At 40.3% G+C, this 72089-nt stretch overlaps 1 protein-coding gene across 1 annotated transcript; it reads left to right on the forward strand.

Annotated features, from left to right (window-relative positions):
• The first annotated feature begins 3298 nt into the window (after positions 1 to 3298).
• ALDH7B4 (aldehyde dehydrogenase 7B4) lies at positions 3299 to 59507 on the forward strand. The gene is made up of 14 exons (XM_087683031.1): positions 3299 to 3573; positions 40653 to 40739; positions 41526 to 41657; positions 41749 to 41821; positions 42067 to 42089; positions 44919 to 44982; positions 45096 to 45141; positions 45267 to 45447; positions 45719 to 45895; positions 46003 to 46167; positions 46255 to 46395; positions 57800 to 57897; positions 58795 to 58944; positions 59037 to 59507. Exons 1-14 carry the CDS (start codon positions 3430 to 3432, stop codon positions 59089 to 59091), a joined length of 1536 nt encoding a protein of 511 aa, XP_087539157.1. The 5' UTR covers positions 3299 to 3429; the 3' UTR covers positions 59092 to 59507.
• Positions 59508 to 72089: the final 12582 nt, after the last annotated feature.

The following is a 72089-nucleotide window of genomic DNA, read 5'->3' on the forward strand; positions in this document are numbered from 1 at the left end:
TGAGCAATACCTTTTGGAATTCTAGGGGGCCAATGAAGAGTGACTCTTTTTGGAGCCATACATAGTATTTGGCTCTCCCGCTTTGCATATGACCATGTACATGCTCTAGTCCACATTAGCTTGAGGATGGCTAAAGCTTTCCACAGTAAAGGCATTGCAACTTGGACAGATATCTGGGGTAATCAACACTCCAACTGGTTGCCACTTGACTTGGTAGCAAAATGCTTTAGGCTGATAAACAAAGAAGCTTGATGACTCTCTTCTATGATTCAAACACATAGAGAGGATTGGTCTATCTCCATTGTTAAGAAAAAAGACTCAATCTTATTGGACCTCTCCAAGCTAGCAGGTAAACAATCGAGTCATTAATATAGGACAATGTGTGGCTATAGAGTCCCCTCCCAAGCAATATTCTCAAATTGCAGTTAAAATGAAAGATGGAATGTCCAATGGCCACTTGAAAGAGAAGAGCCAAGAGATTGTGGAAGGCTACCCATCCTTTGAGATAAATGTGCTACACTAGCATTTGACACTAAAGAAGCTACCCCTAGGCATAAGACTCACAAAGAGAATTAGAGTCTCTCTCTAATGTGCATTTTGTGGCTGTGATGAAGAAACTAAGAAGCATTTATTCTAGGAATGTCTTCATGTGATTCCAATATGGCAAGCCATTAGGAGATGGCTAAGGGAAGCAAAGTAGCATGACAATTTTGAAATGGTGACGACCTTTTTTGTTGATAAATAAATATTGGATGTCAACAGTTGCCACCTTACTAGCTTGATTTGTGGGGCAATTATCAATTTCATTTGGCGAAAAAGGAATGGTTTGATCTTCAAAAGCACTAGGAGAGAGACACCCAACTCTTGTATAGATCTGATTTGGTAGAAGTTATTGGCTCTATTAGGCTCTCTTAAGGCTAAGCATTGGATTTACTTCTTCCTTATCAAAGGTAGGCCTGATTGAAATTCCAACCTTGATTGTTTATATGATGTAACCAGTGCTAATAGTTGTTGATGCATTGTGTATAAAAGTGGTAGGAGTATTACATTCACTTGGACTCATTGTATGATAAGCAAAGAGTCACAAGGATAGAAACACATTGCTAAAATGGAAACATTATTTGCAAGTTGCTTAGGTGGTGGTAAACCTAAAATACTTCTTTCTTTAAATGTGTGAATGCCATCAAATAGTTAGATAACTATGCATAATATGAAACCTTAGCATAGTAGTTTCCAATTGTATAGGTTAGAGAAAGAAGAAATTCAGATCAATCTTAACAACTTAATTTTCACTTCTTCAGAAAAGGTGAATTCTCACAAAAGGAGGTGCTAGAAAGTTTCTTGAAGTCCCAACAAGTTCTATACATCATAGAAGAGATTTTGACCCTCTAATGAAGTAGTCCATCAAGTGGTTATCTATTGATTGTGTTTATAAATCTTTTGCTATATATAATGGATGGTATCATATCACAAAATTGTTAATGTGAGATGAATTTTGTGAAGAAATAAAGCCTTGTAACATGGTTGCAATACTTTTGCTTTAATTATTGTAGATGAGAAAGAGGAAGATAAATATGGTTTAAATACTTGTGCTCAAATGATTGATTGACAAGAAAGAGGAAGCTGGACAAAAAGAGCAAGGATGGTTACACGCTAATGATGTCTTTAAAGTAATTTGGTGAAAATTGTGAGTTGGAAGTGAAGCAAAAGAAGAAGAAGAAGAGGAGGATGTGAGAAATAGAAAGTTGAAGAAAGAGAGTGCAAAAGATTTTATTTTAAATGTTCAATCACCTTAGTACTAAGCAAAGTAAAACCATGAAAGAAAGAGGAAAAATAGATGAGGAAGACAAAGATTATGATAAAGAAGAATACTTGCTATTGATCCCACTAAAACAAAAGTCGTTGACGATATTAGAAGAGGAAGAGAACAAATAGAAAGAGAAAGATGATGAAAAGGAAGTGGACAAAAAGATAGCAAGGGAGTTTCTTTTAAATTCCCAATTGTGTAGTGGATAATTTAAATTCTACACTAATAATTACACCAAATGGCCAACTTAGTGAAGAGGTACACAAACATGGAAGGAATGCCAAAGGAAGTAGTGACAAGCGAAGGAGAGCCCTCAATGATGCCATATTGTTTGGATGGGAAGGTGTATATGCATGTGTAAGGTGAGCTCTCATGTTTGAATCTTGGGAGGAGTTCCCATTGGGGGTTTTCCAATGGTTTTCCTAGAGAATAAGAAATTGTTCCAAGTCACATGGATTAGTTTTTGGATTTATGAGAAAACCATTATTTTCTAGAGAAAGCACCATGATATTTTAGGAAAAAGGTGCATTTCAAATTTAAAATACCCCTAACGTGAACAAACATTACGTAAACGAGCTAGATATTATCCAAGAACAATTTCCAAGCCGAAACCCTCATGGGAAGAACTCCCTTCAATCTCAAAGGGCCATTATCCTTTGAGATGTCGAGACTTTAAGGGTCATGTCGCGCTCAATCATAGTGGGGGAAGGGAGACCCCATTACCCCCACTAACACATGATCATTCCACAGGGGTTAAGGGCGAGCAAGGGTAACAAAAACTATGGCAATGCTACAAGGAAACGTTTAAAAGATTGAGCTACTTCGTTTTAATAGCACTAACATTTCTCATTGGTCGAGTAGAATGAATCTCCAAAGTAGTAGCCCACATGGGAAGAACTCCCTTCAATCAGAGGGGCATTATCCTTTGAGATACCAAGACTTTAAGGGTTGTGCCATGTCCAATTGTAGTGGGACAAGGGAGAGCCCACCGTCCCCACTAACACATGATCATTCCACAAGGGTTAACTGTGAGCAAGGGTAATAGAAAACTATGGCAGTTCTACAAGTACACATTTAAAAGTTAGTGTTACTTTGTTTTAGTAGCTCTGGCATTTATTGTTGGTCGAGTAGAATGAATCTCCTCCCTCAAGCCAATTAGAAACTCGTCTGTGATTTGCAGACCTTTTACCTTCACCCCATAAGAGTAGGGCATGACATGAAGGGAAGTCGTTTCGGGTAGAAGCCCCACTAACCCTCGATGCAAGATTGTCTCTAAAGAGGAGAGTTTGTTCTACAATAGCCCTCAAATAATAGTTCCCACCTAAAGAAGAAAAGCCACGTCATCCATCAACTTATCATGATCATGCAGCGGAAAGAATCATAGAAAAGAAAAGCCACGTCATCCATCAACCTGTCATCATCATCATCATCATCATCATACAACTCAAAGAATTGGAAATTGGAAAAGGCTCACCTACTCAAAAGTTCTTTTGATACCGAGAGCTGCTTTTGGTTTTCCGCCTTCGTCACAAGAGTTGCTGTGAATAAGAAGCAGCGATCGTCGGAAGATCCGACAGAGAGAGAGAGAGAGAGAGAGAGAGAGAGAGAGAGAGTACACAAAGATGGGAATCGATTTCGAGGGGAAGCCTGAGTACCAGTTCTTGAAGAAGCTCGGGCTTCAGCCTCGCAACCTCGGATGCTATGGTGGCGGCGTCTGGAAGGGCAGCGGCTCCTCCATCACTTCCTTCAATCCGTCCACCAATCAGGTATGCAAAATTGGAGGCCCTTTGCGTTTCTTTAGCCCAAGGATTGAGCTTGCTATTCAAGGTGCCATCCTATCAGGACTAGTTATGAATTCGGTTGATAGAGACACGTGTTGGCACTAGAGCTTTGAGAAGAGTCCAGAATTCAGCATTTCCTATGTCCCTTGGGATACTAACGGCCTCCTGATTTGCTCTTAGATATTTGTTTTAGAAAATTTACTACGGGGACTAGCATAATGAAATGGTGCACATCGCCGTCATGCATTTGCAATCAATGGTACTGTCGCTTCTGGATAGTTATTGGCCCGTGTCAAATGGGACTGCTTTAAGCACACAGAAGGAGAGGAAGAAGATGAAGTAACTGCAACGATAGTTATTGATAACGTAGGTTTAAAATGAGTTGACAAATGAAAGGAGGACAAGATTGTGTTACAGCGTGAAATCTATTTATCCAAATGTAATTGGAAATCATTGTCAATCAATGGATATAGCTTTTGTGTTGCTTTAGTTTATGTCTGCTATGCATACTGTTTTTCAGCACTGTGGGTAGTTGTAGGGTGATGAAACATGAAAGAATGTTCAAAAGCCAAACAGAAGCTGATTAAGCTTCAAACAGTCGGCCAACATTGTCATTTGAATGATCAAGAGAATAATCGTGTATGCAAAGCTAACTGCAATAGAGATGAATGGTGATAGAAAGCTAAGCAAACATTGGATAAGGCCAATAGAGGACAAAAGATACTTGCTCAAAGCTCTTTTCAAGTACTTACACAGGGTTAGGAGACAGTGCAAAAACACAAAGTTGTATGTACCAAGCAAATCACACAATAACCACTAGCCCTCATCCCATGACAACCGACAAAAGGACAACGCACAGCTTGGAAAGTATGCGGTCCCCATCCTATTGTTAGAGACCCTAGAGTAGTCCCCATCAACACCCTAATTGATATGTTCTTGTGTGTGCAACTCTTATGGAGTTTGACAGTCTTCTTGGAGATATAGGGTCAGCTATAGAGATGCCTTCCCTAATCTATAGAGTAGTTGGATACCATTTCCATGTTAGGTTTCTTAGAGGTGATTTGTATGTGTCTTTTATAAGATGTTAGTCAAAGCTTTGGTACCAAGGCAAGGATCTAAGATGATGCTTTAGAAATGCCCCTTGAATATCCATACTATGGTGGCTGGCTTAAACAAATGGGCCCAAGGGAAGGATTGTTGCAGCTTAGGAGATGACATTGAGGGTTAATGGAGGGACTTTGTGTAAGGAAATGCGAGGCAAACAATGAAGACATAGAGTGCATGACACACAATAATAGAATATGATGAATGTTGAATGAAAGGAAGAGTATATAGATGAATGAAGGATGATACAAAGGACCTCAAGTCTTTGTGTCTTTAAGGGCCAAGTGAGACGTCCCCCTAGGATCCAACGTGCATATAAGATAGGACATAAGTAAAAATCACCATAAAAGGGATTGGACATCGGAATCACCTGCTAGCCATAGAGCTAAACGGGCTCACCTCTAAGCCTGGGAGCTAGCAACACTCCTAGCCATGACCACATCCTGGGGTTTGGCGTCCCATACCACTAACCCACACCCTCTTGGTTTATGGATGTGTTGGTTAACAGGCCAAGAGTCCAAGAGTCCAAGAGTGGCGATTACACAGTGAATGTGCACAATAGGGCCTTGAGTCCAACAAATAGGACTTGGCAGCCCTAACCTTGAAGTGGCTATGTACTTGCACTAAGTCACTCCATGACTATTGTGACCGATGCTACTAGCACCCCATCGGATGTCCTTGGATATAACACTAAGGATGGGGTGAGCTTAGGCCCGTGTCTTTAGGGTTGAGGATGGGGTGAGGTTATGGAAGAGTTGGAGACAGCTCTCTAAAAGTGTATCGTGTGAAGAAATGTTCTGAATGTAGAAAATATAACCAATCGTATGACAAAGCACAAATTGATAAACACAGGACATAGTTAGGATCAAGGTAACTTAAAGACAGTAAACACAATGAATAGTGAAGTGAATGACTACTCAATATACTCTGCTCATGCAACAAACACACTATACAGTAAATATTGAACCTCGAACTCTCGTATCTCTAGGATCAAGGTAGAGGTAATGAGCTAGAGAGTGTCTCGTGCTCCGAATGCATCACGAAATGTGGCAAGGAAGTCTTCACGTGTTGAATACCAACAAACATAGCCACAAAAGACTTGATTTGATGTAGACAGACAATAGGGGAGAGTGTGGCAAACACATTTGTAGAGGAGAGAGAAAACCTGGCGATAGTGTAGGAGGTAAATGCAAGCAATTTGATGTGGATGACAGGGTGCAGAGTGTAGATGACAGTGAGGATGACCCTGCGGAGGAGAGAGAAGATCAAAACGCAGGCAGTCTTTGATCAAGGTGATAGCACTTGAATGATGGCAATAGCTCTAGAAGGCCCTAGTGACAGTAAACATAGCGTGAATGATAACACCAGTAGCTGGAGATGGATGCTTGGCAACAAATACAAATTTGGCAATGATCAATCAACAGGCAACACTTGGATGTGGGTGATGGAGGCTAGAATCAAGCGCTAGATGGTAGCAAACAACAAAGGGAAGCTTTGATTGTGATGTCCTTCACGAACGGGGTGTAAACACCAGAGATACAGCTCTTGAAACTTTCAAAAACGAGATTAAGAGAGAGTAATGGTGTTTACATGTCATTTATAGAAAGTTTGGGGATTCAAAATTAGGGTTTGGCATGTGGGACACAATAAGTCTCTAGGATCGCATTTGTTTGTAAAATAAGAAGGTTTCTTCATTAATTAAGCGTGTTTTGGGGATATTTAAGTCAAGCTAATGCAATTGTAGTTGAACACCCCTCTTAGGCCTCAAATTGAGCCATGAGAAATAAACCCTTTTGTTTGTTTTCTTTTATCCCAAGGATTCCACCCCAAAGCAGCTAGGGCATCGAGCAAAGAGTGCACGTCGGCTGCCCAGTGACCTATCTATTAGTAGTCATGTTTGTTATGCCTTGTCATCTCTTGCCTGTGAGCCTTAGTTTGAGTCAGATGAGGAATTTAGGGACTCTGATCTATTTATCACTTGTTTTGATGGAGGAGGTAGCTTATTCTAGAGCACTCAGTTTATTGCATTTCAGTGCATTTTTTTCTCCAGTAGGGATTTTATGTGCATTTCTTGGGCATTTTTGCATTTTTCAGCTTGCCTCACCTATCGGACATTGTCCACACTTTTTGGGATTTTTATAAGTATGTGGCATTTTTACTAGCATTAAATGCCGGTCTTTTGGCCCCAGATTTCAGGTCGACAGAGTTTTTAGGATTTTTGGCTATTTATAGCAATTTTCCACTTGGGTAGTTAGATATATCATCATCTTTCCTCCTTCCTTGGTAGATGCACGCTCCGACTCTGTAATCTTCTTGTTAGTAGTCGTGTTTGTCATTCTTTGTCATCTCCTGCTTGTGAGCCTTAGTTTGTGTTTAGACGAGGACTTTAGGAGCTTTGACCTATCTATCACTTGTTTTGATAGAGGAGGTAGCTCATTCTAGAGCACTCAGCTTATTGCATTTCAATGCATTTTCTCCTCTAGTTGGGATATTATGTGCATTTTCCACTTGGTAGTCATATAGATTATCATCTTCCCTCCTTCCTTGGCAGGTGCACACTGCGACTCCGTCATCTTCCTCCGTCTTTGGTGCTACCATTATTATCAACTTAATCTGGGTGACCTCACTAACGTTGTGGGCTGCATGCAGGGACTAATCATTCCTTCTTCTGTATTTAGCATTTGTTCCTTGTTCAATGTAGGTTTCTTTTCTTCTTCTCTTGCAGATTCTCTCTCTCTCTCTCTCTCTCTCTCTTTCTCTTCCTCTGTGTTTGAGTTTCTTCTTCCTTTGCGCACTCTCACGTGGTATTAGATCATGTTATCTAAGAGAGACACAAAGCCGACTTCTCGTGGAGGAGACCACCCCAGGCTGCCAGTTGGCCTTGCCACATCAGCGTTTTGCTGAAAACACAGCTTTTTGCTTGGAGGCGTATGCTTTTCTTGTGCCAGGTACCCATTTTGCTACTCACTTCCTCTCCTGCTAGAGGCAACAAGCTTCCTTAGTTAAGCGATAGTCTTCCGCTGCAAACGCAATGTTCCTTGGTAAAGCGACAGCTCTTCTCAGTAAACGCACATAGTTCTTGTGTAGGTGATAATCTATTTCCCCCAGGCGGGCCCTCTACATCAACTTCCTTGTGATCATGTAGCCGTTTCCTCCTTTTTCGGGGCTGTCTACTACCAAAACACAGATTTTTTGTGGGTGTCCTGTAGGATATTGAAGATATCGTATCACTAGTTCTTTGCTGATTCAAAGGATGAGGTCTTTGTCCGTTCCTCTGAGAGATGAGATTTTCGTGCTAGTTCATGCAACGAATGGAGGTTACCTAGCCCATTTGTACGAGATCCCTCTCGAGAAGAAATTGCAGATACTTGCTATTGATGATTCTCCTTCCATAAAGAATCATATCAACAGGTTGGAGGATATGAGGGATGAGCTTGCATCCTTGGGCAAGATGATCTCTTTAGAGGATATGGCCATGATTCTTTTGACTTAGCTGCCATCTCCTCGGTTTGACGTCTTCTACACTAGCCTTCGTACATCGAGGACTTGTGAAAAGCCTCTTTGGGAGGAGCTTGCTCCACTTGTTTTGGAGCATAATGAATGCACCAAAGAGGTTGCTGGTGGATCCACCTCCACCAAAGCTTTTGTTGTAGGTTTGGGAGGGGGGAAAAGAAGAAAGGGAAGTCAAAGGCTAAATGATAGGAGAGTTCTTTAGGCTTTGAGTCTGCTGACTCAAAGAAGCCTAAATGCCAACACTGTGGGAAGGGGATACATCTAGAGGAGAAATGTTGGAGTAAGTACTCTTTTGGGGAGTGAAGGATGATGCCAAAACATTCGAGCCTTCTACCTCTACTCCAACAGTTACCCATGAATTAATGTTCATTCATATTATTGAGTTGGAGGAGCCTTCTGTAGTGGTTGCCTCATCTTTTGCGAGGCCTTGACTGGTTGATAGTGGAGCTTCTAGTCATATGACTCCACGAGGTGATTTGTTGCTAGATCCATGTCCTTCCTAGGGTTTAGTCACTGTTGGTGACATTGTATCGGTGTGTATTTGTGGTGTTGGCACTTTGTCTTTATTTCTTGACCGTGCGTCAGGCTCCCTTTCACAAGCCATTTATGTTCTGAACTTGGGCTTTCCACTCCTCTTAGTTTATAGCCTTACCAGGCTTGGTACTCGGGTTGTCTTCACCAAGTAGGTCGTTTGTAATTGAGGATTCTTCTACAGGGGTTGTTATCATGATAGGTTGGCAGGAGAGTGGGCTTTATAGACTCCATTTCCCTTCTCTTATACAAGGTCCTTCCCACCCCCCACCCTCTCCTTTGGTGGTTTCCTTAAAACCCCCATCCCTTTTAGAGGGAGATGATCTCAGTGATGTGGCTGTGGATTTCTTGGCCCTAGTGTTTCATAGGGGGTTTCCTAAGATTGTGAGGAGTTTCTTCATTGGCAGTCTTCATCGACAAACTTCGTTAACATTGGTATTCCTCTTGCCAACCCAGGATATGTTTTTCCCTTGGCCTTTTGCCACATCCAGTATCTTAGAGGGGGCTTTAGCATCAAGTTTGTCATGCTTTGTCATCTCTTGCCTATGAGCCTCAGTTTGAGTTATACGAGGACTTTAGAAGCTTTGACCTGTCTATCGCTTGTTTTGATGGAGGAGGAAGCTCGTTCTAGAGCACCCAATTTATTGCATTTCAATGCATTTTCTCCTCTAGTTGGGATCTTATGTGCATTTTCCACTTGGCAGTTAAATAGATTATCATCTTCCCTCCTTCCTTGGTAGGTGCACGCTCCAACTCTGTCATCTTCCTCTATCTCTAATGTTGCCGTCATCATCAGCCTGATTTGGTGCCCTCACTGATGTTCTGGGCTGCATGTGGGGGACTGATCAATCCTATATTCAACATTTGTTCCTTGTTGAGTATAGGTTTCTTTTCTTACTCTTGTAAATTGTCTCTCTCTCTTCCTTTGTGTTTGAGTTCCTTCTTCAGTTGCACACTCTCACACTTCCTTCGTCTTCGGTGTTGCCGTCATCATTAGCTTGATCTGGTGCCCTCACTGATGCTATGGGTTGCGTGTAGGTACTGACCAATCCTTCTGAATTCAACTTTTGTTCCTTGTTTAGTGCAGGTTCCTTTTCGTCTTATCTCGCAGAGTGTCTCTCTCTTTTTCTTTGTGTTCGAGTTCCTTCTTCCATTGCGCACTCTCACATGGTATCAGAGCATGGTATCATTGTCTAAGAGAGATAGAGTTGACTTCTCGTAGAGGAGACCACCCTAGACTACCAGGCGGCCTTGCCACATGAGTGTTTTGCTGCAAATGCAGCTTTCTGCTTAGAGGCGTCTGCTTTTCTTGTGCTAGGTACCCGTTTGTGCCCACTTCCTCTCTTGCTAGAGGCGACAAGCTTTCTCAGTTAGGCAACAGTCTTCTGCTGCTGCAAACACAATGTTCCTTGGTCATGTGACAACTCCCCTTAGCAAACACACATAGTCCTTGTGCGGGCGATAGTCTATTTCCCTCAGGTGGACCCTCTACATCAACTTTCTTGTGACCTAGTAGCCATTTCCTCCTGTTTTGGGGCTGTCTATTGCCAAAACGTAGATTTCTTATAGTGTCTTGTAGGATATCGAAGATGTCTTATCACCAGTTCTTTGCTGACTTAGAGGATGAGGTCCTCTGAGAGAGAGATTTTTATGCTAGTTCACACGATGACCGGAGGTCACCTAGCCCATTTCTACGGGACCCCTCTTCTCCCTGTTCTCTCCATGTTTCAAAAAAGGCCTATTCTACTGGCCTTCATATGCCTTTCATGACACCCTCAATAGAGGTGCTTGTACTCCCTTCTTTGCCCAAAGAAAACTGGCTTGATGGTTCCAACTACTCACTTTGGTCGTGTTGTAAGGTTGAGTATATCCTGGATACCTTTTATCTTTGGGAGTTTGTTAGCCACTCTATTCCTTGTCCAGTGGAGGATCCCATAGTTGGATCATCGATGGATCGTGTGGCCTTATGGGATTGGCTCAACTCTAGAGCCTGATCTTTCCTCTTTATGAGCTTATAGATTTTGTCCTAGTGCATGTGCGTAGGTTGTGGAAAGCAATGGAAGTGTGGAAAAAGGTTGCTTCTTTGTACCATCAAAAGACATTTGCCCATCGGATTACTCTCGAGAAGAAATTATAGATGCTCGTTGTTGATGATTCTTCTTCCATGAAGGATCATATGAATAGATTGACCGTTGAAGCATTAGGGATGAGCTTGCGTCCCTTGGCAGGATGATCTCTTCAGAGGATATGGCCATGATTTTTTTGACTCAGCTGCCATCTCTTCAGACGAATAAGAAAGGAAAGTCAAAAGCTAAAAGATAGGAGAGTTCTTTAGGTTCTGACTCCGACTCGAAGAAGTCTAACTACCCATATTGTGGAAATGAGATATATACAGAGGAGAAATGTTGGAAGAAGTATCCTCACCTTCATCTGGGAGCGAACGATGGAGCTAAAACGTTTGGGCCTTCTACCTCTACTCTAGCAGTTACCCATGAGTTAGTGTTCGTTCATATTGTTGACTTGGAGGAGCCTTCTTTAATGGTTTCTCATCTTCTCAGAGGCCTTGGTTGGCTGATAGCGGAGCTTCTAGTCATATGAATCCATGAGGTGATTTGTTGTAGGATCTATGCCCTCTTGAGGGTTCCATCATTGTTGATGACATTGTTTTGGTGCCTATTTGTGTTGTTGGCACTTTGTCTTTATTTCCCGACTGTGTGTTAAGCTCCCTTTCACAAGCCCTTTATGTTTCGAACTTGGGCTTTCCACTCCTCTCAGCTTATGACCTTACTAGGCTTGGTACTCGGGTTTTTTTCACCGAGTAGGCCATTTGTATTGAGAATTCTACTATAGGGGCTGTTATCGTGATAGGTTGGTAGGAGAGTGGGCTTTATAGGCTCCATTCCCCTTCTCTTATGTAGGGTCCTTCGAGGCAATTGTCTATTGCTATATCCGTTCCTGCTTGTGCACCCTCTTTTCCACAGGGTCCTGCCCATCCCCCACTCTCTCCTTCTGTGGTTCCCTTATACATCCCATCCTTTTTAGAGGGGGACAATCTCGGTGATGTGGCTATGGATTCAGAGGGGTTTTTTTTAGGATTGTGAGGAGTTTCTTCATCGGCAGTCTTCATTGATGGACTTTATCAACATTGGCATTTCTCTTGCCACCCAGAACTCGTTTCTGCTTTGGCCTTCCCCCACATCCAGAATGTGAGAGGGGGTGTTAGCAGTCATGTTTGTCATGCCTTGTCATCTCCTACCTCTGAGCCTTAGTCTGACTCAGAGAACTTTAGGAGCTCTGACCTATCTATCACTTGTTTTGACAGAGAAAAGAGCTCATTCTAGGGCACTCAGTTTATTGCATTTCAATGCATTTTGTCCTCCAGTCGGGATTTTATGTGCATTTTCCGGACAGTTTTTGGATTGTTTAGCCTCCCTCACCTATTGGACATTGTCCACCCTTTCTAGGATTTTTTGAGCATTTCTGGCATTTTTATTAGCATTAAATGTTGGTTGGCCATATTTTTGGCCCCAGATTTCAGGTTGGCTAGTTTTTGGGATTTTTTGCTATTTATAGCCATTTTTCACTTGGTAGTCAGAAATATCATTATCTTTCCTTCTTCCTTGGTTGGTGCACACTCTGACTCCATCATCTCCTTTCATCTTCGGTGTTCGTCGTCATCATCGGTTTGATCTGGTGCCCTCACTGATGTTGTGGGTTGCATGTAGGGACTGATCAGTCCTGTACTCAACATTTGTTCCTTGTTTAGTGCAGGTTCCTTTTGTTCTTCTCTTGCAGAGTGTCTCTCTCTCTTTCTTTGTGTTCGAGTCCCTTATTCTGTTGCGCACTCTCATACTACCAAGACTACAGAGGTGATAGTTATTTTACCAAGGGAGCCCAAGTGATGACCCCTTCTGTATTCAACATTTGTTCTGTGTTCAATGCAGGTTCCTTTTCTTATTCTCTTTGTACACTGTCTCTCTCTCTTCCTTTATGTTCAAGCTCCTTATGTGTCTAGGGATTACCTAAGGGTGTGTGTTTGTGTGTGTGTATCAATTATATGGAGAATATGTGGAGAGACAAGCATGACAGACGTGAAAGCAAGCAAGACAAGCAAAGCTAGTATGTAAGCATAGAGAAAAACTACCTTAAGAGATTGCCACGTGCAATGCCACGAGTATGGTGGATCTAGAGTTTTAAATTAATATTCATCCTATCGAGTCACTGTGGCCCGAAGTACGGGAAATACGGACCGATAGTCCCACTACCTCCATTAAACAAGTAGAACAATCCAAGATACTGCTAGGATAGTGTCTAGGGATTACCTAAGGGTGTGTGTTTGTGTGTGTGTATCTATTATATGGAGAATATGTGGAGAGACAAGCATGACAGACGTGAAAGCAAGCAAGACAAGCAAAGCTAGTATGCAAGCATAGAGAAAAACTACCTTAAGAGATTGCCACGTGCAATGCCACGAGTATGGTGGATCTAGAGTTGACCACTCTAAATGTAACTGAAAAGGGATAAATGTGCACATATGTATGCTTATATGAAGAAAATGCCAATGCATGGGATAATGCAAAGGAAGATGCAAGTTTCCATTTTTACATAGGACGTGATGCAATAGTGCTACTTAGACATTGCTCTCGCAAGAAAATTATTCACTTGTCAAAATCTCCTTTTACAATCATGTCATTTTGACAGTGCAGATGAAGTTACAAATGTCCATAATGTATAGACAAAATAAGTAAATGTTTGAAAGTGAAAAATTGTAAGTACCATCATTGTAACTATCAAGAGAAGGAAACCATTCCCTCTTGAATTGGAAGAAAAAGTCAGAGGGAATCACCCTCTCCCCATCATCCTGAAGAAGTAGAGGAGGGTGTATCCAAGTTGATGTGAGGTAGAAGATACTGTAGAACTGGCCTATTGTGACTGCCTTGGTCAAAATATTTGTAGAATTGTCACTGAAGGGCACAAACTCTAGGCGAATAGTGCCTACCTCAACCTACTCTATGGTGAAATGAAAATGAATTGCCATGTGCTGTGTCCGAGGGGTTGTAATCAGATTGCCTAGAAGGGTAATGGCAATTTGGTTGTCAACTGTAAGCGCCTTATAAGAAAACTGAAGTGCGGCCAGTAAGTTCCTCAAATAGTTACCCTCCGTAGTATCATCAAAGAGAGCCCAATACTTTACGTCGGCTGTGGAAGTTGTCACCATCTCTTGCTTACAGTTGGCCCAAGAGATGGGTGTTGTGTCCAAGGTGTAGAGGTAGCCGCCATGGGAATGCTGGGTTTCAGGATCTCTTGCCAAGTCAAAATTAGTATGCCGTTGCAGGCATAAACCATGACACCATAAGTTAGTCCATAATTATAGGTATATCTTAAATATCTTAACACATGAAGACAAGCAATCTAATGAGACATTCTAGGTGCATTAAAGTATTAATTTAGCAAACTAACTGAGTACGCAAGGTGTGGCCTAGTTTGAATCAATTGAAGTAGTTTTCCTACAACAAAATAATAGGTGTGAGCATCAAAAGGCTCTGACTTGAGGTATCCTTATGTAGATAGATGGTGGGATTAAGAGGCGTGGCCAGTAGCTGAGTTTGATTAGTGCAATACTGTTCCACCAGCTCTCTTGTAATAGAAAGATACTCCCCTTGGAGCAAACAATCTACATCCCCGAGAAATAATATAATAAACCTAAGTTGGTCATCTCGGATGTAGCACAAAGTTGTGCCTTGATTTTTGCAATGGTCACAGAATCTTAGCCAATCAGGAGTATATTATCATGACTTATTCAATTAGCTAAGAGGACATTGCCATCGATGAATCTATTGTCCTTTAATTGTTTGTATGTTTGGAGTGATCCATGCCAAGTATCCTTTGAGAATATGAAGCAGGAATTAGCAAAACCACCAGTCCTGAAAGCACCTAAGAGGGGTAAGATATTTTATATATTTTTAGTGGTTATGATATATAGTATCAGTTCTGCTGCTACTGTTTAGCCAGAATTTGAGAGAAAAACTAGTACCATCCGATTGTGTTTATCAATAAAAAATTAGGGGCGTTCGAGATTAATCATACCTACATGGAGAAACTGTGTCTTGGGATGGTCTTTGCAATGAAGAAATTCAAGCACTACATCCTTTATAAAAAGATAGTATTTTATACAAAGGCAAAGGGGCTAAGGCTATTGTTGAATAAGTTACAGCTACTTGACTGTCTAGTAAAGTGGCTAATCACTTTGCAAGAGTTTAATTATGAAATTAAGAGTAAGTTGCTGAAGTTGTAGGGCATTGTTGAATGTCTTATGGATTTCGGGGAGCCGAAGGAAGTCTTGGCTAAAGGAAGTGACCTGGAGGATCTATTCAAAATCGATATGGCCTCCATTCCATCTTGGTATGTTGCTATAATGCACTATCTATCCACAGGAGAGGCTGGAGCCGCTTTATTGAAGGCTAGAAAGAGGAAATTTTGGCAGCAAGCCTTGAAATTTTCCTTGACTGCAAGAACAAGGAAAATTTTGTATTTGTCTAAAGTAACATTAGCCTTCAGCTTGGATCTTAAAATCCACTTCATCCCGATGACCAGCTTGTGATGAGGATGATTCACCAATGCCCAAGTCCCATTTTGATTGATAGTATTCAATTTTTTCTCCATGGCCTCACACCATAGCCTATTCGGCTCAAAATGTGCAATGTAATTAGCTATAAATAATGATGCATATGAAACTTGAGGGGCGAGTTGAGTAGACCTTCTAGGGCCCTCTTGAGTGGAATCCGGTGGAAGGATTCCCAAATCTTGTATAGTTTGCTAATACTAGCGAGGTAATGGGCCTCGTAGAGGAGACCTAGGAGTTGAAGTCTCTGCAAGAAGGTCAGGAGTGGGTAGTAGATTTGGCTCAGAAGGTACGGTCTCAAGTGATGTGAGCTTAGGTGAGGACATGCTCCTTTTTTTATACATACAGGAGTATTGCTTATTCATATTTTTAAACTTACTTTCTTTCACTTATGGGTCTGTCCCTCTCATCAAAGACGATATTCCTGTTGATGATTACCTTGTTTGTCCGAGGATCGAATAAACGATAGGCTTTCGCTTTGGAAGAATAGCCCACAAAGATCAAGAGATTAGGTTAAGGGTGAGCTTTTCTATCTTGTCATGTGAAGTGTGCATATAAGCACGACTATTGAAGACTTTGAAGTGAGAAACAATAGACCAAGAGCCAAAAAATGTCTCGTACGGAGTCTTTTTAGGAACCGTAACAGCCTCAACCCAAAGGCGCTTAGGAAGCCCTGTTGCGAATAGCACAGAGTGTGCCATATTCATGATTGTCCAATTTCTATGCTGTATGACTCTATTCTGTAGGAGAGTTGGTGGAGGTGAGTTGTCATGCAATGCAATGCTCTTTAGAAACACAAAACTCTTATGAGGTAAACTCGCCACCAGAATCACTCCTCATAGGACCCACATCATAACCAGTCCAACAACACCCAAGCACTAGAATAAGTGAAGGCATGTGGCTTGTGCTTAAGGAAGTACATTCACATGTACCTAGAGAAATCATCCACTATCAAAACTGTAACAAATATTTTGTATATCAATTGTTACTAAGACAGATTGGCTCAATGATTTCAAATTAATTTAATACTCATATACTTTGAAAGACAATTTGTATTATTTAAGTGTTTCAAAATATGATTAAATGTTTATCTTTCTATTTAAGAGTGGCCAATGGCCAGAACGCCCTATAATTATACTTGGGTAATCATTGACGAGATGCCTAAGAGAAATTAAAAGTTTAGTTGAGCGGTTAGATTGACCAGAAAGCTTAGATGACTAAGAATTTTTACTTAGATAGTCACATTGACTAGAAGCCTATATAATGAGTGGTTTCGGAAAGTGAAACCAGATGCTCATGATTGAAGAAATAAACCATGAATTGGTGAAGCTATATAATGAAGCTCTCCAAAAGCTAAATTTGGTGACTCCTAAAATTTAAGAGGTTACTATTTTTGAAAGTTGCTCAAATGAAAATTTTGCTTGTATCAAAGGCTCCGGAATTTTGCAAAGAACAATTTTGGTTTTCTCAATGTGGTGTTGACTCTTCTCTCTCGTGATAATTGATCGAGTTGGTTGAGTTCAAAGTATTGTCATTCTTATGTTTTTCCTCGTGCTAACATTGGTATCAGAGCAAGGACTTTTATGCAAGAACTTTTGTGGATGACAAGATCTTTGGGCCCAACTTTCTCACCATGTCGAGAGGTGAAAATGAGAATTTTGATGAATAATCGGAAGGTTCTTGACGCTTTGTATTTGTTTGCTTCTCTAATTATGAGAAGATATAAAGATACAAGGAGTTGGAAGCTGACCCAAAAATTCAAGCTTTGATGGAGAGAAGGGCTAAAGTACAGGTTGAAGCGAAGGCCTTTGAAGATTTCTTTATCGAGCAGGCTTTTGAGACAGATGGTATTACGGCTGCGAAGGCCTATCTCAGCATGAAAGGTGTCAATGCTATTGATGCAACTAAGTCTATGAAAGGTAACATATTACCTATCATTCGAGGATCCACCCAAGCAGTTACTTCAAAGTCTTATTGTACACAAGCTGTCTCCTCTTGTTCCAAGTATCCCTCCATGGAGAAGAGCAAGAAAAAAGTCAAAGAACTGGCTATTTCTATGGTAGTTGAATTTCGAAAGATGCTTTTAGCAAAGGAAAACGATGCCAAAAGAGACTTCAAGCCTGGAGAGAAGAGCATTAAGTTTGACATTTTCTATGGTAAGAGAGATTCTCAAAAAGCTTTTTTTTACTAGATAATTTGATGCTGCTTTTGGTGGTGAAGATTATATAGAAAATAAAAAATTAGGATGGTTAAAATGCATCTGAAGGATGTTGCTTTAAATTGGTGGCTCAAAGTTGTCAAAGAGGAAAATGAACCTAAGTCTTGGAAAGAGTTTAAGAAGATGTTCAACAAGAAGTTTTTGCCTTCATCCTTTGAAACCGATGTGCAACAAGGATAGGATGAGCTAAAGCAAAGCCATGGAGACAATGTTGAAACATATATTAACAGGGTTTGTAGCTGTTTCTCTTAAATTTACCTCTCTTAATGAAGTTTCTTCCAATATAAAGATGAGAAAGTTTATCCATGGATTACATCTGATGGTACGGTGAGCTGTTAAGATGACAAAGCTTGATACTTTGGAAGTAGCCGAAGATGCGGCCTTAGAAGCTAAAGAAGTGCAAATGCCATGGATGCTTGGTAAAGTGTCAAAAGAAGAACCACAAAGGAAGAAGACTAAGATATTTGACCAAAGGAAGTTATATAAACAATAACCAAAGCATAAGGATGGAGGTAGACCACCTTTGCCATCCAAAATGAAGCTAACATATTAGCAGTTAGTAGAATATAAAAGAGAAGGACGATGCTTCTCTTGTGGAGAAAAAAGACATATGGCTAGTCAATGTTCTAATAAGGCAAAGAAGGAAAATCAGCCTCAAAAGACATCTCAAGCAATGCTCTACGTAAGAAATCCTTGCAACAGGATGAAACTCTGTTAGAGAAAAGGAAGCTTTTTATGGCTTAGGATAAGATTGCTAATAAACCTGTTTTCATTCATTTTGATACAAGGGGGGCTACATATCATTATATCTATCCTCGGATTGTTGAAGCTCTACATCTACCAAAAGAGAGGTTTGGAACACCAGAAATATCAGGTACTACTTTTCAAGGAATAGAGTCTGAAGTTACTCTCATTCTTGGGAAACTACGAATTGAGATAGGGGATTATATAAATCATGAGAGTTTTATTATGGGAGATCTTGGTCATTGTGATGTTGTATTAGGAATACCTTGGCATAGAAGAATAGATCCAGGTATTGATTAGAATCAAAATAAGTTTGGATTTCCTTTTAAGGGTAAAAATATATATTTTGATGTGGGAAGGGAAGGAAACTCTATTTCCATCTTATCCCATGTACAAATTTGTAAAGCAATGAAAAATTATATTTTCTCGTACTTGATTTTTGTCAAAGTTTCTATTAAAGAGTCTAGAATTGAAGTGTCCATCTCAAATATGAACGAGGACCAAATGAGTTTTTTAAAGGAGTATGAAGATTGTTTGTAGGCACTTTACCTGACGAGTCACCACTAGAGAGGTCAGAAGATAATCACATTGATCTCATTCTTGGAAGCTTACCTTTAAATAGGCTACCCTATTGTGTGAGTCCAACACAACAAGAGAAGATCATGAATCAAGTGAATGAGCCCTTGGAGAAGGGTCTAATAAGACCTAGTTCCTTACCTTTTCGCTCTCCAGTCCTCTTAGTGCAGAAAAAAGATGGATCTTGGCGCATGTGTGTGGACTATAGGTCCCTCAACAAAATTATAATTCGGAATAGATTTCTTGTTCCAAGAATTGATGATATCTTGGATAGATTGGATGGATTCAAAGTATTCGGTTGGATTGATGTAAAGAGTGCCTACCATCAGTTAAGGATTACCCCTCAGGATATTCATAAAACAACATTCAAGACAACTTTTGGTTTGTATAAGTTTCTTGTGCTTCCATTTGGTCTCAACAATTCTGTTGCAACCTTTAGTATAGTGATGGAAAGAATCATTAGAGCAAATCGGAAGTTTACAGGTACTTTCTTTGATGATATTTTGGTTCATTCAAAAGATGAAGATGAGCATATGTAACACTTGACAATAGTGTTTTAAAAAATCCGAAATACAAACTTTACGTGAATGGCAAAAAGAGTGAATTTTTCTTAGAAGAGATTCACTACTTGGGCCATATTGTATTCAAAGATGGGATTCGGATGGATTCAGAAAAAGTCAAGGCTATTGTAGAATGTCCAAAATTGACTAGTGTTCATGAAGTTCAAAGTTTCTTGGGATTATACTCTTATTACAAGAGATTCATAAAATGGTTTGCAATGGTTGTTGGACCATTGCATGATTTATCCAAGAAAGAAGTGACATTCCAATGGCCCAAACTAGAGAAGGAAGCTTTTGAAGCTCTAAAGTTTTATATCAGCAAAAAGGACTTGTTTTGATTACACCTAATTTGTTGAAACCTTTCTTTGTGGAATGTGATACTTCAAGAGACTATATTGGTGCAGTCTTAAACCGAGAAGGGTATGCAATTGCTTATGTGAGTAGAAGATTGCAAAATGCAAAAAAGAATACTACTATCTACGAAAAGAAGTTCATGGCCATGATTCAAGCTTAAAGATTGAAGACACTATCTTTTAGGTGGAGAATTTCTCATTAAGACCATGACAGTTTGAGAGATTTTCTCAACCAACCAAAGATTTCTGAAAAGGATATATGATGGACCAATTATTTAACTCAATTTAACTTTTAAATACTGCATATTTTTGGGAAGCAAAATAAGGTAGTTGATGCTCTATCAAGGAGAGCTCAAATTCATGCAATGTCCATGATTCATCATATAGATTTCACTAGTATGAGGGACATGCATACTTCTGATGAAGATTTTAAAATTATATGGGAAAGTTTACAACTTGGTAAAAGGATAAACTCTTATATTATCAAAGATGAATGTTTTTGATGGATAATAAGTTATGTGTTACTAAAAACTTCAAGCCTAAAGTAATGGAAGAATGTCATGCGGCTCCTTACATGGCTCATCCTCGTATTTTGGTCACAACCAAGGCACTTAAAATGTATTTCTTTTGGCCAAGCCTTTGATGAGACATTGAACAATTTATCAAAGAATGTCTTGTGTGCCAAAAGATTAAGTTTGATCGCCAAAAGCCTGTAGGGCTTTTGCAACCATAACCAGTTCCAAGTTAACCTTGGGAAAGCATTGCTATGGATTTTATTTTTGGTTTGCCAAAATTAGCAAACGGAAATGATGACATATAGACTATTATTGGTAGGTTTAGCAAATAGGCTCATTTCATTTCAATCAAAAAGACTATCAAGTTTTAACAAATGGCTAGAATATTTATTCATGAAATCTTTAAGTATCATGGGTTACCACAATTCATCGTGGGTGATAGAGATGCATGGTCCACTAGTCTTTTTTGGCGAGTTCTTTTTGAAAATTTGGGTGCAAAGCTTACCTTTTCTTCTTATTATCATTCTCAAATAAATGGTCAAAGTAAGATAGCCAATCTCATAATATTGGATTTGCTGAAGTGCTATTGCAATGAAGCCAACCAACAATGGGTAAAGTATTTGCCTTTGGCAGAATATGCCTATGACAACACAGTTAATACTTCTACAGGTAAAGCACCATTTGAGATCATATATGGAAAACCACTTTTTTTACCTATTGTCAAAACCAAGGAGATATTTCATGCCGATGAGTTCGTGTGTGATATGGATATAGCTTGCGCCAAAGTTAGACGAGCTATCCAAAGATCTCAAGAAAAGTAAAAGAAATCAGTAGATAAGCATCGAAGGTAAATGATTTTACAAGAAGGAGATTGGGTGTGGTTGAAATTTGAGAAAGATTGTCTAAGAAGCTCTAATAAGTCTTCATCCCAAATCACTAAGCTCGCAACAAGAAATTATGGGCCATTTCAAATCACTGAAAAGATTAATGATATTTGTTATAGGCTATAACTTCTAGAGCATTGGAGAATTCACAATGCTTTTCATATCCATCTTTTGGAGCCTTATGAAGAGTCTCCACCATTGAAATGTGTAATAGATGAACTACCCAAAGTAGATGTATACGAGGAGGTACTTCAACTAGAGCAAATAGTCTTTCATATGATCAGGAAATGAGGAAGAAACACTTTTAGAAAATTCTTTTTAAAATTTTAAAATTACTCTCGTTTAGTTCTAAATGGATGGTAGAAGAGTATTTTAGAGACTATCTAGAAATACTTGTAGCTTATGAAGAAGTTGTAGGATTAGAAATACTTCAAGCAACGTCTTGAGGATAAAACAAATTTCAAAAGGGAGAGCTGTAACAAATCTTTTGTATATTAATTGTTACCAAGACATATATGTAACAAACCTTTTGTATATTAATTGTTACCAAGTCATATTGACTTAATGATTCCAAATCAATTCGATGCTCATGTACTTTGAAAGGCGATTTGTATTATTTAAGTGTTTTAAAATATTATTGAATCTTCATCTTTCTATTTAAGGGTGGCCAATGGTCAGAATAGCCTATAATGATACTTGGGTTATCATTGACAAGATGCCCAAGAGAAATTAAACATTTAGTCGAGTGGTCAGATTGATCAGAAAGCTTAGATGACTAAGACTTTTATACTCAAATAGTCACATTGAGTAGAAGCCCATATAAGGAGTGGTTTCAAAAGGTGACACCAGATACACATGATCGAAAAGACAAACCATGAACCGGTGAAGCTATATAATGAAGGTATCCGGAAGCTAAATTTGGGAACTTCTAAAATTTAGGAGGTTACTATTTTTGAAAGTCGCTCAAATGAAAATTCTGTTTGCGTGAAAGACTCTAGAATTTTGCAAGGAACAATTTTATATTCAGCAGCTATCTCAAATTCTTAACCATTTGAGAGATTTTTCGAGTAGAAGGTTTGGAAGTTTCTCTCTCTAGAAAAGTGACATGTGGCATCTAGAAGAGGACACATGTCATTTTTAAGAGACAAGTATTCCTACAGTTGTCACTTTCAACAAATACTTGTCATTTGTAGCCTTTACTTTCCACTTTTGAGCACTTAAGCCCATACCTATATTGGAGATCTTTCTCTTCATTTGGAATATGCTTTATATTCTCCTATCTATCTTTTATCCAAGAAGCACTTTCTACTTAGTTTGATCTAATCTAAGCACTAAAGAAGAAAATCAGCTTGCTATCCGAGTTCAAAATTTTAATTTTTGGAATTGTAGCAAATCAGCCTTTTATATATGGTTCAAGAACTTGATGCCAGTGGGTTTGTTTCAATAAATTCCTGTAAAGGGGAAGGGGCCGGTTCCCCTCTCAACGTAGTGTTGAATCCTCTCTCTCTCTCTCTCTCAATTTTCATGGTGATAATTGATGGAGTTGGTTAAGTTCAAAGTATTGTCATTCTCACGTTTTTCCCTTCGCTTAGAAAAACAAAGTACAGTGCGCCATTTAAGGTGGCAGTGGATCCCGACGGGACCACAAAGATCTACATGAATAAGCATACGGGGTTTCTCAGCATGGGTGGTAGACTGCTGAGCGAAGGGTGTATGATGCTACTTACCTAGCTAACATGCTTTACAGACTTCTCGAGAGTTTAAGGGGTGGAAGGTCCCCAACTATCCCTTGGCGTGATAGCTCATAAAGAGAGTCATAGCCAAGATGTCCTAAGCAAAAATGCCAAAGACGCTTAGAGTCCGTTGGCTTCCATGTAGTGGCCAAGGCCTAGAAGCGGTGGAACTCCGAATCAACAGCAATGGGCTTGGGAAGAAAATGGTTCATGTGATAAGCTTGTGCCTTGCCTCCAGCAATCACTAAACTAGTTTAAGAGTCTAGAATCTCGACTATGATCGCTATGAAGAAAATTGATCGCCGCAACTGGCAAAGCTACTGAACATACAAGTTCACCTCAAGTTGGGGGACATGATAGACATTATCCAGCAAAGCTAGATTTTGACCTTGGTTAGTGGAAAAATTGACACGACCCTAGGGTTGAATCTTAATTGAGGAGTTATTTCCTACATGGACTCTCTCGGTTACAGGGACTCAGGAAATGAAAATGTCCTCTATAGGAATCATGTGATGGGTAGCTCCATTGTCCACAAGCCAAACAGATGCTGATGTGCGCAATTGTGATGAGTGGGCCTTTGTAGTCATCTTGTCAGGAGGCAACTCGTAGATGTAAATGAGACTTGCATTCGATGGCTCTAAGGAGACGATGTGGGCCTTTGCAAACTAAGATAAACCCTTTGGAGTTAAGTTGTTCCCTAACTGTGATGGTTGATTAGTGGTAGTGTGGGTTTTGTCTTGCTATTGTGCGCCTGCTAGGGGTTGCCACCACCCTACTTCCCTTGTTGGGGATTACCCAACTAGGGTGCGGGGATTTGATTCTTGGATTTTGGCTATGTACCTTTTACCTTAGATCGATACTTGTCATCATTTTTTTGTCAAGAAAAGAGAATTCTATCAATAACACCTCGGAGAAAGTCCCCCTAAGGTAAATACAAAGTATAAGAATCTCAGTGAAGAGTAACTAAGTACATCAAAGGTACAATGGTTGTGTAAACAACCAATTTGGTGGGCTAAAGTGCCAGACCATTTGAGGGGTAGTGTGAAAGAAGGTGTCTGAATCCCAAATCCTCAGGAAAGCCTCTCTTTTCTTCCTCATCCTCTCAGAGCTACCTTGCAACCTCTTCCATCTCTCACGGAGAGTATGGACTATCTCTGTCCAAATCCTTGATAAAGACTCCCCAATGGGTATAACTTGAAGATCAATGACCTGGCTACATCTTGCAATCCATATGTACCTAGCTATAATGCTGGAAATCATCTCCCATCTGTGATAATGTCCCTGAATCCACTGTTTCTGTGAGTAGTTTGAGGTAGGTATCCTGCTCAGATGCTGTCCAATGATGAGAAAAAAAATGCTCCCTTGAGTGTCCTCATAGCCGCATGCTGGACCTTTGTCTGTGACCCAAGCTGCAGCCCCCCATGTCGCCACCATGGACTTTGCTGTACCGTGGAATACTATCCTAAGAGCTCTCCTCCAAATCTCTTGGGCTCTAGGACAGTCCCATAGGCAATGTCTCTATGTCTCCTCTGGCTCACCACATCGCGCATAAGCCATTGGGTCCCTGCCATATCCAAGCTAAGTGCCAACTGCTAAACTCCCATATGCTAGAAGCCTTAGAAAGAGAGATATCTTCCTGGGCCTGAAGCTGTCATGTAGCCGCCTCCAAAAGTCGTATAGAAACTCATCTGAGACTCCCTCTCTATGCCAATGAGGGATGGCTGCAAGCTGCTCTAATCTTGCTCATTTGTATCCTCCATCCCAATCTAGTAGTGTAGCCAAAGAAGGGGATGTCGGATGGCCTATCAAGGAAGGGATCCCTCCACACTCACTCTCCTAGATTCCATTGACATCTCTATAGAGGCCTCCTCTGGTATGCCCAATATCTCCATCCATCTATAAGACAAGTGGTTGGATTTGGATCTATGTGCCATTTTCTTTGAAAGTGTGCCATTACTCTGATTCTTTGCCTGGAGCAGCCACCGAGTGCTGTAAGGTCAAGGTCCTCTCATTGGAGGCGGCCATCCTCCTCAACTGTGAAAGTGAATGTCTTGTCTTTGCTAGATGCAATGACTACTAGAAGGATATCCCCTCTAGAGAAAAGACCAATCCAAGTCTGAGAGGAAGCTGTTTCAGTTTGCCAATCTGGTGGAACCCCTTCCATTACGGCCTCAATCATAGCCCTGGCTCCCCTAAGGCCCTGTAATCTCTGCCTTTGGGTCTTGTGTGGTAACTTCTGAAATGCAAACCACTCCCCCATTGATATAGCGACCTGTAAAGAGAATCTCCCCCATGATAAGTGTGTCCGCTGCCCAATGGTGTGGCGTGATTCAGATCTCAAATAATGATTAAAGAGAAGAGGCTGTCTCCTCTTCTCTTCAATAGTAGTCGAGGGGAGCCGGTGGAGCCGTGGAGATACGGATCTTCAAAGATTTTGATTTGAGTTTTGTTTGCCCTTGCCTTGCGGCCCCTTTTGAGAAGATGCAACTTGAGAACTTAGCGAGGAGATGTCGATACTCAGTCAACTTGACTTTCAAGTCATCCTTGTCTGTGATTTTAAAGTTTTGGAGCTCATAATCCAAATTGATGCAATGAGTCCTATCTTCAGCAACATAGCGTTTAGTGAAGTGTGCCCAATGCTCGGATTCTAAGTTGAAATGGTGAAGCTGAGAGTGAAACTCAGGCAATAAGCCTTGCATAAGCTTGACAATAGTAGAGGCATTACGAGCCTTTCATGAGTAGACGACCTTGTATGGAATACATGCAGGATTAGATTGGGGTTCCAACCCTTACACTAAATCCCATAGGTTTTGAGAGTCTTAAGACATGCCTCATCAAATTAAACCAAGTGGTGTAGTTTGACTCATTGAAACATGTCTTGTCATTAAAAACATGATTGGCGAATGAGGAGCTAGAACCATGAGGTATCTGTGAAGGTGGATAGGTGGGGTAGTGTAGAGGATAAGATGGTGGTGGTGGTGGTGGTGGTGGATAAGAAGGAGGAGGATGCAATGGTGGGTAGATAGAAATAGGCTGCTGATGAATGCGGAGGTACTGAAATTGTCATACTTCAATATGGTACCATAGGTGGTGGTGGAGGTACTGGGACACGATAGCTCTGTCTAAATGTCGGTTGGGATACAATATAATGACTAGATGATCCACTAGGTAAAGCCGTAGAGGTGAATTGTGGTACCAAATGATCCACAAGCTCGAGTATGTTTGGGATGTACTCCCAAAAGGGATAACTCGAAAGTGTGTGTGAGAGGTTGAGTCTCCACCATAGGTACACCACTTGGAAACAGATATGGAGAGGCCCTTAAGGCTATATCTAAATGTGCAGAACCCCTCAGCTTAAATGATGGCACTAGCAATTGAAGATGGATACTTGGCAGCAAACACAAATCTAGTAGTGATCAATAAATAAGCGATAGTTGGTGTGGGTGATGGAGGCTAGAATCAAGCGGAGCTGGAATCAAGCGCAGATGGTAGTAAACAGAGATGTCCTTTGCGAATGGGGTGTGGATCGCAGAGATAGACTTTTGGGGTTTGGCATGTGGGACATAGTAACTCTCTAGGATCGTGTTTCTTTTTAAAATAAGAAGTAATTAACCTTTTGGGGTTGTTTAAGTCAGGCTAATGCAATTGTAGCTCAACATGTTGTACTTGAGATGGATTTTGCATGTTGTAGCTATTGAGCTAATATAAGCATTACATATTGAATTAACCACTTAAACAACCCCCAAAGTGCTTAATTAATGAAAACTCTAAAATGGTACGCCATTCGAGAGAGTTTTAAAATGGTGTACAGTGTGAGGTCTCAAAACTTTCTATAAATAGGTAGGCTTTCCTCCATTTAGCCTAATCTCATTTTTGCAGGTTTCAGGTGCTGCAGCTTTGCTATCCACACCCCGTTTGCGGCAAACATCTCAATTCAAGCTGCCCCTTGTTGATTGCATCCATTTGGCACTTGTTTTCTTGGGTGATATAATATGAGTAGAGCCATTATCAAACAAAACTGTAATTTCTTGGCCATTTATACGCTGAGTGACCTTTACAAGGTCATGCGGACCAAAAGCAGTTTTATTAATGAAACTATTATTGCTATTACTAGCATTAACAAAACAATCTTTGAATAAAATTTCGGAAGATATACCTGGAGCTTCAAGAGTATTTATCAGACTTAAAAGTAGACTTCTCCTTTTTGTTTTGGAGATACTCATAATCACCATGAAAGTGACTCTTCTAATGCAAGTGAAACAATGACTTTTTGAGTGATCTTGCATTTGTCGTTCCTCTTCTTATGCAACTTCGAAGATGTTTGATGAGGATCTGTCGGGGTACTTGACTTCTTTGACTTAAAGATTGAGGTAGCTTGATGGGAACCTCCCGTCAACTGGCATCTCATTTTAGTAGTTTAGTGGCAATCCAAAAAGATATTGCATGTAGAGCAACGTGAAGGGAGTGAGTTTTGAAGTGGAAGCAAGAGCTTTGTGGAGAGAGAGAGAGAGAGAGAGAGAGAGAGAGAGAGAGAGAGAGAGAGAGAGAGAGAGAGAGAGAGAGAGAGAGATTTACGAGAGAGAGAGAGAGAGAGAGAGAGAGAGAGAGAGAGAGAGAGAGAGAGATACAACCTCGTGAGAGAGAGAGAGAGAGGAGAGAAGGTTCGCCATCGCCATCGCCTGCGCCCCGCCGCCGTCGCCTGCGCCCCGCCGCCGTCGCCTACGCCTGCAGGCCCCGCTGAAAACACCTCGCCCGAGTGCCCCCCCCTGCCCCAGCTCCGCCCGCACATCCTGCAGAGGTGCGCCTTGCCAGATTCCAGCCCCTTTACAAGTCGCGTCTGTCCACCATCGTCGAGGGCTGCATCGACGCCTGTTGCTGACTGTTGCGCCTGCTCCCGGAGCTGTCCAGACGCCCTGTTTCTGCCGCCCTATCCACGCCGCCCTGTCAACTTCACCTCTGCCGCGGTTCGAGGCGCCGCCTGCGTGTGCTCCTCCTTTCGTGCAGAGGCGCCCAGCTCCTGTGAAACCCTAAACCTGACCTTCGTCAGAGAGGCAGCGTCCGGGATCGCGTGCCCTCTGCTCTGTACACAGAAAGAGAGAGAGAGAGAGAGAGTGTCGGTCAGTCTGTGAGATCAGTTCGTCATACACGATGGCTGGTTTGGATCTGGATTTCCTAGACCAAACGGTGGCAGCACTTGGCCCGGACTCTGATGCTGAGGAACCCGAGGATATGGTTCCGTGTACTGAAGAATTGCCCCCGGGTCCTGACATCCAGCCTGCGGGCAAACGTACCAAGCACACCCCGGAAGAGATAGGCGTTACTCCGGATCGTTCCTATGCGCAGGTTGCCTCGGATCCGGTGGACTCTCAGGAGGTGGACTGGGAGCATCTGTTGGAATTTGCCAACACTCTGCTTGGTGAATATGTTCAACACAACCATGAAGCCTTCTCTGCCTCTGCTCCAGACAATGTTCTGGAAGCTACCGTCGAGCCAAAAACTGTCCTACGCTCCTTTTCGGTATTTTATGATCGCGCGGTGATACTCTTCTTCACTGGTCGCATCCTGCTGCTTTCCCGTATTCGCCAATGGCTGCAGAGTCTGCTACAAGGGGAATGTGTTGAAGAGATTTTTGTTGGATCCTGGGGTTTTTTTGAGGTCCTCTTGAAAACAGAGACGCACCGTGCTGCTCTTCTGTCTAAACTGCCTTTGTTTTTTGATCGTCGGTTGGTTCATGTGGTTCCATGGCGCCCGATGGCAGATTTCCAGTGCCTCCTGCAACGTGAATGCCCTGTGTGGGTAGAAGTGGAAAATTGTCCGGCTGTTTATTGGCTGCTATTAAAGGATGCTATGGCCGCTGTGGGCACGGTTCTGGTCCCTCCCAGTCTCAGGGCTGTGAATCGCAACCGCTTGTGCATGTTATGGGATACTGCACGGAAACGGCCTGCATGGTTACGCCTCAATTGCTCCGGTATGCATCCGTTACACTTTCGTTTGAAATGGGGCAATTTTGCTGGCCATTGCTTTTCCTGTGGACAGTTGGGGCACTTTATGGCTGAATGCCCCGAGCAACAACACGTTTCAGATACAGCTCATGTTGCTCCGCCCATGGAAGATATGGTGTGTGATGCTCCGTCGCTGGATCCTACCCACCCGCCCCAAGTTCTGGCCAAAGGTAAACAACAGGTTTCGGGTCTGGATTCCCGTGCTACTGATTGGGTTGAAGTACGCGCCAAAAAAGGCAACAGGATTGGTGCTGGCATGGAGAGTACTGGGCCTTCTACCTCACACGATTCCATGCGAACATATATGCGCAGGAAGGAAATGATGTCGTCAGAGCGCTCTGCTTCTGCTATGGTTTCTTCAGCTCCCCGCCATCAGCCCGCCAGGAAAATGTATTCGGATCGTCTCAAGGGTCCACCTGCACAGCTGGCTTTTGATACCAGAGGCAACGTCATTACTCCGTGGGACCGTCGTTACCTACGTTCCAACCCCAAGCAAGCCGATATGCCGTCAACTTCCAAATCTAGTCCTCAGAACTCTTTTGCGATGTTGGCAGATTTCTTGGATGAGGGAGTCCTGGACATTCTCGCCGACAAAGTCAAATCGAGGCAAGCTGTGCCTCGTACCTGATTGTGTTTTGTATACACATGAAAATAGCCACGTGGAATGTGCGAGGAATTTGTTCTCGTCACAAGCAACATGCCATGTGGACTGCATTGTATGAGAATCAGTGGGATGTCCTGTGTGCTGTTGAGCACAAGAGTCACAGTGACGCCGGTAAAGTTGTGGATTGCCATGGCTTTCGTTTGTTCTATGCAGGAACACAGGCCATGCATTATTCGGGTGTGCTCATGATTGTACATGCCAAATATCAGCCGGTTCTTATTAAAAATGATGTTCATGGCCGCTTTTTGGTGGTCGAAATCTTATTCGAAGGGGAAATCCTATGGTTACTTGGCCTCTATGCTCCGAATGATTCGTTATCTCACCGGGAGCTTTGGCAGACTTTGCAGACTTCCTTGTCACTTGGCAGACGCGGCTTCTTCATGGGGGATTTCAATATGTGTGTTGATTCTTCCCAGTCTACATCGGAGCACTCGGTCATGGATGCGCCGGAAAGTCGTATGTGGCACGACTTGGCTCTTGCTGTTCTTAAGCAAGATCTTTGGTCCTGGCTACACCCGTCTTCTCCAGGCTTTACTTTCCATTCGGCCCAGTATGCCACAACATGGTCGCGGTTGGACCGCATATATATCATGCAGAATGATGATTTTCTGCCTGAGATGCTCGAAATAAAAGTGTTGCAGCAATATGTCTTGTCGGACCATTTCCCTCTGCAGTTCGAGTTGCTTGCACAACCCATTGCCCCCTTCAAGCAATTTTTGGAGAGACTCCCTTTGCGTTTCAACTCCTCCTACTTAAAGCATACAATTTTTCAGGGCTATATGCAGCAAATGCTTGACAGATTCTCCTTGGACTTTTCCTCTCAGGGCACTGCGTCATTTGACCGATTGCTCTCTAATGTGCAGCGGGTTGCTCGGCAATATGGGATCTATCATGCCTCTCTTTGTCGGCGCCGTCGACAGGCAACGGAGGACCTGCTGCTTTTGGTTCGCTCCCTGCTGATGGACACTCCGGATGATGCATTTCTGCTTGCACTGGCCCTGCGGGTGGCCGATCTTGTTAAAGAATTCCAGTTAAAATCATATCAGCAGGCCAAATTGCAACATCTAACAGAGACTTTGCAAGATAGTGCATGTCAGACCCATAAGTTCTTTCGAGCTCTCCATGCCTCTCCTGCTCGAGAGAATTTGACCAGACTCGAGGATGCACAAGGCCACCTTATCCTGGATCCACAGACTATTGTGCATATGTGCAGGAATTATTTCCGTGACCTTCTCGGTTCCGCTTCTCCTCCTTCAGCCCAAATTACTCAGGCCCGTTCGGTCTTTTATGACCTGGTCCGCAATCAGTTACCGCAGGACATGCAAGCTACTCTGGAGTCAGATATTGGTGAAGCAGAGGTTATGGATGTCTTGTTTCACTTGCCCAAAGATAAAAGTCCGGGTTGGGATGGTCTCACCAATGAGTTCTTTAAAGCTTTCGCTACCCAACTGGCGAAACCATTGCAGGCTCTGTTTTAGCAGGTGTGGGAAACGGGGATCATGCCTCCCTCATGGAAACAAGGACTTATTAAACTGCTTCCAAAAGTTCCTTTGCCATCTAAGTTGACACACTGGCGCCCCATTTCTTTGATGGGTTCCATGTACAAAATCTTTTCCAAAGTAATGGCGAATCGGCTCCATAAGCATCTCCCTGCCCTTGTGCACCCTCTCCAGTACGGTTTCATTAAGGGCCGAAATATTCTACACAATGTTTTGAATGCCCAATTGGCCATTGATTATGCCTGGTATTCTAATCAGGAGGTGGTGTTGATTCAACTGGACCTGGAAAAGGCTTTTGACTATCTGGACTGGTCTTTTGTTGCTGACCTTATGTCCGCTATGGGCTTTGGTGCTCGGATGTCTCGTCTGATCTACACCATTAGTGCTGCGGCGTCTTCGCGAGTCATACTGAACGGAGGTGTTACTGAGCCATTTGTCCTTGCCCGTTCTGTCAGACAGGGGTGCCCTTTGAGCCCTTTATTCTTTGCCCTTGCGACACATCCAGTTCTTTCCATGTTATCACATATGGCCGCCTCTTCCCAGTTGGCCGGACTGTCGCTTCCTACAGGGCAACATTTCATTAGCCAATCCCTGGCGGATGATACTTTTATGATTTTGCGTGCGGACAAGGATAACCTTCGAAAAGCATTGGATGTTTGGGGTCTCTTTGCCCAGGCGTCAGGCCTTCGTATCAATCCGCTCAAATCAGCCATTCTAAGCTGCACGGAGTCGGATTTGCAGTCCTTGGACTGGCAAGGTCTGGTTGTTCCTCGAGGTTCCATTGTCAGGCATCTTGGATACCCATTGGGGGTTGATGTTCCCCCAAAGCAGTTTCTGCAGTGGATTTCTCAGAAGATGATGGCCAAGTTTATGTACTGGAAGTCTCAGGCCTGGCCTTTTCATGTTCGCCTCAAAGTAGCCCAGATAATTATGTTGCCAATGATCACATATTTCTTGCCATTGTTGCCCTGGACTCCTACGACTCTGAATGCTCTCACTCAGTCTATTCGCTTCATGCTCTGGAAGAAGGACTCATTGAATGCAGGTATTTCCTGGATCTCGTGGTCGCATGCGTGCACCCCCAAAAGCATGGGTGGCGGAGCTATTTTAGATGCCCAAACTCACATGCAGGCACTCCGTTGGTCCCTTTTCCGCGCCATGTGCTCGGATGATCATCATCCGTGGGTCGCTATCGCCCGTTCTTTCCTTGAGGGTCATGGGCTTCGGCATGGCAATACCCGACTCCGGAGTTCTTGGTGGCACGTTCTTAATGCGGATTCGCGGTTTTCCAGTTCTTCTTTATCGCTGCTTACTCATTTGGTGTGTTCCTGGAAACACGTCCTTCGAAAGGCTCAGTGGCACCCAACGGAGGATCGCCTGGCTACTAACTCTTTTCAATTGGAATTACTGGCAGTCTCGCGTCTACTTTCGTGGGAAGGTAAACATGAGCTTAGACCACAATTCAACCGGATGGCACGGTTGGGCTTGTCTTCAGTTGTGGATGCCACCCTTGCCAGTCGCAATGTGCTTATCTCGTTTCTACTGTTAGGAGGATTTTCCGGATCCCTCGTGGATATAGGCCTTTATGGGAACAGCTCGTGACGGTGCTCCAGAGCAGACAACCCTTTCCTGCTCTTGCTTTGGATCATCCCTGGCAGGATTGGAACCTACAAGGCCGGCTGCCTTTGAGCAAAGCTTCTGCTAATCAAGTGTATCATCTCCTGATTAAAGATAATCAATGGCTAGTTACTAAAGCGAATGCTTTATGGGGATTGCGTAAATCCCGCTCGTGGTGGAGGGTCACTGTGATCGAGGGCTGGGTCAACAAGACACCCTTTAAATACAAAGTCTTTCTTTGGAGAGTGATAATTGGGGGGCTTCCGCTTGCTTCAGCTCTTTCCAAGCGACGAATCTCCAATGGCACCTGTTTCTTTTGCACCACTACTATGGAATCCGCCCGCCACCGATTTATTTCCTGCCCCGTCGCTAAGAAGGTCTGGTTATTTTTGTCGGCCGTTTGGCGAGGGGTGGTTGGTATCACACTGCGCCCCTTTGATTGGGTTTTGGGCCAGCCCAAATACCCTTCTCCCGCTCAGCCACATATGAAGCTCATGTATCACTTTCTTCGATACTGGGGCTGTTGGCATAACTGGACCATTCGGAATGCTTTTCTGTTTGACTCCGCCCATAATGTTCAGCGACATATTGTGAGGCTTAAGGGCCTCTTGTATTGGCAGTTAGCTCTTCTCTATCGTTCTGATTTGCTCTCTACAGAGGACTTCCGTCCTTGGCATATGGCAATTTCCTCCGCATCCTTGCCATGAAATTGTAACTTGTAGTACTTAGCACCTCTTCGCATGATGACTTGCATTGTCGTCATGTATCTTGTAATCAAGTAATCTTGTATTTTTTTCGTAATTAATACAATTACCTTTTACGAAAAAAAAAAGAGAGAGATTTACGAAAAAGAGAGAGAGAGAGAGAGAGAGAGAGAGAGAGAGAGAGAGAGAGAGAGAGAGAGAAGATATGGGACTCCAATAGTCACCATGTGTGACCGACCTTCCTTTATTCAAATGTCATTGAAAGAATAAATAATGAAGTGACAGTAATGGGTGCTTGCCACCTGCAGTAGGGTACAAGTGTGTGGGTACTGTCAGTATAACTAATACACGAATGGCTAGGCACAGGTGCCTTTATTCCCAATCACCTCCCAAATAAAGACGAATGTGTCTTTATTGAGGAGAGAACAAGAAAAAGTGACAGAGTGTACATAGAGTACAATAGAATGAGGAAAGACGTTATCTCATCCAACGCCTATCAACTTCCTAAGGAAGGTAAAACGCTCAGCTGAAAGACTTTTAGTGAGCAGATTTGTAGGATTTTGGTCAGTTGAGATCTTGACAAGCTCAATGGACTTATCCTTAACGATCTCTCTAATAAAGTGGTAGCGCACCTCAATGTGCTTTGTCTTCGTATGGAAGATTGGATTTTTTGCCAACTGAATAGCAATCATAGAATCCGAATATAGGATAGAGACCACATTAGTAATGCCAAGGTGTACTATTAGATGGCCTAACCAGGGAGCCTTCTTGCAAGCCTCGGTGGCTACAATATACTTTGCCTTTGTAGTAGATAGGGCCATGCATTTTTGCACCCTGGACATCTAAGAAACAACACCTCCAATATAGGTAAAGACATAGCCGGAGGTGGATTTTCTATTGTCTCCATGTATTGCATAATCAAAGTCAGTGTACCGCATGACTCCTATATCGTGGCCACCATAAGATATGCACATAGTTACTATGCTCTTCAGGTATCCCATGATACCCTTCACAGCATCCCAATGCCGTCTGCTAGGTATAGCCATGGCTATCATGGCATACATCAAACTGCCCATTGTAGATACATAAGGGAACTTGGCCATCTTGGTCTTTTGCTCATTAGATTGCGAACAATCGGCTTGACTAACCTTTACATGAGAAGGTAAAGGATAGCCAATAGGCTTAATATCTTATATATGAAACTGCTCAAGGACCTTCTAGATGTACTTCTGCTGTGATGAGTAAAGGAGCTCCTTAGAGCAATTGCGTATAATGCACACCCCAAGAATATGTGAGGTCTTTCCCTCGTCCTTCATCTCAAAGCTCTTCTTGAGCTGACCTTTCAAGGCATCCAACTCATCATGAGCACTCCTAGCAATCAACATATCATTCACATAGAGTACCAAAATCATAAGGCTACCATCATGAGTCTTCTTCGTGTATAGACATGGACTACGAAATGTATCCCATGGCTCAGGCAATGTAACTAAAGGGAACAAGGGAGGGAGATTACCCTTGAATTCAATTTCCTACGAAGACAAATGACTGAGAATGGAATGAAACTCATTTTAGTGGGTTGACATGGAAGTGTCTTCTTTCGTGCGAAGGTCCATGAGTTGCTTCAGCCACCACTACATCTCAGAAGCAGGGCTTTGCTTGTCATAGACATTGTGAATCTTATCCAAGAACTCCCATGCAGATTGCTCATTAGAGACAACATTATAGAAAACCTACTTAGAGAGGGACAAAATGATCGTACTTACATAGCTCATCCTGCTCAGCCCAATCATTTGCATTGATACGTTCGGGCTTGACATCCTCATATTTCAAAGGCTTAATCTTCATTTTTTGCACTAAAACTTGCCAGATTTGGGCCTTCCAATAGTTGCAGTTGGTGCCATCCAACTTGTCAATATTAAAGATAGCACTATCATGAGAATAGCCAATCATAATGGGACTAAGCAAGTGCATAGCAAAGCAGGTTGCCGGAATAACCTGCAAATTAGCCCCAAAACCACAGCCAAATCAAGCTGAAAACAAGAGGTATTGCCAAAGTAACGAGCTGTCCACAAACTATAGGCAAGAAACTATCAAATCCAAGTGGTTGTTCTCAAATAGAATGCATAAAACTGAAATGACAGGTTGCTGTAATAAATTGCAGCAATATGCAAACAATCAATTGTGAGCAACTAAGAAAAGAAAAGCCAAGAACAATCGGCATTGAAGACTGTCGCAACTGCAGTGTGTCAGTAACCATACATGCAATAGGCATAGACATCATGCATAGGGTAGGTCTCAAGGTAAATGAAGAGAATTTCCGGATGCATAACCCACTGAGCAATGCTTAATACATAACCTAGAAGCATATAAATACCACTAACAACACTTTGATAGACATAAGTGCTAGGTCCAAGACAAAAGATCAAGTCAGCCCATGATATGGTAATTTCATCCAATGAGTATTAAGAGAGCATGTACGTGTCACAATGAGTCCCACAGTCTTATTGTAATAAGCTCAAGCTCAATTGCATAAACCAAATGCTTTGTAGTTCATCCAAGTGTCAAGTAGCGGCTCCCATTGGAACAAAAGTCAAATGCCAAAATGGGCAAGTAAAGCTCAGATCATCATGTGAATGACATCCAAATATCCAGGATCCATAGAGCATACATTTGAAAGCATTGAACCCAAGTAGTTTGCAAAGCTTTTATTGTAGCATCTAGGTAGTATCCAAAGATGGGAATGATAGCCAATGTCAAAGCATGCAAGCTCCAATCTCAGCTCAATAGCATGTCATAATCATGTCCATAGGCGTACATAACAACCAAAGTGTCAATACATCCAATAGATAAATCCGATAGCATCAATGAACAATAGGCATAAGCATTTTCCAAATAAATGACATTCAGCCCTATTATTACCGCAGTGAAAAAACATCTGTAAGATTGAGCAAATGAGTGCTCAAATCAGTCCAATAGCATTTTAAGACATTGACATAGCATCCCCAAGTGATCGGACATCAAATAGACATTCCAGGAAGCACGAGTGACCTCCAGACAATGAAGTGCATACTAACTTGAACTGTATTACAGCAAATTGTCTTGAATGTACAGACAATGGCTAAGGTATGCACTTGTAAAGGATGCTCTAATGGGTCCCAATCAAAGCCAGGAGAGGTGCTAAACCTTTGTCAAATGCTATAGGAGGTGCACGAGGTGCCAATGTCTACAATAGTGCCAAGGACAGGAGTTGGAAACTTGGCACAAATCACGCTGATAATGTTGCTGGTCCTGCTGCTTGCAATGATTGCTATTGAGCACGTATTGAGACTCAAGCAAGGGTACTCAAACTCTGGAACAAGCTTCAAGTGGAGGGAGTGATTGGGGAAGAGGCGGGAGCAATATTCATACCTCGGAAAGAAGAGGGTTGAACTGCCATGAAACCTTCAAGACAGACCTTTTCTCGGGCTGAACTAAATTGAAGGGGAAGAGCTCCTCAATGCTGGTGCAATGGCTCTGATACTAGTGGAAGGGAGTGAGCCCTGAAGTAAAAGCACGGAGTGGAAGCAAGAGCTATGGTAGAAGAAGCAAGAGCAAGAGAGAGAGACACAAGGTGTGGGAACTCCAACAGTCACAATGTGCGACTGGCTTTCCCTTATTCAAATATCACTGAAGGAATAAAGAATGAAGTGATAGTGATGGGTCCCCACTACCTGTAGGGTATGGGTGTGTGGGTAACTAATATATAATGCGGGTATTGTCAGTGTAACTAATACCTAGGCGGCTAGGCATAGGTGCCTTGTACCCCCAACGCAACGCTTGAGGATCGTCCACGGTCTTTGTTTTATGCAACATATCTTTAAACTGCTGTGATCACGCATCCAATCTTTTCTTCCCCATATCAAGCTCAAATAATTTTAGAAGTTTTTCAATATGATTAGTGGTCATGAAATGTTTTTGAAAAACGGATTGAAAATCAGCCCATGTCACCGACTTAGGGTGTAGCTTTGCCCACCAACTATATGCCTCCCCTTGTAACATGATTTATATTTGCTTGAAGCGTTGGTTGTCAAATTGATACAAATCAAAATACGCAGTCCATTTAGCCAACTACGAATCGATGTTTGTCTCATCACATTCCTTCTTCTTCCCTTTAAAGGGATTGGTTTGGAACTAAAGAGGCAACGTTCTCATGGTTGTGGGCATAAATGGAAAATGGGAAGTGCATAGCTTGACCAATTGCCATTGCATTTCTTTGACTTGAGCTTGGAGAATTGGAAGGAGGGATGAATCTCCATCTGATTTGAAAGAAGAAAAGGCTTTGGGATGTTGCGTTTGTGTGTTCGGGTTCAGATGGCAGGCTTTCTCCATAGATTGAGGTTTAATGGGAACGAGTGCATCAAAAGGAGACACCTCGTGAGAAGACATGGTATGGATAAGGGAAGAGGTTTTGGAGAGATGGAGAGAAATGATGATTTGGAGATCAAGGAGTGCAAGGGAAGAGAGCAGAAGAAGTAGAAATAGTTTGCATTTAATGCAGAACTGGATCCATTTTTTGTTTTTTTTCTTTTTAAAAAATATTTTAAAGCGTGTCAAGCAAGGGGAACCTTTGGGTTGAGAGTAAGAGAGATTTTGATAAAAATCTTTTTAGTTTGAAGTATTGAAATCTTTATGATTCAATCTCTCTCAAAAAAGTACACACATGGCCATCATGCATTACTTCCTGACAGCCTGCCCTCCACGTCTTGAATGTTGGGAGAGGAATTGAGTCGTCGACCTCCTCCAGCCCGTGTGGCCAAGTCAAACCTCCCGATGGACTCCCTATAGTTGTTGCATCAGGTCTGCCTGGAACACCCCAATTTGATGTCCGCTTTTAAGGTCTTTAGCTGGATCAAGTCCTGTCCGTGTTCCTATTGGCCAGCTAGAGATGTGGCAAGGACGTCCGTTCAGGATCGTCAAATGTCAAAACATATCCTTTTTCTCCCCCTTCTCATCTGCCATGTCCGGCTTAACAATAGGTTGTTGGAAACAATTGTGTTTCCCTCTCACTCCTTCAATCTTATTCTCCCCCATGAAACGTCTCTCTCTACAACCATTTAAAATTGTTTTCACTCTCTACGGTTATGTTTTTTATTTTTATTTTTGGTTTTTTGAAAATAGTTTGCCTCTTTCTCTCCCCCCGATGTAGGCCTTCTCTCACCATGACTTCTCTATAGATTAGTAGCAAAATTTACTTTAACAATAAACGTAACAATAGCAATAAAGGTAATGATAATACTAACATAAACACTAAATGTTAAGGTCAAGCTAACATTTAATGTCTCATTAACATTAAAATTAATGATAATATTAATATTAAAAATTACTATCAATCAAAATACTGATGTTTATCTGGGCTACAAGATTTCAGCTTTCAATGATGGTCTTTGGAGTGGCAGCTCCTTGGACTTCGATTGTCAAAACCACTAAAAATCCTTGTGTACAAGCATCACCCCAACATAAAATCCGAGCATGAGTATAAAATTGTAAACAAAAGACACACCTTTGCTTTCATACCCACCATCCACAACACATGTCCCCTGTGCATGCCCCTCTTGCGTGCAATGTCCCATATCACCCTTAATGAGATAAAGGGGTACTTGTCAGGCGTGAGCCATCACGATTCCATGAGCGAAAGTGGTTTTGTGCACATCATTGGATCTCGCGTCCAATCGTAGGTTGACGCTTCGATACTGGTGAAATGTCCCCCTAGGATCCAACTTGCACATGAGGCATGACGCAAGCCAAACTCACAATAAAAGGATTGGACGTCAGACTCACCTCCCAACCATAGAGCCAAATGGGCTCACCCTTGAGATTGGGAGCTAGCAGCACTTCAGGTCACAACCACATCCAAAGGGTTACTGTCCTTTACTACCAACCTGGTGTATGGATGCGTCGTCCAATGGGCCAAGAGTCCAAGAGTGGTGGTCACACAATGAATGTGCACAATAGGGCCTTGGGACCTATAATAGGGTATGGCTACCCTAACCCCAAAGTGTCCTTAGTGCATTTGCACCAAGTCACTTCATAATCATTGTGACCAATGCTACTAGCGTCCATTTGGATGTCCAAGGACATAACTAGAATGGTCAAAATTTTTAAGGTGCCAAGGCAAGAGAGCATTTTAGGAATATTCTCATAATGTTCGAGAACATACCCTTTTTAAGAATGTTAGAGAGTATTGTCTTTAGGAACATTCTAGAATGCTCCTTCTAGTAATGTTCTAGAATATTCCCTCTAAGATGTTTGAGAATACCCCCTTTAGGAATGTTCTAAAGTGTTCTTTCTAGGATTGTTCTAGAATATTCTGTTAAAGAATATTCCAGAAATCTATTTCGGGAAATATTCTAGGATTATTTCTTGGGACCTGAAATGGGTCCACGCTAACTACCACACCCTGCAACTTGATGTAGTGTGCCTTGAGTTGCTACTGATTTGACTGCTCTAACCTGTAAGCTAGACATAGGTCAAATTTTTCTATCTCCATTTGACATCAAAGTTAGGACCAACCAATGTTTATGCTCACACATGGTTTCTCTTCATAATGGGGGCTTGACATCTTAGAGCGTCATGCCATAGATTATAGCTCTCCACAAAAAAAGAAAAGCTTTATGTTCTAAGAGTATCTTAGTCTTTGGAGTACTATTACCACATGGTCAGTATATGTACTTGTTGGTGGGTTTTTAACACCTTTTGGGGTTTCCCTAGTAGTATGATATACTATGATAGAAAAAGTGTGTTCATGTGTGGGTGTGTGTGGTGTGCTGCTTGACCACATTCTGAGCACTGTGGTCTGTCTGCTTTGTTTAGAAATTGTTTGATATCCTGAGGAGACTAGGTTCCTGTCCTTCCTGTGTTTTGGATGGCGTCACTTTTCAAATATTCCTTCTATGATTTTGGAGATCTTTTTTTATCACAGCTGGAGTGTTTTGCCACAGTCTCTGACATTCTTCTTTTTCATGGCTACACCAATCACGATGGTTGTTGAGTAATCTAAAAGAATAGCAGTTTCACAAAAAAAAGTGTATTGTGTTTGTACAGGTTTGCTAGGGGTTGTTAGCGATTAAGATATGAATAGCTTAAACAATATACACATGTATCAATCAGTATTAGCCTTGTTGAACTTCCACTATAATTCAAGCTCACATGTTAATGAGTGCAAGGGTGTTTTGCCTGTGCCTTGCAGCCAATTGCAACTATTGTTGAAGCTTCTCTTGAAGATTATGAGGAAAGTATAAAATCTTGCGTAGAAGCATGCAAAGTTTGGAGGCATGTAAGTGTTCTCTCTGTTAAATGATGCTTAATCCATATATTTCCATACATCTGCATAATTATATGCTGTGCTAAATTTTCATTAAATTGGTAGCAACATTAATTGACCCAAATTTGATGAGATCTACCAACCCAAACATTTTGTGAAAAACTGAAAAAAAACTAAGTCTATTGGACCCAAATTTGATGAGATCTACCAACCCAAACATTTTGTGGAAAACTGAAAAAAAACTAAGTCTATTGTAGTGCCTCCCATGTCTATTATCTAGCAGAGGAAAAAGTCTAGGAGGGATATATGAGTGGTTGCTTCATTCTTTGAAGGTAGTCAGATCTGATGTACACCGGACACATGGAACATGATTGCTTCACTTTTAGAAGCTCAAAAGAAAGTGTTATCTGACAAGCACTGGGCACGTGGAACATAAACAGAGTTATGACTCATAAGGACTAAGCTAACAGGTTATACAGGCAATTCACATTAACCATTCCTACCAGCAGCACACCTTGGCCTTTTCTGTTTGGAAAATTTCCAACAATGTTACACCACAGAATCTAAAGAAAAAAAGTAGGAGCTTTGTAAAGACAGAAATGCTATTAACTGAACAGCTGACACCAAGACTGAAAGCAAGCTAGTGCAAAGTTAAGGGTGTGGAAAATCTGGAAAATCCTCTGTTATGGGGGTCATTGACATTGGCGTAGGAACTCAACATTTTTGAATCCTAGTTTGTAGTTTCCTAAATTTTGGCAAGACTGTTAACATTGAACCATTGGCGTGTTTGTTTCATAGACTCCTGCTCCAAAGCGTGGTGAGATTGTCAGGCAGATTGGGGATGCCTTGAGAGCCAACTTGCATAACCTTGGCAGGCTCATTTCATTGGAAATGGGAAAGATACTCGCTGAGGGTGTTGGAGAAGTGCAGGTTTTGCCATTGTTTGTATTTTTCTTTTTTTCTCTTTTGCTTTTGACTATAGGCTATCTGGCTTGTAAAATTCCTCCATTGAATGTCACAGGAAGTCATTGACATGTGTGACTATGCTGTGGGTCTAAGCAGGCAGTTGAATGGTTCTGTCTTGCCCTCAGAACGTAAGTATTGTGTGTTGTATCGTGTCAATGGCTTCACCAGTTTTTGTGTACATATGGGGAGCATGAAAACATAGGTTGGGAGATACGGGGGAGGGTGACCATGACCATTCATAAAAACACATTGTTGATGTCCATCCATGTTTAAGTGAATACTGTACAATGATGCATTTCCTTTTACAAACTATTGTCTCAGCTGTAAATCAAGTCTCAAAGTCCAACTTATTTTTGTAACTTAAATGTTGCAGGTCCAAATCACGTTATGCTAGAGGTATGCATTTGAGAACTTATGAGTGATATGAGATGCGCTGGTTTAATTATCAACATTAAGGATGCTAGTTTGAATGTTTGAGTTGAACGCAATAATCTCTGTGTTTGTTTTGCATTGTGAATTGCTCAATTTGATATTTTTTACTTGCTTGCAGAAGTCTTAGCACTATGGCATATAGAAATTTGTTGGCCATGATCCCCTTTTGAGTCATTACTTTTTCTGAAGGTCTCTGCAACATGAATGGACTTCATGATATGGATCATGATCTGTAGTAATCTCTGTTTTTCAAGTGCTTCTGTCAAGCATTATGTTTACTTTGAACATAGCGTGCTGTACTAATCAAATCAGTATCTGGAAATCTTTGCAACTATAATTAGGATGACCACTATGATTTAGAGGCTTGCCTACCTTTTAGAGGCTTGCCTATGCTTCAAGTGCCAAATGTTGTGCAGTCCCCAAGTGAGGAGAAACCATGATGGGCACTAGGCATTGGCAAGGCTTCCAGTTTAGATATTGGAATGGGTCTAACCTTGAAGACTAGATGGTTATGAGATGGTCTATGTAGACTTAACTGTTGGGTCAAGTGGGGAAAGAGTTAATGAAGGTTGTGTTATACATCAAGTGATGTGTTATGGGTCTAGGAAATATTCCCTAGACTATCATATACTTGTGGGGTGGTTGGTGGGTCGGTTGGAACTTGGACCACATGGGCGGTGAGTCAAGGAGAACCACATGAGTGGTGAGTCAAGGGGAATTATATTGAAGAATATTTAATATTCTACATGTGTAAGATTTGATAATCAACATTACTCCCTGCCTAGACTGCCTACAAGGACTGTCACTTGCCCCAATGGCCCCTTGATCAACTGGGCGTAGCTCTTTGACAATCTCCAATGGTTGGAAAATTGCAGCAATACCTCTCTCTCTTCCATTCTCAATCTCCACAATGGTATAATGCGCTCCAACACCTCTAATAATCATTTCTCCTTTGAATGAGAAGATAGACTCATTCCTTTGAGATAGGTTAGGGTATCAGAGATTTACATTTGATCCGAATTTGTATGTCCATATGCCAATTGGACAATGCCCAGATGGTTAAGAAGACTAAGGAAGTAAAGTTTGAGATGATGGATATGGGGCTTCTTCATTTCTTCCTAGCTCATGAGATATGGCAGATTGAGAGGGGGATCTCTCTCCCAACAATTGTACGTGTAGGAGCTCTTGACCTCTTTTGAGATGCAAGTGTGTGAGTTCATTTCTACTCCCATGGATCTGAATTGGTAGGGTACAGTTCATATAGATTCATCGTTGGTGAATGCTTTCTGTTACAGACAGTTGATTGGGTCGTAGATGTGGCTTTTGAATGGACAGATTGATTTATGCTTTCTAGTTCCTTTGCTTGCAAGCTTTATGAGTGAACCTAAGAAGGTTCATTTGCAAGCTGAGGTTCCTAAGGGGGATCTTGGACCTTGGCCTTATTTTATCTAGGAGGTGCAAATGATTCAACTTTGTGTTACGAGGTTGATAGGGGCTGGACATGTTGATCAGCGGAGATTGACTACATGGTATTGTTTTCTTCTAGGTATGGTTGCAATTTCTTGTTGCAGCAAGAAGCACTTACAATTTCCATTTCATCTATGGAGGCTGAGTATTGAGCGGCTTGTACTACCACTTGTGAGACCATTTGGCTTTGGAGGTTGTTGGAGGAGCTTGGCTGTTCATAGTTAGGAGCTACTACACTTCTGTGCAACAGTGAGTGGGGCTCATGGAATTCCGTTTTCCATGCTTAGATGAAGCACATAGAGATCCAATATCACTACATTCGTGAGAAGCTCTTGGATGGGACCATTGATGTGGAGTATTGCAAGACAGAGGGTAATGTGGTAGATTTGTTTACCAAAGCACTTCCTTAGGCCGTCTTTTCATCAGCATTCCAGATCCCTTAGCCTTATGCAGAGGAGGTGTGAGAGATACAGTCATTCCTAGGATGGGCATGGGTATGTACATGGCAGTTTATGCTGTCGCATTTTGTTGTAGATCAGGTTGGACATCAGTTTATGCAGTCGGCAGCTATTTTGTTGTAGATCAGGTTGGACATCAGTTTATGCAGTCGCCAGCTATTGGGCAGGGTTTCAGGCATGTCAAACAGGGCGGACAGTCAATGCCATGTGGCATGCAGCTGTTTGCTGCATTTCTTGCATTATTTTATTCAGTTTGATGCAGTCAACCGTATTTAATGGAAGTCAGTCAGATTTAACTGGCTGACCTGGTCATTCTAGCATTGTTTCCTGCCTATTTAGGCAGCCCTGTCCACTGGTCACAGTCACTTTAGTTTTTTGAAGGTGAAGAGAGAGCTCTGGCTGAATATACTCCGACAGCCCGTTGTATATATCTGCCTTCAGTATTCAGCATTTGTACTCTGCCATCTTCAAAGCTCTTACTTCAAGCTCTCAAGCCCTCACCTCCTCTCTCTCTCTCTCTCTCTCTCTCTCTCTCTCTCTCTTACCACCTTCATTTAATCTATCTCGGCTCCTCTTCACCTGTCCTTCTCTACATCTTTTACGACCTCCACTTCCTCCACTTCCTCCACCTCCTCTCTTTCTTTCCATTTCTTATATATTGAATAGATTAAGTGTTAATTTCTTATGTATCCTGTAATGATTGTACGAAACACCATACTCCATTTGAAGATTTTCTTAGGGTGTTCGATATTGTACCAAGTTCACATATTGTAAACATTGTACAGATTATCCCTGATGAGCCTGCCTTCATGCTTTGACTAAAATCTTACCATGGTGGGTTATTCGTGTGCTTTCACATGTTTGACAGGTATGGAATCCACTTGGCATAGTTGGAGTAATAACAGCATTCAATTTCCCTTGTGCTGTTCTTGGTGAGCAGTTCTCCACCTGACAAAGACCTAACAATGACAATTTCAATCATTCTCATAAACAGTTTGCTTTAGAGCATGCTGTAACTTATCACATTTGTTTTCTTTGGCTGTAGGTTGGAATGCCTGTATTGCCCTTGTCTGTGGCAATTGTGTGCTATGGTGGGTTTCGTACTTTTTACATGCAGGACCTCAAAGTTCTTTTTCCATGCCATGCATCTCAGGTGTCAAATATGAGTGAACCGGTCTTATCTGTAATTGATTGCCTTGTTTCTTCCACACACAAGGAAGGGAGCGCCAACAACTTCATTGGTAACCATTGCAACTACAAGGTTGATTGCTGAGGTGCTTGAAAGAAACAATTTACCTGGAGGCATCTTCACGACTGTTTGTGGAGGATCTGAAATAGGACAAGCGATTTCTAAGGATCCAAGAATTCCCTTGGTTTCATTTACTGGTAGCTCGAAGGTAGTGTTTTGGTTTGCAAGTTATCAATTCTGCCATGGTTTGAAGCATTTTCATTACCAGATAGTATCATCCAACTCTTTTACTTAGTCAGATACAGTAACAGACTTTCTTGAATTACCTGCTGGCCTTAAAGGTTAAACAATTATCAATGAAAATAAAGGAATAATGTTTGATATCACTTTTCCTGTCCCATGTTGTAAGATCTTAATGTTCTTCACCATTTGTTTCCACTTGCCAATTGTATGATTATATTCTTCACATTTCTTTTCAGGTAGGCCAGCTTGTGCAGAGTGCAGTCAGTGCAAGGTTTGGGAAGTGCTTACTTGAGCTCAGCGGCAACAATGCAATTATAGTCATGGATGATGCAGATCTGTCATTGGTTGTTCCCTCTGTACTGTTTGCAGCAGTAGGTACGGCAGGGCAACGTTGTACAAGCTGCAGGCGTTTGGTACATCTCTAGAATGCTAAACTTAAGTTGCATTCACAGTAACCTTGAACCTGTTCAAAAATATGCAAATGGGATGGCATATTGAATTTTGGGAAATTGATTTGCAGCTGATTCATGAGAATATTTACAGCCATGTCCTTGAAAAGCTCTTGCATGCCTATGCTCAAGTCAGGGTGGGGGATCCTTTGGAAGAAGGCACTTTAATAGGGCCACTTCATACTAAGGCCTCAGTTCTAGGATTTGAGCAAGGCATACAAAAAATCAGATCTCAAGTATGTATTTTATCGTTCGTTTTGGGTTTCATCTCTTTCTATCTTTACATTGGAAGTAAATAAAATACTTGGGGTATGCTATCTTAGGGTGGCAATATCTTGATTGGTGGATCTGTCTTGGAAAGAGAAGGGCATTTTGTACAACCTACAGTTGTGGAAATTTCTCACGATGCATCCATTGTGCAAGAAGAACTTTTTGGACCTGTCCTGTATGTGTTCAAATTCCAGGTTTGTTAGTTCAATCCTATCAAAAGAAAAATTTCAACTGCTTTCATGCACTAACATAATGGGCAAGAAATCAATTAGATCTTATTAGAGGCTGGCAAACAGAACAAAATCTGAAGTTTCTTGGGTTCATAGTAAATTAGAAGCACTATCTGCATTATATATTTTCTTGCTTGTCAAAATGGAAACCTGCACAGTTGGTACAGTTGTGTTTTGCAAATTGTGGTTGTAACAGCTTTTTGGAAAAAATGCAAAGAGGCAGAGTAAGGTAAAATGATGCTGCATAGATTGCTCCTACGCTTGCTGAGACATGGTGTGCGTAAATTGGGATGTCATATGCAACTATCCCAACAAGGAACAGGCAGCCATCAAGTGGTCAGAGACCTAAATATTCAGTGAACTAACTGACGAAGAATAAAGATCCTCATGTTCCACATTGTTAACTCAGAGATGGGCCCCACAATTACTAGATGAATAAAATGCCAACACTTGAGATTGCAGTCAGGCGTGATGCCAGAGGAGTTGAAGTATTGAAAAGGGCCACTCTACTGATGTGTCTAGGCGTGAGTCTCCTATGCCTTGCAGCAATGGCTTTGCTCTGACTGTGGTATGTGCCCCTTGACCATGGACTCTGTGGTCGTGGTTGTTGTGTTTGATGAAGAGCAATGGCCCTATCTAACATGACTCCGGAATGTAGGGTAGGTGCATTTTGGTTCCACGACTCTGTGTTTACTGAAATAGTAGTGCATATAGAAGAATCTGATCTATGGAGAAAATCTATCTGATGCTCTTTGCATGGGTCCCTCTGGGCAGGCTGGTATCCTCTCTCTCATAGCAGTGCTGTGCAGCACCTCTGGAGTGCTAGGAGGAAAAGCCTTAGACATCTATGGCCCTCATACTCCATGTTACGTTGGAGAGGTCCAAAGCCCTTATGGAAAAGGCCATAGTACACTGTACACCTGCATGTATAGTGCTCCTCCATCATAAGCTCTTTGTTAGCAGATTAGTCAGTTCATGTGTGAGACTGAGTTGTATTAAGTAGGCTGTGCATTTCTTTTCTAGTTGTTTTTTGTGGGTGCTAGTTTGTTTGGGCTAGAATGTAGCTGCCTTGGCTAGTCGACTGCATATTTTGGGTCTCAGATGCTGGCTGACTTTTTCATGATCTTGGCCTATGTATAGAGTGGGCTTCCTCCTTTGTCATCATTGCCAGCATACTCGATTACTTGCAGGTCCTGTTGGAGAGAGGGAGCCACTGCCAGTGCCTACCGAGTTAAGGACTCCTTGTTGTCTTGTACTATGTCTTGTCTTGGTATATGGATTCCATTTCTTGAGCATTCTTCTTTTGAGTTCTTTTGCAGTGTTCATTTCACAAGGACATGAAATTTTGATGCTTTGCTTAGCATTTGATTAATTGTTAATCAAATGTGTGAATGTGAGGTGCACATGTAATGTGCAAGTTAGTTATTTCACAATGACATGTCAAGGACTCTGAGATGTTAGTGGGTGTCAAAGGTGAAAGTTGTAATATGCATGGTGAAAGATTTTGTCCTAGAATATTTTATTAACTGTCAATGCTAGTGGTGACATTGGGAACTAGGCATTAAATATTTAATTAATGTCAATTCAAGGGTTGATAAGTGCCCAAGAGTGCTTGGGTGAGAAATTGGCCCAGCCAATTCAATTGTTGGTTGGTATAGTTAATTTCTTGAGCAAGAATCAATAATTAAATTAATTTTCAGAATTTACTATTATGAAAATTAATTTAATTGGATTGAAAATTGCATTTAGAAGATTGCCATTTGGTTAAACTTGCCTATGCAAGTGAGGGCAAGGCTACTAGAGGCTGATGAAGCTTCATTCCAGCATTGTGGACGTTAGGAGAGGAGGAGAGAAAGCTGTTGCTGCAATTTTTCGATCATTGGTGTTCAGCTCATCAGCCATTGTCTGATCAGGAGGCCATTGTCTGATCAGGAGACCATTGGTGATCAGCTCAGCCATTCTTTGATCAAGAGGCCATTGGAGGCAAGTGGTAACAATTTTGGGGCCCACAAGGATAGGCGACTCCTATTGATGGTGGGGGCTGCAGTCAATCAGCCATTCATAGCAGGGTAGCATTAACTTTGATCCAATTTTGGCGATAAAACTTTGAAATTTCTCTCTCTCCAATTAGCCAATTCATAGCTTTCCTTGAAAGATCTTAGCTAAATTCAGCCTTACTAGGGTGCAATTGAAGATTTTTTGTTGCTTAATCCTAATTTATGGCAGAAATTGGGGTTTAGCAACTACCTTGGAAAGAGTTCTTGAAATTTGGGCCCTAGTATTTGAAATGTAGTAACTAAAATTTGGGAATTTTAGAGAATTTAAAGAGGCTAGCCAGCCAACATTAAATTTGGGGTGGAATTTGTCTTCCAAGGATCAAATTGAAGGCCAATCCTAAAGTAGGTTAACCAAGGGGAAAATTGGTTTGAAGGCTTGTTGGTTGCTATAGATAGCAAGATGCATTGGAGATTGAAGAAGATCAATTCGACCTTTAGCAATACAAGTTCAAGAAATACTGCAAGGGGTGCTAGGTTTGGGGCCAGTTGGGTGTCCATTGTCCAAGATCAATTGGTAACATTTGCATTTTCAGTTTATATGAATTTTATGCTTATTGTAATTAGTGCTTAATCATGTTATTTATCACCCTATCTGAGAACAAAGGCTGGTTTTAGTTCATATTTTCTTTGCAATCTGTCTCTTCTGTCATGTTGTGTAGTCTATTAGAGGAGATTCTCATATTTCCATCACTGCCCCTACTTTTTGACAAGGTATCAAACATTTGTGTTAGGTCTTGAGGTGCTGTTTTTAGCCCTTGCAAGTTTGCCATCACCTTCTCCTACTATTGCTGATCTTCTCTAACTGTTGTGAACATTGTATCTCCACCGAATGTAAACTAATACATAGATTGGGTTATCCATGTTGCTGAAGTATTAAATACCATGGCCTTGGTCTTTCCAAGGTTCAGTTTGGGGTCTTTTTTTACATTATCTCAAAATTCATTGCTCTCTACATTTTCTCTGTATGTTATGCCCACGGGATTGACTGCCAATGAAGAAGTACTAAACTCATCACTGACAAACAACTGTCTCACTACACCCATACATTCTATGAGGCGTCCCAACATCAAAAAGTTGTAGGCAAACTGTGTGTCTGAATACTTTAACAATATCTTTATCGCGATGGTATTTGTGGTTTAAAATAAAAGTAACCATTTGATTTGCATCATGTATCACAGGATGGACCCATGATAACTCACCAATATCCTTCAAAAGGTTATTCAAGCAATGGACCATGCAATAAGAAAATGTGATATGCTTATACACTCCCTGAACAATGGTACCTGCTGTCCTATTTGTGGGCTCACCATCAGCCACAAAACCAATCACCAAATATGGCCCAACAATCTCAATGGTAGAGATCCACTCTACTGCAAGCTGATCTGCGGACTTCCCAGTCCGTGAAGCATCATGGGATGACATAAAATACATCTCTCCTCTAGAATAAGCTACAATGCCATGGATAGACCTCTATCTCGTGTCACTCCACCCATCAGTGATAAGTGTGGCACTATTTTTCTCCCAATCTCTCTTTATGCTTGCTGCAGCTTGCTCCACAACATGCTTTTCCTTATGGAGCAAGATAGCGCGTAGAGTCTCAAAAGAGGGGGGCACATACATAAAAAAATAACACAATAATTATCATGATGACATGATTTTAGAACAAGTTATAAGTTTACATTATATAAGTTATAACCAAGCTATAAATTTAAAAATTATATTATTTAAGGAAAAAATGTAAAATAGTAAAGATCCGAGCATATCAATTTGTCAAGACTCAACACTTAGCTGTATGAAAGGCAATATGGTCGTGGTAGAAGAAACGAGCCACTGCTGAATCTGTCTCCTGTTTTTTGATTGGGTCCCAACTTTCCTTAGATGGTGAATTATGGACTCAATCCAATGACTCCATGTGGTACACTTGCTATTGTAGATGAATCTCTAGGCCTATCAATTGCTATTGCTGTTGTCGTTGCTGCAAGTGTAGCTAGTTCGCGACCGCCACTCGTGCACACCTCGATGCAAATAGAGCCTCTTGTCTAGCCACACAATCTAGAAGCTCCCTTCTCTTCTCCAGTGTGACATTGGGACAAAATTACACTTCCAATCTTGGCTCCTGCAATAAATGGGCCCTTACGTTATTTGCACCACTCGTACGCCGGTATGGACACAGCTTGCACGACCAAGGGCGTGATCTGCCTCCACTTGATGGCTACCAGCATTTACCTCATCCCACCATGACCATGTGTTGGAGCGTCTGCCTCTCCCTCCGACCCGACGAGCCGGTCGTGAAGAAGCCATGTTGGTTGCTTAGGTGCTTGATGTAGGGAGGCTAGGAGCCCAAACTGCAAGGAGCAAGAAGGAAGGGAAGATGATGATGATGATAATGAAGAAGAGGAGATGGAGGAGGAGACAAGAGAGAAAGAAGAAGAAGAAGAAGAAGAAGAAGAAGGGCTGCGGGGCGGGCTGCAGGGCAGCTAGTAAGGCGGGCTGCGGGGGGAGCCGGAGCACTGAGCAAGTGTCAGAGCGGGAGTGTGAGTCAGGCGGGTGGGAGTTGTGCGAGAAGCGGGGAACGGTGACTGTCCGTCTCCCGACAGTCTTGTCTCCGACAGGTAAGACGTCTCGAGGATGGCCGTCCCCTTGTGATGAATCTGAACGGGGACGTCCCCCGTTCCACCTCCACGTCCCGCACAAGGGTCCCGTTTCGGGACGATGTTTTGGTATCCCGGGGGCCCGCGATGGGCGTCCCTTGTTACTATGACTTGGAAGCTTGTGTGACAAGTTTTTTTTTTCTCTATGACCTTTCTTTTTGGGATAAGTATTGTTAAGAATAGAAACAACCAAATTTAGTAATCATTGTTAGAACTCAAAACTCACTATTTTTAAAAATGTCAGCTATATTTTTTAGAACTATTATTTTAGAACAATCTAAGGCTTCTAAAATTTAGGAACTCCCTCCTCTCCTCCTCTCTTCTCCTCTCAATCACACATACATATACATATACACACACACAAATATGGGTGTCATATGAAATCTTTTAATGTATATATTGCAAAAATAGTGCTAGAATCTTCATATGCATTCTCTATGCAAAGTTATGTATATTTTAAGTTTTTAGTCTACACATGCACATTTTACAAGCATGTCATGATCATGCCATCTTGCTGATTGTAAGTGTCTGTTGTTCTGGTGGATCTAGCCCATACTTTTAAGGCATTTATCCTTTCTGTGTGTGAGCATGACCTTGATGTGCTTGAGTTCCGGTCATAGGCGCCCAAATGGGCCATATAGGTGGAAGTGTATACTATTTTTTCTTTAACTCATTGCTTGGTTTCACCATAACTTGTGGCCAGTCATCAATGGCGAGCTCTAATGCACTTTTCTTTATATGGAGTAAGTGCAAAGGAAACACATTTAATGAACACTTAAACATACAAAAGAATAGAAAGGAGAGATTTTTTTTTTCTATTGTGTTATGACAGATTTAAAGTAGAGAGTTGACCATAATCTTTGCTAAATCTAGGGTTTTCTTGGCCTCTTGGAGAAGTATGCCCACAAATTTGAAGCTCGGTGATCAGAGAGCTTATTGGGATTTCAGGAAATAATAGTAGATGTGAAAGGGATTGCTTATGTACAATTCAATTGACTCGGATACAAGTGTTCTTGGGCCTAATTGGTGCTGTGTCCAAACTCAAGAGACAAATATAGTCTTGATGTTGCTGGTCATTTGTGACAACCCACAACTCCAAAATTTATTGAGAGATTAGTCAGAATCTCTAGGTGCTACAAGTTGGGTGGAATAAAAGTTAAAGAAATATCGCAAGAGATGCCTCTTTTGGGGTGTCAATTGTTTTCAGTCTAGGTGGTAAAGTGCTATTTATAGATTTGTAGATTTATTGCCTCTTGTAATTGCTAGTTAATTAGGTTAATCACCACCCTATATGAGGAAGGCTGGTTTCAAACATAGGCGAGTTCAAGGCTGTGTTCAGACAATAAACTAGCTAGTGTCACAACTGCATGGCATATTGTTCACACCAATACTTATATCACTATTGAATATTCATTGCCTCATTGTTGGCTGTTTATGCAGGTGCTTGTATCACTGGTTATCTTCACAAGCAGCCTAGGAGTCACATCATTACTCTCATAATCATTCCCCTCGGTCATGTCAATGTTCTTTCCAGTTACAGTAACACTTCTCTCGCATTCCTAGTTTGTATTCATGTCAACAATGATTGTGGCAATCATACCAACATTCTCAATCTGTTCACACCAGGGTTCTTAGTACATTCATGCCAATCACAACCATCTAGGCACTTGGGGATTTGCTTGAAAATTCCACCATGCATTGGGGAGGTGTGTATAGTGGATCCAAATGTGTGAGGAGGCTGCCATGCATCTGAGGGGGACTGACTTGTGTCTGAGTGCCCTATGGTATTAGGGAAATGGCATCATAAGTACAGCATGTATATCCCTTTGATGTAGTTTGTTAGGGAGATGTCTAGGCCATGAAGGAGATATCCAACAGAGCCATCCCTGTGTGGTCACTTGCTGGTAGGTGTGTGTGGATAGGTGGCATTTCCCATAATGGACTACCATGGTGCTAAGTGGCATGCACCTATGGGTAATTGACATGTGGAAAAATAAATGAAATGAACTTGGAGTTGAAATAGAAGATCATGAGGCTAATGCACTTGACATTGAAGGAATGGAACCTAAGGTAGATGATACAAGTTTTGAATCTAATTCTAAGCTTCTAAAAGCAAAAGCAAGAGATCCCAAAATTATCATGTGAAAAGGGAGGCCCGATGCGGAGGGGATATAGAACGGCATGCACAAATGAGGCAAAAGCTAATGTAATAGGAATATATGAAGATGTATGTTTGCCTCTAGAGCCTCATCTAACATTAACATACTGATACTGGTCATGGTCTCATGGTGACTTACCACTAGATCTTGCACAACAGAATGAGAAACAGAGGGGGGATTTTGTTGTTACAAATTCAAAGGATTATAAGAACCTGACACCAAGCTTGGCTGTAATGAAAATGAGGGTTCATTAGTGGTTCTGAATGTGATACGTCCTCCTTGAGTGGAGGACTGATGACATGTAGTTTGAACTTGCTTGTCAACATGTAGTGATGCTAGTGGGCACATGTACCCACATGTGACAAACAGGTCAGTAGGTGGACTTCAGCCGAAGCCAAACATAGATGGCAAGGAGCAAAACACAACTATGTGATGCATCAATGCTGTCTGGAAATAGGTTGACATTAGGTTGATGAATGCAAGTTGGCAAGCAACAAATGCTCCAACAAATGCAACCAAAGACCAAGTGGCACATAAGCATGCGGCAACGAAACACTGTCAATAACAAGTTGAGAGTCAAACAACAATTTTTGCCTTGTGCAGCAGCACAAGAACAATCAAATGTGCAAGCCATAACAGAATGCAAACAAGGTTTGTTATGCAGCTATGCCAAAACAGGATGTCACATAAATAAGTTTGTGATAAATACAGTAAACAACAAAGCTAAAGCTAGCATAGTGCAAAACCCAAGCCTCCATACTCTAAAGATCAAGCAAACATAAAAATTCTGATACCATGTACACAAGATTGAAGAGCATAGAGAAAAAACAGAAAATGTATGGAAGTTTTAAAAATAAAGGAGAGCAAGAGCAGAGCAGCATCTCTTTGTGTCTAAGAGCAAGGATCTTAAGCCCAAGAACATCTGCAGTGGAATGCAAAAGTACAAGTGATCCCATAAAGGGGGAAGGGCATGTATATATAGACACAACCCAAGTATGGATGCCATATGAGTAGTCTGCAAGTGGCCTTTGTATTGCTATTTGTGAGAATCCATTCATCACTGCACAAGTGATTAGGAGACATCGGTATAGGTTGGGAACTTGAATTGATCCCCTAAAGCCATGCCAAAGGAAGAAATGGTCAATTTGTTGATACTAGGCTTGGGCAAGCGTTAGACATGACCGATTCTCATGAGATCTCTCTGCTGTCCACCAAATTTGGTTGAGATCTGTTCAAAATGGCTGAGAAATACTGAGATTTCCTGAGAATGGGTTGGAGAAGGTGAGAGAGAGCCAAGATGAGAGAGAAATTTGATTTTCTTTGCGAGAAAACCTTATATTTTGCCTGTTGCGTGCTCCACCTTGCATTTAATGCAGTCACCTACTACCAAGCACCTCCAAAATGTTGTTACTTAATTAGCAATGCTGTTGCCACCCCTTGGAAGGCGACTCCTTGCTATCCCTTGCACTTGCTGAGACCCTCATATGGTTGTCTTTTGCAGCAAGTTGTTCTCTGATTAGAAAATGGACCAACAGCTCCCTCTCTCTCTCTCTCTGTGGGCATTTTTGCCAAATGGTAGCCTTCTAAACCCATTTTTCAGCATTATCCAGCCATTTAATTAATTTTTGAAATTAAATAATCTTGAAAATTAATTCTAGCTTTTCTGATCTTGCCCAAATTAAATGTACCTATCCATAATTTAATTGACTAGGCCATTTGCAACCTGGAGTGGTCTCCAACCTTTGTTGATCCTTAGATTAGCATTAATTAATTAATTAATTAATACTAGTCCCTAATGTCACCATCAATACTTATTGGCAAAATAATTGTCCTAGGGTCAAAACTGGCACTAATTAGCCCCCAAAGCCTAGTTGTCATAACTTATCACAACTTTTGCCTTTGATATCCACTGCATCCTCGGAGTCTGTGGCTTGTTACCATCAAATAATTGCCATGTGCATCACACGTGCTAAATAACCTTGCACATTTGATTAGTAACTTAATTAAATGTTATCAACATGATTAAAACATCTCAAAATTTCACACCCTTGTGATACACCTCCTTTGCTGTAAACTATAAATTTCTGCAGAAATTGGGGTTTAGTAGCCACATTGGAACCCATACCAATAGGAGAAGACATTGTACACTGAAATCAACATCTAAAATTCGTGGAATTGACAGAGATTTCAGATATCAGGCTATCCATTGTGAATTAGGGCAACATTTGGCCAGTTGGTGGTTCCATTTGTGCAATTCTCGGGTGGCAATTGGCCCAAATTTCTTGTTGATTATATGTACAACAAGGGGATTTTGGATCAGCAAAGGAGATTGTGGAATCTCAACTTGTACTCAATCCATTAGCAATTAAAGTTAAAGAAATACTGAAAGGGGCACCAGTTTTGGGGCCAACTGGGTGTCTATTGTCCAAGATTATTAAGGTAAATTGTGCATTTCAATTTATGTTTATTTGCTGATTGCTGTAATTAAGTGCTTAATCAGGGAATTACCACCCTCTCCAAGGAGGGTTGGTTTCAGATCCTCTTGCATAGTTTGGTGCTGCGCACAAGGTGTCCTATGAAAAAGCCTCTTAAACAGTGGTAGGTTCTTGATTCTCCATCATCTTGGTCATAAGGGCATAGTTCACACAAAATGCCCAACCTTCTATAGATTGTTGCCGATTGTTGCCGATTGTTGAGGTCTGTTGGTGGATCTAACATGTGAACCTTCCATACACATTTGGAACCACCGAAAGGGGAGGGATAGATTGATCCTAGGAGCTAACCAAGATCATGAAATCACATGAAATGAAAGTGATAAATGCACGTTGTTTTGTAGTATGTACTAGGAGAGAGAAGTGGAGAAAAGCACTTCAACTCAAAGATCAAAAGCAAAAATATCCCAACAAGCATATAAATATCCATCCCTTAAGTGAAAAACACACAAAAGGAGCATGTGCAAGAACTAATTGCAAATGGGATCCACAAGGAACAAGCTTCAAATGAGAACTAAATAAACATGTAATTTTCAAAATGCTTACCATGCAAAAAAGGCATGAATAGGGGGTGTAAACACTCAACAATGCCAGTATATGCAACATTCACATACAATTGAAAACGCAGGTCAACACAAGGCAAGTTGCCAAATCAGCCAGAATCACAGCTAGTTGTGCCAGTGAAATGCAACTGCAAGTAGACATGTGTGGACCAGATGACCACCAGCAGACATGGCCAACAATGGATGTGCCAATCAACAGCCTATACCAAAGCCAAACAAACACAAGCCACTCCACAAATCATGGGGTGCAGCCGGTGGCCACTGTTGCCAAACAACATAGTCTGCTGCCAATGGCACCACAGCTCAAACACAAAAACAACTCACATGTGATGGTAATCTATCCATATTGCAGCATGCGCAAGGCTCCTTCAACCTGAACGTATGAAACCATGTAAAAACAACAAAAGCAAAGAAGAACACGAGATACAATGAACCGGGTAAGGCATTCACTAGCAATGATCAATGGGACATGACCAGTGTATGACAAGATGCCATGTGGAATGTGCTCAAGTCTCCTCTCTCTTACATGTGCATAGATATCATACTGTGGAGTGTTGTATGTGTAATGTCCAATGCGGCATACCCCATCTCTTTATATATCTCCTATTAAGGCACACGCTATCACAATCATAGCATGTCATACAAAAGGTAGAAAAACGAGCACATATGATATGCCTAGCTAATAACTGCTAACAGATCCTCAGTACTTGGTTCTTCTGGAATCTGGAACCTTGCCATGAAATGTTTTGGTAGCTTATATGTAAAGCATCATAAATGGGCCATGAGATCAGCAACTCAAGGTGAACCGTCACACTGGCTTCTAGGTGGATTGAGCGAATTCTCTTGAAATAGTTGTCCCCACAATACATGATTAACCTGTAAGTAAATGCATTGTGGATCTTGTATCATTAAGCCCATTGCAATTGAATGAGGATCTGGCCATCATCCATGTATTGTAATATAGACTGGGTTCTTTCTTATAGTCCTTAATAGTTGCCTCTATGGGCTTTACTTGAATGTGCCACTCCCGTATATATCCCTGGGGTCCAAGCACTTGTGATGTCCATGATTTGTGAAGCTTCCTCAAGCTAGTTCAAAATATCCCTGGGGTCCAAGCACTTGCGAAGTCCATGATTTGTGAAGCTTCCTCCAGCTAGTCCAAATATAAGTATGAACTGGCTTTCTTGGAGATTTGCAAGTTAAATTTCACTGCTGGTTACACATTTGGCTAAACAGAGTATTCGATCTGTACTATCAAGCACACAGACAAATGAGGATTTGCATAAAACTCTAAGGAAGCATGGCTCAATGAAAGTGAAGCAATATCTAAACCTTTGTAGGCAACATGTGGATGATTTGATAATTCAAATTTCACCAATGAATTCAATGCATTTTCTGGGATGGCTAACAAATCTAAGCTATAATGCTCTTTGATTCTTTTTACAGACTTTGGAAGAGGCAACAGCAATGAATAACTCTGTACCACAAGGCTTGAGCAGTTCAATTTTCACCCGTAATCATGAGGCCATATTCAGATGGATTGGGTATTCTCTCTTATGTTATTTTTGTTTTACTAATTTGTTTTCCTACAATGGAAGTCTGAAAGTGGTTCAAATTGTCTGAGTTGGAATGACGTGTCTTGAATGACATATCTGCAGCATCTTTTGGGCTGTTGGACCATAATGCATATTTAAGTGTGTTTTGTTCCAGAGAAAGAATTCAATTGTTTTGATAATTCCTGTTCATTCAGTTGGCATCACTTCCTGTGGTGATTGAGATTTGAGAACCTTCACAACTGTGCACTGTCACACCAATAAACGAGTTGTAATTTAAGCACTATGACACTAGCAGTTCTCTACATCTGAATCAGCTGGGTTAGTGTTTGTTACATTCAGCTCATGTCGGTTTCATGTTGTCGTTCTTTAAGATGGAGTTCTAGTTCAAGTTGTCACACGAATTATTCTCTTTTGTAAAAGATTTGGTCCCAGGGTTCAGGAAATGTTTCATTCAGTTCATCTTAGAGCTGATTCAAGTTAAGAAAATTCTACTTCGAGAAGGAAAAATGCCTCTTGAAACCTACATTAAGCTAAACAAACCTTTGCAGAAACTTGAAGAAAAGACCTATTCAAATCTCAAGTTTCTCTTCAATGTAGGATGAGTCATGTGTGGTTACAAAAGCATTTCCCAAACCCTGCTCAGCTCTTGTCTTCATCTTGTGTTTCAAATAGCAACTTAGAGATACTTGCAATCTGCCTGTTTTACTTGCCACTTAGAGGTGACTGCACTCTCCAATTTAATGGCTCCATTTGAGGATGTTTTGGCATGTTTAAAGATTGGAACAATGTGGACGGAACAGAATGAAAACGAGAGTGATAAAAAGGTTTTTATAATTATTCTTAATAGAGGAGAACAGATCTAATGCTGTCAAGGTTGAATTTCAGGCCATCTGGTAGTGATTGTGGAATTGTGAATGTCAATATTCCAACAAGTGGAGCAGAAATTGGTGGTGCATTTGGGGGAGAGAAAGCAACAGGTGGTGGTCGCGAGGCTGGCAGTGATTCTTGGAAGCAGTACATGCGCCGAGCTACTTGGTGATACAAATTGTCAATTTCTGCTCTAATTTCAGCTATTTTTGATTTGACATACTGATTTGAGAGTTTGTGTTTCTTTGTGGAAATGACAGTACTATCAACCATGGTAAAGATTTACCTCTTGCCCAAGGTATCAACTTTGGATAAGTATCTATCATGAGGAGTTTCAACTGCATAGACCTATACAAGAATACATGGATAAAATAATTTATCCAATCTTTGGTCATACTTGATGCTCTGTAACTGAAGCCCTTGTGCCATTTATCTCCATCTTGTATAGCTTATGAAGTTTCTTTACATATCTGTGCAATGGTATGCTGTTATCTGTTTGAAACAAAGAACCATAAGGAGTTTCTTGCTTGTATAGTCTGTCTACTTCAGGAGTATGAATTGTTCCATGAAATGGACTTGGAAACAACGTGAACAAGGATATATTCTTGTCTATTTTGGAAATGAGTGAGTAAGTAGCTTTGTTTCCAACACTACTGACAACAATTGGGAATAATACCTTAAAGTGACATACTCAAATGTATGGAAGTGCCTGATAAGTTTTATTTCTATGATGGGCAATGGGTACCCGTAGCAGAACCAATTTCAAGTGCGTGACAATTAAAGACAATATATTCTCAAATTTTTGTTTGTTTAATTATATTTAATAATTGTAGCATCTTTTGGTGGTGGTGTGTGTGAACACATTTAGGACTGCCGATGCACTTCTCTCCCTCTGTAGGAGGTGTTTTCCTTGGCCTTACATATATGCCTGTTCACTTTTAGGGCATGCTTAGGCTTATAAATATTCTCTATTGATACGTATCAATACACTTTTGAGTTATACCCTCTCAAGCTTCTTTTCCAAGTTTACTTTCATTCTTGCATCCCTAAAAGCAATAGTAGGTATTAGAGTAGGCTTCAACCTCTTGGGTAGAGTTGCTAACACCTTGTGTTTGATTTCCTTGTATTGGGATGAGATTTGATGAGTGTTTGCAAGTCCACAAATACTCTAGGAGAATTGTGAGGGATGGTGTTGGATTTTTTATTTGCTTCATTTTGGCTTCTGTTTGCACTATTGTTAGTGCTATGTAGACTATTTCATCGGTTCGTGTAAAATTTTTGACATCATTCTATCAATTCTACAAGAGCCTTTATAGTTCCCTTTATATTGGGCTACATATATCATAATTGTTTTTTGTGCGTATTTTTCTCTATACATGTAACTTTTGCATGAAATACAATCAATGACCATGGTTGGGAACAATGATGTATTTCATATGTTTACCATTGAGGACAAGTTGGATGATACCAACAACATGCTGCAGATTTATTTTGTGTCATGTATTGGTTACAAAAAGGGGCTTTGGAACATTGTATATGGAATTGAAAGACTTTTTGGTGGTGTTTCAAAAGATGTAAGTACAACAGAAGCAATAGAGATGGATGTTGAAGATATTGCAGATTCTAGTTTTACTCTAGTTAATGCTAGAGCACCGCCATGACCTACTCCAAAGCATTGGGATGGCAGAAATATAGACTCATGCTTTGATTGCATTGTTTGTTAAACGTACCATGAGTATATATTTACTCATGTAAGACAACTAAGGACGCTTGGGATACTTTTACATGTTTGTATAAGAAAGAAATGACATCCCTATTATTTACTTGTATAAGTAATTAGAGAGTGAACGTATGGATGAAGGTCACTCCATAGATAAGATCAAATATCTTAAGGAGTAGTTAATTGCTATTGATAATATTTTACTTGATAGTTAACTTGTGGAGATTGTTCTCAATGGTCTTTTTAATTTTTATCAGAGTTTTGTATCCACTTTTTGTTTGATGATAAAAGCTAATTTGAATGCTTTGTCATTTGATGAATTAAATTTTGTCTTGTAGTAAAAGAACAATCTAGACAAAATAGATACATTATGAATGTTGTAGACCAGGCTTTTATAGGTAGTTAGAAATATACATATAAATATTTTTCTTCTGCTAGTAAGTAAACATTTGCAAATGCTACTCAAACAAAGAAGATTGATAATGAGGAGAAAACACAAAGCCGTATGTTTTGTAGGTAGTGTAAAGTAAACGATTATGTCATTAACAAATGGTCTTAATTGGTTGTACAATTAGCTAAGAAGAAAGAGGCTAATATGGTTGTTGCAGATGTCTCTCATTTTAAAGTTAGATTCTACAAATATTGTGTAGGATACATAATTATTTGGTATGCAATACATTCATAACCTTATTTATATGATTCATATATATTTGGAATCAGATGTACGATACTTTGACAATTGTATCACAAAACATATTACATATCTATATAGTCTTTATCTCTTTTGAGCTTGCCCCTGAGGGTAGTATTGTGACGTGTCAATAATTCCTTTTATCTTGTTAAATGAGTTTTGTGTTGACTATTGCTAATGGTAATACTTTTACAGTAATGAATGCTCTATGTGTTAGAGATAGAAAATAATTAGTTGTAAATTTTTGCACTTGCAAAGATTAGCTTGATTGTGAAGTTTGTTGGTGATAGATATAATTCATGATCTCTTATGGTGATGATTATAGCTAGTTCACTATGTTGTGGGTTACATAAGCTTAATCACTATGAAAAATATGTGAAAGACATGTCATGTGTAATTTTAGATTTACATGTTATAAATGTAAAATTTTGATATGTGTTTTTGTTATCGAGATTTCACTAGTTTAATTGTGTTTGTAGAATTTTACTATGATGTTTTCATTGCTTACTCTTGAGGCAGCTGACACATTTTTGAGGCTGCATACTAGATAAAATGCATGTTTCATTTCTAAAAGATGGTTCGGTAAGAGTTGTTTTGGCTTGTACACAATGATGTTTATAGTCCAATGTAAATATATTTTGAAAATTATGTGTACTTTTTGACTTTCATTGATGATTGATCCAAGTATATATAGATTTGGTTTAAAAGCTAAGTGTGAAGTATTGTTGTGCTTTAAGTTATTTGCTAGTATGATTGAAAAATTGTTAGATATAAACTAGGTACTCTTCGTTTTCATTCATTGAGAAAGTACATGTGTAGTGAATTTAATGCAAATTTGGTTGAATGTGGGATAGAATACCAATGTACAATGTTATATACATCATAATAAAATGGTCTAGCTAAGATAAAAAACAAATCACTTATAGAGTATGACACAATGTGTGATTAAGAGTAAATATTTTTCATCTAGTTTTTAGCTTGAAGATGTTTCATGCATAGTCTATATGGTTAATGTCCCACTAAGACTTTGCAATCTACTACTCTATATGAGGCTTGGCATGGTATAAGGCCATATGTGGCTCACTTGCATGTTTTTGATAGCTTAGCTTATATGCTTTGGTACTTGTGCAACAATGTAAGAAGTTGAATGACAAGGCTGTAAAATGTATTTTTATTAGGTATAGTAATGAAGGCAAATGTTATAAGTTAAACCATTTACAAAGTAAGCATATCTTGGTTAGCCATGATGCTTTTGTGGAAGATGTTTGGCCTTTACTTTTATGTACGAAAGAGACATGTACACTCATGATATCTATGACATTGTTGTCTCTTTTCAATGGTGTGCAGTCACATATAGTGCCAAATGATGTAACTTTGAAGCATACGTAGGTTTCTCATGATGCATATTTTGATTTATTTTTTATGAAGATGTGGATGGTTGATGAGGCTCGTGTGAAAATATTACATGATAGTAAGTTGGATACACAATTGGTAAGTTGTACTCATTTGGGCTTTTATATTGCCTCTTATGTATCTAATTGTTATGCATTGATTGTTTCTAGTTTGCGTGATGAGGATTGCCAAAAGAACAGATCTAGAGCATGGCTATGGTGACTTGAAGAGATAGAGTGAACTCATGAAGACATAGAGTTGAACATAGAATGTCACACAAGTGAATTAGGTTCCAAGATTGAGACTTGGACTCATAAACACAGACTTGTGTGGTTGGACAATGACCTAGACTCTCAACTGAAAGGATAAAAGTACCATAATATTGCATGACTCATCTTGTAAGTACAATACTTCAGAGTAGTTGGGTTATTGCACTCTCATCACTGTGCATATGGGATTCAGTACATCTCTTCCTAGAGCATACATCATTTTTCATTTCTCAGCATCCCCCCTCAAATGATGAGTTCTTACAGTTGCTGGCTTTTCCCCCCCGCATGATAACATGGCCCCTGAGACTAGCTCATAGGCGGCCTAGTCAAGTTAAAGTTTGAAACTTTATATCTTTGATAAGAGTTTTGTTTTACAAAGCAAATCCACTAAGGGAAACAAAATCTACTATGGAAAAACATAAGATCCAATATGGAAAAGAAAATTTCTTCCAAAGAATCTGTTAGAGCTGATGTGGAAGCGTCTTCTTCTTCTTCTCTTTCATTCATAAACTGATTCTGGTGGTTATCATTCTACATCTATTGTGCTATTTTACAGTGGAAAAATTCACTAGTTATATGGGCAGTTTTACCACAATAATGACATGTCATTCGATCTTTGTTGTTGGTATTGAATCCTTGACCTCTTCCTTGGGTTCAACAGCTCCTTTGGTGTATAAGAGATTTTCCCTAGATGATGGGACACCATCTTTTGCATTCTTGTTCTTGTGTTTATTCTCTTCATCAAGAAGAGAGTGCTCAATATCTTTAAGTGAGAGACTTGGAACATTACTTATGGTGGACATAAGATTCTCATATGGATTCTTATTTACACTTGCAAGCAGTATGACTATTGCTTCATCTTCATTAATATTCTTCTTAAGAGTTTCAAGATGGGTTTTTAGGCTCTTGAACTTGTTAATGTGTATGGTCATGGAAGCACTATATTTTATATCTAGTTTATAAAACTACATGATTAATTTTACAGTTGAATTCTTTGCTTGGGTACCAAACATCTTGTCAAGTTTCTCCCAAGTAGTTCTAGCATCTCTAAAGCCAGAGATATGATGTAGCACATCATCACTTAGTCCTTAGGCAATGATGCCTAGAGCCTTGTTGTTCATCTTTGTCTTGAGCTGGTATTCTTCAACGAACCCATCTTCATCATTTTCCTTCTTGCTATTTGCATAATCCTCAAACGGGTCCCACAAGTTCTTTCGCATAAGGTGGTACATAGTCTTCTCCTTCTAGGCATGAAACAGGTCCCACAAGTCCTTTCACATAAGGTGGTACATAGTCTTCTCCATTGAACTTGACTATTTGCTCAAGTTCAGACATTTTGACGGAGGTCTTACCATCAGTGTACTTGGGCAGTGTCTGTCTTGTTACAATGAGATTGAAGCTTACAAGAGATTTAATGAGTTGGGTGTTCCATATTAAAAATCTTTATGTTTGCCATTGCAAGAACTGAAGTAAAACTAATAAATAAATTATTCTTGGATGTGTCAAGAAACATAGGTGCCAAGAAGCACTAGGTTAGTATCAAGAGATACTAGCTTGATTTTAGCCTTGATGTTGCTTGTTTTCAGATGGTCTTCTCAATCTTCAGGTGGATTGCTTGAATTCAGGTGGGTTGCTCTAGATCTTCTTCTTGAAGATTTACATTTGCTGGAGACTTTAGATATGAGAAAAGGAGGCTTCAATTGACTAAAACAAAAGGAAAAATGAAGTGAAAAGGAACTTAAAGAGTACTTGGCTATAGCAGATTGGGGTTTCAGAATAGGGGTCTAATTGTTTGGTTGGGACAACTTGTACAGTGGATCATTTGAGAAACCCTTTTAGTTGGAGATAGCTTAGGTATGGAGCTTCCAATGCCCTATGGTCATGGACAACATCGTGTTGTGTAGACTGAGAATTGACAGTACGAACAGAATTCGATGCAATTTGGACAGTGACTTCGAATTTGAGTAATGTTGGGCTATGTGGTAAGCAATCTTAAGATTTGAGGTGATAGACAGGAGCTCCAAGAGCAAAAAGAGAAGTCTCTTGAAGGAAGCTTGTCAAGATCTTGCCTGGTTGAAGAGATCTAAGAACTCAAAGTAGGGTAGGTGCAGTTTGGCTATGGCAGCCATGAAAGTTGGAATGAAGCTAGAGGTGAAAATGAGGTCGTAAGCTAGCATTGAACTGGACTGAAGTTAAGATAGCTTGAGAGAGTAGAGACAAAAGCTAGATTGAGCTGGCCATGCTCAGTTGAGCTATGATACCATGTCAAAAGAATGAATCTAGAGCATGGCTATGGTGGTTTCATAGAAGAGCTCAAAAAACCTAAACATTAGGCTACTTTAGGGTTATTAACTTATCTAGAAATTCTTGTAACTTTGTTAGTTCATTTTCATTCATGCTAAACAATGACACGTTGAAGTAGGTTGTGTCTAAAATCTTGCATTATATCATTTAGTCCTATGTGCCTTTGAGGCATCTTAGAGGACACACACATACACACACAAATGTATCTTATTTTTGTGTGTGTGTCCCTCCCTCCAAATAAAAAATGGTAAAATCTTAGTAGCAACAAAATTTTTGATCTTAAGAAATGTACCTACCTTAGAAGACAAAGGTGAAGAGTATAGTTAGAAAACAAGCAAAGATAGGATCCACTATCTTTGATCAGAATTTAAGTAATTTAGTTTAGTTGATAACCCAATAAAGAAAGGTCCCACTTGTACTTAAAAAAATAAAAAAAATTGAATAAATAATCAAGGTGCATTAAATCTTGAATGTTAGTTACATTTGAAGTTAACCATGGAGCTCAAGTTCTTGTTGTATGAGAGGAGCAATTGATTGGGTGGACTTGTTTGTCAAGCTTTTGAGCTTGAAGTGCATGCGAGAAGCAAGCATTTTGAGCAAGAATTTGAGTGAGATTTTTTGGGAAACCTCCGTTTCTTATTCCACACAATCCCCTTATTCCTCCTCTTCTCCTTGGTATATATTACCATTACCACCTCCACCACCATCTCCACCATCACCCCTATCGCTGTGCCACTAACACCTCCACTACTTCCACCACCACGGTCCCCACCCATGTTTCTCTCCCCATCTTAAGTGCCTCAAGTATAAGTCTCTCTCTCTCTCTCTCTCTCTCTCTCTCTCTCATGTAGTAATTTCCCTTTCTCTCTTGATTAGGAACTTTTTACTTTTTCTCTCTCTTACTCTCTCCCTCTTTCTCTTCGTGTTGCTCACAAAGACACACACACACACACACACACACACACACACACACACACACACACACTCTCTCTCTCTCTCTCTCTCTCTCTCTCTCTCTCTCTCTCTCTCGATTAGCAACTTCTCCCTTTTTTCTTCTCTTACACACACACACACACACACACACTCTCTCTCTCTCTCTCTCTCTCTCTCTCTCAACTACCAACTTTTCTCTTTTTCCCCCTCTTTCACTCTCACTCTCTCTCACTCTCACTCTCACACTCTCTTTATTTTTCTTGATCTCTCTCATCCTCATTTTCTTAGCCTCTAACACAAATCCACGTCATGCATTTGCGTTTCACAATCCTCTCAATTTTTCAAGGGTCAAGGGTTTGCGTGAGATCTATTGTCATAGATACTTTTATTCTATATCTTCATCTAGCTTAAAGTCATGGAAGATGGTGCGAAACATTTGCTCTCTATGTTTTCTCTTTATCCCTTGCATGTATTGGAAGAACAAATTGTGTTCCACTCGAATGTTATAATAGTTCTCTCAACTCAAGCGTAGTCTCCTTCTGCCATCTTGCAACATGGCCCAAAAGGTCTTGTCTCACCCAACTTTGAAAATGTGTATTTCCAATTGCTCAAATCAAAGTTACATCGTTTAATAATAACGCATTGGACTTATGATACAAATAGTATAGACGAATGAGAATAACCTATGTTTAGACATGGCCATCAACATTTGAATTTTCCTATTAGAACTCTTCATGACCTTCAATATCCTTGATCTACCCCATTTATCTTTGAGGATGCTAATGTGTATACTCTCTCCTCATTCAACACACTCTCGGTCTTGGATCCCTACTCCAAGTATGAGACAATTCTGCATTGATAAAACATTGTTACGTTGGACCACTGTAGTTTTACATATCAATGGCAAGTATAGAGAGGTATTAACTTACTCATATCACTTCTCTTTGAGGATAGGGCTCTGCAACTCTTGGCAAACACGTCGAGTTTTCTTGATGAGATTTTTATTACTACTATAGTACACCTTGTCTCACTTGGTTCTAAACTCTGAGTAAGAGAGTAGTGTCTGTTTTCGTTGGATTGGCTGCATCGCCATATCATACTTGTCCTGCACTTGGTAATTAAGGATAACATTATTACATTGAGGAAAAATACATTAGGGTGAAAAGAAAAGTTAAATTAGCTTGAAGAACTAGCTACCTTCCACATGACATGGGCAAGTGTGATCAATGGTGCCTTGTACCATGTAGGAACGAGTGCTGACTTTTTGTGTACTTGCATCCATGTCTTTGCATTATTAGTTAACTTAACAAAAATAGTTGCGTGGTCAGCTTACCCTAGCATCCTTGCTTCACAAACAAGCTTTGGATACGAGGTGTGGAAAATCCCCTTTTGTGCTAGTCTCTATACCTTCTACATTAGGGTTTGATGTACATTTATTTATCCATGTGACATTTAGTGCACACAAAGACATTCGAAGCATATGAGAAAGTGGTCCACTGCATAGTTGGTTGTACGAGATATAGTTGACAAAATCTTTCTCTTTGCCACGCTTGCCACTTTCACACATTAGGGGAGTTTTGAGGTCTCGGAAATGCCTTTTAAGAGATAGAAAGAGAGTGCTTAAAAAATGTAAAAAATTATTTTACAAAAAGATACATATATAATAATATTACGAATTTGTATGATCAATATCTATTTTTAGCCTCTTATATTTGTGATTATGATATTCTTTGCATTAATGATATATAGTCCCGGTCACTTTTATTTAATGATATCTTTGAATTAATGATAATGACATGTTTACTCTAAATTCAAATTAGTAAAAAGCTTGGCACATAGTTTTTTCCCTCCTTTCTTTTGTTCCTCTCGTGTTTTTCTCTCCTTTGTGATAGCCTAGTCTTCGCGCGCGCGTGTGTGTGTGTTCGCGTTATGGATATAGAAATTCGACCTTCAACAATGTGTCCAAGCTCCCAAATCACATCCATATCAGTGTTTAACTCATTCCAAAAAGATGAAAGATGGATTCCTACAATCATTAGCAAAGGCAATTGGATCACCATGCAACAAGAAAAACGTGGGAAAAGGCGAAGATATGAGAGTTCGTTTATCTCTGCTTGGAAGGGTAGAATCCAAGATTTCAAGCTTAGAGTAAATAAGAATAGCATAAGAGAGGTTTTGGTGTAACATGTGTTTATGCATAGAGAGCTATATTTGAAACCTGGAAGTTCAAATCTTCCAATGCATAAACCAAATTGTAAGGATTTGATTCTTAAAGCCTTTCTTTTCTTGAACTTGGTTTAAGGTTTTCCATTATAGCATTTGTTCATTTGTCTTGTAGATGTCTATCTCTCTAATCTTGAGGAATGGTAACCAGTTGAGTCTATTGTTGATGTGATTGATGTGATGCATGGCTTGATTGGAGAAGAGATGTACAAAGGTAGAAAGAAGACAGAGCTTGCAGAGAATGGAATATTTTTCTATGACCATTCTTATGTTGTCCCCATATAGCGTAGCCAATGGGGATCAATATCCCCCACTACCATACTCATTTGTGTTCCAACTTAATAACAAACGAGTAAGTTTTTATTTCATATTATATCCACTTAGATGTATATCTGATTTCACTTTCTAATTAATAAAAATTTGTGTCATATTTTTTTTTTACAGATATTAACAAGGAGAGAGAAGAATATACAATGCAAGGATATTGAAGAAAAGTTCTATTTACTATCAATATAAAATACATTTACAAATTTTTGTCAGCCATCTCTATGATCTATACACAAGGGCTTACAATCTGAGGCAAAGATACCTTTTTGGAGAACTTTTCTTAGGAGAAGGGACATCCTTTCTAGGAGTCATTTTGCCTATCTTGATGCTTTGGTTGACTTGGGTGTTGAAGGCATAGCTTCACTTACTATAGTTACATGCACCTCCTCTTGTTCAATGTCCAAGCCCCCACTATTGTCCATTCTTGTCAGTTGTATACAATTGGCCATTATGTACTTCTTAAGCTTTGCTCTTATATACCAAACATGCTCACTTGTATAGCAATCCCTTATAAACTGTCATACATTTGTAAGAAAATATTGGACTATTTTGCAATAAAACTCTATTTAGTATGTTTCACATTACCTTTATAAGTTTATCATCGTTGATATAAATAAACTGAACCAATCTTCTAGCATTTACAATTACTCTCCGGCCACAAGAGTAACTATCATCCTGATGAGGACACTGCAATCAACAATATAAAGTAAAACTATGAAACTTGTTTATGGTAGTTTTTAGAATAAATTTTCTTAGTATGTATCAACCATATTAATCAAGACCTTACCGCAACTTGTTTATATTGCATTGTTGCAAGTAAGTCAGAAGGCATGCAAGACTTTTTCTCTAGCACTTCAATCAATCTTTTTACAACTTTGTACAAAAAAGCCAATAAAATTTAGAGTTCTTACAAAAGAAATATCAAAATGTTTAGAGTACCTGCAACAAAAAGATCAAAATATCAAGGAGACTCTAGATTATATAACTTACAACTTGGCATTTCCATGGCTTCCTTTTATAAAATTGATGAGGAAACGTTGCTTCTCCACATGGTCTACTCCAATTAGGCTCCAATGAGAACTGGAAACAAAAACATCTCAATAATCTAGCAAAACAAGATCTCATAAAATCTAAAAAAATATCAAAATACTTATGTTTCATTGTATAGCCTTAGTTCTAGCCATCTGAAACGTCCAAAAAAACAAAAAATACAAAAAAATAGAAAAGATATCCAAATCTCTCATATAAATATATCTACAATCATTAAGTAGCAAGCAAACACTAATCACATAGTCTAAATCCAATTTCAATAAAATAATGCATAAGGCATATGAAACGTGAGAAGGCCTTTTTGACTAGGGAACTTAACACCATATCGCATTTCATACGGCACAAGGGAAACAATGTAGGCTGCAATTGTATGAAACACGAGGAGGCCTCACATGGATAAGAGAAACCTAACACCCATCATGTTTCATACGTGCATATTCATGCTATAACATTCAAAGAACAATATGTGGTATCCAATTACTTAAAGTCTCCATGATTGGATGTTAATACTTCTCTCTTGTAAAGGTCCTCAAAAGCTACAAGATTCAAAAATGACATACAAACATTCAACACATCTATTTTACAAGGGATCTTCACCTAGCACTTTCTAGCACCATTTTCCATCTCACTATTAGGTAGTAAAATTTATATTTCAAGGACTTTATATTTGAAGTTTTATTGTTCCACCAAGCTTTTAGAATACTTTTTGGAAAACATTATTTACCCTAACCATATTTATCCTTCTTCATTGATTTTTTAAAAATTTTTATTTTATAATATATGTTCTTCTAATAGACACACATGCATTTGGAAGATTCAAAGAGATTCTTTCACTTCAACTCATTTATTTACTTGAAGCTTGAAGTTAAAGGTCATAGAGGATATTCAAAGTCCTATAACCTGCATGTGCATGTGCATGATGTATGAAATGCGAGGAGAGCTAACATGTACAAGAGAAAGCTTACACCCATCGTCATAACAGAAACAATGCAAGCCTTAGTCGTATGAAACACAAGGAGGTCTCACATGGACAAGAGAAACGTAACACCCATCGCGTTTTATACGTTTTGCATTTTTGGGGATGATTTGGTAGGACTATTCAAGTGATTCAAAGCTTACTCATATTTTAGCTAAAAAGTTACATTCTTGAGGGTTCGGTGCGTATCTAGGCGATGAAGCCTTCTTTAGCAGCCTTGCATAGAAGAATAATTTTGTACTGCGATCAAATTAGCATTGTGTTGGTGTGGTTGAGCATAGAGAGGGCTTTATCTTCGAAAAAATTCTTTTGTGGTTCAGAAATCATGTTTATAAAGATGTTGGTTTACATGTGTGGCTGCTGTAATGTGTAGGTTAATTTCACACGTGCGACTGTAAACCATTTTTCCTAGGAAGTTGTGCCATGCGTCACTTACTTTTTTGGCATGATAACACTTTTATGGCTTTGATTTTTAAGTTTTTACAATTTTCTTTTTCATTTTAAGCGCATCTCCTCCGAATTAGTGCAGCATACTTTTTGATCAGACGTGTGGTGATTGTTGGCATATATATATATATATATATATATATATATATATATATATATATATATATATATATATATATATATATATATATATATATATATATATATGAACACTCAGGTTCAGGTTTTGGTTACTATTTCTCTCACGTATCTTGTCTTTTCTTCAACTAGCTATTTATCTTCTAAGCATCACAAGCCAAACCAAGCATATTCTTACAAGAAACCATTTATTCTCAAGAGCAAGGCTTGCAATATAAGGTATCACACTTTTCTTAATATTTTTCTCTGCAATCCTGAATTTCAAGGCTTTGAAGATGTTAGTTGGTTTAAGAGGAGAAGGATACATCAGGGGCTTAGAAATTCTGTAATGGTTTTACTTTGTTTTTCTATCAATATTGGTTTGGTACACATGTTAAACGATGGGGTTTTGATGTTCTTGATGCATTGTTTTGTTCAAAATTTTTGGATGTATAAAACATGAATTCGTCAAGTTTTTTTGTATAAGTGATGTGTGAAACACGATTTTGTGAACTGTGAGGTGGTCTGAATCATTATTTTCGTGTTTCATGAGTTGTGAATGTTAAACAAAGTTTGATCATTGATGAGACTTGGAATTTCATGCTTTCTCTGCTGCATAAAGTTTTAATTCATTTCATTCATCTTGTATTTCTTAATATCTTACATAACAAACACCTTTTTTATCTTAGAGAAGATTACTGCTTGGCAATCCTTGCTACATGGGGTCAAAATGATAAGAATTTTGTAGGTTATGAAGAGGAATTGCTAGTAGCTCTTGATATTGAGGGAGAGAATTTTCAAGACAGTTTTATAGCCTTGCATTTTTGTATTAATCATATTGTGGAATATGAAAAGGGGGGGATA

The sequence above is a fragment of the Lygodium microphyllum genome, chromosome 8, assembly GCF_053477565.2.
Source record: "Lygodium microphyllum isolate KBCC chromosome 8, Lygodium_microphyllum_v1.1.10, whole genome shotgun sequence".
Lineage (NCBI taxonomy): Eukaryota > Viridiplantae > Streptophyta > Polypodiopsida > Schizaeales > Lygodiaceae > Lygodium > Lygodium microphyllum.

What these genes read in the sequence shown, in the direction of transcription:
- ALDH7B4 (XM_087683031.1), top strand. Translation starts at nt 3,430, where the DNA reads ATGGGAATCGATTTCGAGGGGAAGCCTGAGTACCAGTTCTTGAAGAAG. An exon ending in TCAATCCGTCCACCAATCAG is followed by an intron (nt 3,574 to 40,652) that starts GTATGCAAAATT and finishes TGTGCCTTGCAG; the next exon opens with CCAATTGCAACTATTGTTGA. An exon ending in CATTTACTGGTAGCTCGAAG is followed by an intron (nt 45,448 to 45,718) that starts GTAGTGTTTTGG and finishes ATTTCTTTTCAG; the next exon opens with GTAGGCCAGCTTGTGCAGAG.